The 65871-nt window shown below is 39.0% G+C and overlaps 1 protein-coding gene across 2 annotated transcripts; it reads left to right on the forward strand.

Annotated features, from left to right (window-relative positions):
• The first annotated feature begins 33005 nt into the window (after positions 1-33005).
• EDNRB (endothelin receptor type B) lies at positions 33006-58593 on the forward strand. 2 transcript variants are annotated; one of them, XM_027116035.1, is made up of 8 exons: positions 33017-33483; positions 34278-34813; positions 49520-49632; positions 49768-49972; positions 51551-51700; positions 52103-52236; positions 53066-53174; positions 56004-58593. In XM_027116035.1, exons 2-8 carry the CDS (start codon positions 34328-34330, stop codon positions 56136-56138), a joined length of 1332 nt encoding a protein of 443 aa, XP_026971836.1. In that variant the 5' UTR covers positions 33017-33483; positions 34278-34327; the 3' UTR covers positions 56139-58593. The 2 variants fall into 2 exon arrangements, with proteins under 2 accessions (XP_026971838.1, XP_026971836.1); XM_027116037.1 differs by lacking the exon at positions 53066-53174 and having other exon boundaries at positions 33006-33483.
• The last annotated feature ends 7278 nt before the right edge of the window (positions 58594-65871 follow it).

The following is a 65871-nucleotide window of genomic DNA, read 5'->3' on the forward strand; positions in this document are numbered from 1 at the left end:
AGTAAAATGTACAGGTGTGACTGCTACAAGTCCTAAGTTTAAATGAAAAAAACAGAGTATCAATATCCTTATAGTGAAGATATCAAGTTAATGTAGACAGGGCACAACAGCTACTCTAAACCTTCATTTCAATCTGCATCATTAGACAGTCTTGATAAGCTCCCACTTTAGTGAGAAAATAGAAGCCATCAGGTGTGAACTCCATCAGATTAGCTCATTATTTATCATCCATTTGATAAGCTCCTTAAAAACCACTATATGAAGGCATGGAGAATTGCAGAAGCAGGTTTTGAGCACCTTACCATGTACAAAGCACTGCCCTGTGCAATGATCCCCAAGCTCCAGGAAGAACATGGACTTCAGGAGCTATCTGGGTGCGCAAAGCCAAGTTCAATCCTATTTTTAGAGCAGAGACTTGAAGCCAAATTTCTTTGACTCCCAAAACCCAAGTATGTTATTCCCACAACACCGTTGACTCTAGCTTTAAAAATTGTATTTGAAACCAAAAGAAATCTAGTTCAATCTCTCTTCTGCTTTTCTCTCTTCTGCTTTTCTCAAATCTCTCTTCTGCTTTTCTCAAAGATTTTTGTCTAGCACATCAGAGACTTTTGGGAGAATCAGACTAGTTGATCACTGAAAGCAAAATTGAATGTGTCTTGCAAGACACTATTAAGTAGTCTTGTTGAGGTTTAGATATTTTTGGACAAAAGCATTTATGTATTCTCTCACAACCAGTACCCATTCCTTTCTAATGGCTATTAAGAAAGTTAAAATTCACCAGATGTATTTGACAGAGATATGTTTAAAAAGTTTTCTGGAGCTGAAAATGAATTTAATTGACCTTAAAATTTTTGAGGTGGTCATCCAATAGGAAATACAATAACTAAATTAAATTAAATCCATCCCTATTCTTAGATGAATGCAAAGACTGTATAAAATCTATGAAGTTATCATCAGTGTTATTATTACTATACATGTGGTTATTATAATAAAAGCCTCAAATAAATCCCCAGTTTAAATACACATTCTTTACACACATTACACATATTTGTTACACTCAGAGTTGTAAGCAGTGTTGCAACTTTAATAAAATGTTTTTTTTTAATTTAGAAAAGCTTATTTAGTTATGTTAAGGCTTTTAAAGAATGGTCTTAGATTGTATTCTCCATCCTGTAACCACATAGGACTTGTTTAAACATTTGCTCAAGTAAATGCTCGCTTTAAAGAACCATTTCTCACCCTTGCAAATGTGAAGCTAAATCATTTGTATAAACTTGAAACTGCCTAGTGTGATTTTTATGGAAATAACAATGGCAGTTCAACAATGGAGCAGAGGGTGGAGGTGCCGGTGGTTATAAATACATCACTAATAACGTCAGTGTGTTTCCCTTGTCTTCCCCACAGCTATCTCTGGGGAAATAAAACCTCTGCTCCATGCTCACTTGAATTCCTGTCATTGTACTCTACACATCGGTCTCTCTGGTCTCAGGCTTATGACCTGTGGCTGAGGTTATCACTTTGTGTGTCACACACAGCCCCTGACATAGAATTGAAATCAGTGGAGAAGGGATTTTTTTTTCTTCTTCTTCTATAGGAGAGGCAAATGATTCATGAGCTCAGCAATAAATCAGAGTGAACCAAAACAACTGAACAGTAGGACAAATCTTAGCTGGAAAAACTGGAGGTTTCCAGAGGAAACGATATTAAATATAAACCCTTTCCTATGTGTTGATAACTATATTTGCTTCAAGTTCCTAAACCATTGAAAGTGATGACACATCTAGCTTTACACCATGCCAAGTGGATCATTTCCTTCCTTCTCCCCTCTGCACCACACCCTCTCTCTGCCTAACATTTAAGAAAAAAGCTGAGGACAGCAAAGTCTTCCAGATGATACCCTTGAACTTTAGTCTGACTTATCCTGGGAGATTTTTGCCCTTTTCTTTAGATAACACCTGTTCTACAGAGAAGCAGGTGTGCAATTTCTCTGCAGGGCTTCTGAGTTTGGTTTCTCTAATGTTTCTACAGGGATATGATAGCTCAGATGCTTGTGGCTTTTAAGAGAGTCTTATTTTGTAATTATTAGTGCTTCAGACCTGAGTCAGGATTTGTGGCACGGTAAATCTCAGGAGATGACTAATGGTATAAATCGTGGTAAAGCATGACTCTCTTTCTCAGATCGTTCCAACAGCTGTGTCATATCTGAGTCTGTTTCTGATGCCTGCTTTGTCTCCTCAGATAGTGTTTTTTCTTGGCTTTTTGCATGACTCGTAGTAGTTTGTTGAAAGCTGGACATAATGTACCAGATAATAAGAACTGAGTGAAAAAGGCCTTTAATGTGAGGTTTTCAATTGAGCTGCTTTAGAAGTTGGGCTGTGTTTAATACTTGCTGTAGCTGTGGGTTCCAGAGACTTCAAATTCCTGTAGCATCCTTGATTTTTGTCTCCTCTATTGACTTGGTATTTCCTAAATACTCTTCTTTAGAGAGTCTGAGCTTTGCAGCTTTCAGCTATAACCCACTGTTGGCATATGGGAGCCCAGTTTATGTGGCTTCTGTTCCAGGGAAGCAGGTATTGGCTGCTTCCTCTCTGGATTTGCCTGTCTCTCCAGATTTTGGTGTGATAGTTTGCCCTGTGATTTCAGTTCTCTGATGGGTCCAAGAAAAGGTGTTGGTTTTCAATTTGTTAGGCTTTTTCTTGTTTTAAGGAAGGCTTCTAAGCTCTTTACAAATATTCAAGCTGAAAACAGGAGTCCACATTTCTGTCTTAGGAATCAGTAAGTAGGTGTATTTGTTTAATTTGTTTAATCAAAAAGAGCCCAAATGATTGTCGCAAGATCTTCCTGGGGTTTTTCCGTTTTTCTTTTGTTTTTAGCAACATCACAAGGATCTATATATATTTTTAAAGCTAAAAATTAAGTCAGTTATACAAAACACTAAACGCACACACACATCAATAAAGCCATCAATCCCTGAGATCCAAGATATCAACACAAGACAGTACTACCACAGCCCCCAGCTCTAATCCAGCAGGCTTCTAAGACAAAAAGCATTGAGTTCGCAGTAACCCTGAGGTATTCACTCAGTCATTCAATAGCTGCAACTTCTCCAAGATCTCACACTTGGAAATTTTCTTACCAAATCTCAACCTTCAGTTTACCAACTCCACTTATTTACCCAAGGCAGCTATAGCAAAAGTGGTTTATTCCTGGCTTTTTAAATCCAATCCCACAGCCTAGTAGTTCGGCCAAATTCATCCTAGCTTCTGGGATTGGCTCCCACCCAACTTGCAAGCACCAATCCTCTAAGATCTAGCTTAAGTGGATGACTTGCTGTTCACTAAAATATGGTTTGGCACCTTTATTCATACTGCTTCCACTGCCTGGGAATACTACTCCTTCCACTCTACCTTTTGAAATTCCGTTCATCTTTTAATTAATGAAAGCAACTTCATTAATCTATCAACTGTATGTGAGTTTCTGTCTTTGAAGAACACAGCCCTTTATTTATACCTCTATTATGCACTTACCATACTCTCTGCCTTTTATCTAAATTTAGGTTCACCTTCTTTATCTCCTCTGGTAAGTGAGCTCTAATTTCTTTTAAAATGTAACTTATATGTGGTACCTTGTACATTGTAAAAAATTGTCCATCTAATGCATGAAGGGAGGAGATTAAGTTTGTGCCGGGAGCAGTGAGTTCTTAAAGCCCACTGAATGATACAATCTCAGAGTTGATGGGAATCTCACATGTCCGAGGCAGCATATTAGATGGATGCATTCAGAGAATGGATCCTACTGATAACCAGGCCCCTACTTTAGATTGACTCAACATCCAGGGCCAAGAATTCTTAACACTTTTTGAATAACACTCCCTTTGGAGCATCACAGCTTATGCTGTGGCTCATTAGACATCTTTCTGCCCACTCATACAACCTGGTAAATATTCCAAAAGTTTACCTCCATAAGATTGGTATTTTAGCCTCCAAAAGATCTGGGAGTTTGAAATTTTACAGATGTCACTTTGCAGTCTGTCCTCCTGACTGTTTAAGTGTGAAATGAGACAGATCATTCCATGAGCTTCACTACTTAGATTCTAAGTGGTCATTTAGCCAGAGTTTGACCATCTCCAATGTTAGAGCTTCACTTTCTCAGGTTTTCTGAAATTTCCTGTCTTTCTCCCAAACTTGTTTCGATGTAAAAGAAAAGGACTGTATTACGGAAATTTAACAAAGTGCTGGTGGCTGTCTCTTTAGAAAACAATTTTCTTAAAATTTTCTAGAGACTTTCTAGAAAAATCTATTTACTTATTCAAAACTCTAGCATCCTAACTCAGGATAGTGGATGTATTTCTAATCGCTGAAGTCAATAGTAAATAAATAATGAAACATAAAAATCCATGGAGGAGAAACTAAGATAATGAAGGGGAAGTTGAGGCTTCCATAAGGAAAGGTCAAAAATAATTAGAGTTCATAAAATCAGGAATGATATAGCCTGAGAGGAGGATGAGATAAAAATGTATAAAAGTGTAATACTCCCTGAACTAATATTATTCATATAATTAGTGTAAAATAATTTAAGAATAATCAAGTCTGTTAGGAAAATAATTTGTATAATTAGGAGAACAAATAATGTTTCCTTAAATAACATTAAGTTATTGAATAGAGAAAAAAAAAACATGGCTGAGTGACTAAATTTTAGAACAATAAAACTAGGGACCATCCTTTAAAGTTTGATTAAAATCAAAAGCAGTACTATTTATAAAACACCTAAACTGGTAAAACTACGTCAGTACACCTCCATGAAAAATTAAATAGGCCAAAGAAAAGGAGTAGATGAGTTCCATGGATTATGAAGAGAAAAATGAAATCCTTGAGTATGTAAGAAACTTCCATTGTCATGGAAATTACCCGAACAGTAAGACTTCTTTAATGCCATGAGTTTTAACAATAGTCAAGCCTCTACAGAAGATTTAATATGATGAGATATGTATAATCTAATATGTTCAAGTTTGTCTGTATATTAGAGATAATTTAGGTAAATCACTGTTTCTCAATTACCATATCTACACAGCAAAATATTGCTCTACAGGACAGGGTTTTGTACATTTTCAGGCAGTTAAATCAAAGAAGAGCTTTTGTAAAAGAAAGAGGAATATTTAACTAGACTGTAAAACTACAATATGTAGCAGTTGCAGAATTCAGGAATTGATTTCTATTTTAGACTGACTGATGTTGCCTTAAATGGCAGGCAAACCATTTCCAGCAAAAAAAGAACTTTTACCCTAGCAAACTATTTAAGCAGATTTTTGCAAAAGCGTACTACTCCCTGAACTAATATTATTCATATAATTAGTGTAAAATAATTTAAGAATAATCAAGTCTGTTAGGAAAAAATTTGTATAATTAGGAGAACAAATAATGTTTCCTTAAATAACAATGTTTCTGAAAACACCTTGATTCTCAATTTCCTTTTTCCACTGATTTCAATTAATAGAAAAAAAACCTTACTGATATTTTTATTTTTACCCGCATGTTAGATGTGGGTAAACATAGTCATTACTAAGACTGGGTGCATTATTATTATTATTTTTTATTTATTTTTATTTTTATTTTTTTTGCGGTACGTGGGCCTCTCACTGCTGTGGCCTCTCCCGCTGCGGAGCACAGGCTCCGGATGCGCAGGCTCAGCGGCCATGGCTTACGGGCCCAGCCGCTCTGCGGCATGTGGGATCTTCCCGGACCGGGGCACGAGCCCGTGTTCCCTGCATCGGCAGGCGGACCCTCAACCACTGCGCCACCAGGGAAGCCCTGGGTGCATTATTAATTCTTTGTATAGTGATGTCAGTTGGCCTTTATTTGCTGTAAACATTACTGAAAACTTATTCAAATTTTCACCCTTATTAATCAGTGCAATATGATCTAATCATAGAAAAGGAGAAATATTATGAAAAGCCTGTTTGACTTATCTGAAACATATGTATAACCTAGTGGCTAACGAGTAGGCACTGGACTCAGGTTTCTTGGGGTGTTTTTTGTTTGTTTGTTTAATTTTTATTGGGGTATAGTTGCTTTGCAATACTGTGTTAGTTTATATAGCACAGCAGAGTGAATCAGCTATAAGTATACATATATCCCCTCTTTTTTGGATTTCTTTCTCATTTAGGTCACCACAGAGCATTGAGTAGAGTTCCCTGTGCTATACAGTAGGTTCTCATTAGTTATCTATTTTATACATAGTATCAATAGTATATATATGTTAATTCCAATCTCCCACTTCATCCCACCCCACCCCACCCCACCCTTGGTATCCATACGTTTGTTCTCTACATCTGTGTCTCTATTTCTGCTTTGTAAATAAAATCGTCTATACCAATTTTTTCAGATTCCACATATATGCATTAATAAATGATATTTGTTTTTCTCTTTCTGACTTACTTCATTCTGTATGACAGTCTCTAGGTCCACCCATGTCTCTACAAATGACCCAATTTCGTTCGTTTTTATAGCTGAGTAATATTCCATTGTATATATGTACCACATCTTCTTTATCATTCCTCTGTTGATGGACATTTAGGTTGCTTCCATGTCCTGGCTATTGTAAATAGTGCTGCAGTGAATATTGGGATACAAGTGTCTTTTTGAATTATGGTTTTCTCTGGGTATATGCCCAAGAGTGGGATTGCTGGGTCATATGGCAGTTCTATTTTTACTTTTTTGAGGAATCTCTGTACTGTTCTCCATAGGGGCTGTATCAATTTACATTCCCACCAACAATGCATGAGGGTTCCCTTTTCTCCACACCGTCTCCAGTATTTATTATTTGTAGATTTGTACATATGTATAATCTAGTGGCTAATGAGTAGGCACTGGACTCGGGTTTCTTCGGTTTTTGAAACCAGCTTTATCTCTGTCCAGCCTTGGGCAAGTTATTTAACCTCCTTTCCCCTGAACTTTCTCGTCTGGAATAAGCTATCTCTCAGAGTTGTTGTGAGGATTAAATGAGATAATACAGAACAACAGAAACAGGGCTTGGTTCATTATAAACACAGTAAACATAAGCTAGTATTATTATAGGCTTTTCCTGTTAATATTACCACACAGTAATGAAGCCCCTTTTACAGTAATCTTAAAATTGTGTCAAATTGTATCATAACATTGACAAAGTCTTTTATTTTTCAGTCTCTTTTCACAGATGTTCATGAAACCACAACTTAATACTTATCTGACCTTATAACTCTATACTCAAAATGGTATTGTACACAATGATGTTGTATTCCCAGCAAGGATTTTTGCTTTATTTGAGCATTAGTTCAACAAATATTGATTGAGCATTTACCATGTGCCAAATGGATTCCAGGGTGTAACACAATTGTCCCTGTCCCTACTGTACATACTTAGAAGGCTTCCAATAACCAACAACTCTTATCCCTTTAAAAAATTTTTAAACCATGATTCTTGTTGTGCACTGAATGTTTGTGCCCTCTCACCCCCAAAATTCATATTGAAGTCCCAACCCTCAGTGTGATGGCATTTGGAGATGGAGTCTTTGGTAGGTAATTAGGTTCAGATAAAGTCGTGAGGGTGAAGCCCCCATGATGGTATTAGTGCCCTTATAAGAAGAGGAGGAGACACCAGATCTCTCCCTCTCTCTCTCTCTCTCCTCTCTCCCCCCACCATGTGAGGATTTGGTAAGAAACTAGCCCTCTGCAAGCCAAAAAGAAAGCTCTTCTCTGAACCCAACCATGCTGGCACCCTGATCTCAGACTTCTAGGCTCTGAACTCTGAAAAACAAATGTCTGTGTTTAAGCCACCTGGCCTATGATATTTTGTTATAGCAGCCTGACCTGACTAAGACATTTCTGTTCCAGCTTTCCTAACCCAATTCTGGTAACTTTTGCACCCTCATTTAACCTGCTTAAGAGAAACATCCTCATCTATAAAATAGAAATGAGGTTGCTGGGAGAAAAATGAACTAGCAAATGTGAAAGAATCTTGTGAACATCATGCAAGTATTAGTTATTTGATATAACACTAAAAGAATTTTGACATTATATGAATTAAACATCAACCAATCAAGATAGTGCAATTCAAACAGTTGTGTCTCCTCATGAATGCTGGTCGTTTCTAAATATTTATTTTCCTCAGAGAGAATAGACAAACCCACCATGGCACCTCTCTCTCCTAAGAAGTTTTTCTTCCAGAAATAGTGAGTGTCTATAGAGGCTGAAAACAAACAAAATTTTCTCCAATGGACTTTTCAATTACCATTACACTGTGCCTCGGGGCTGCTTCTTCAATGTCTTCCTTCCCTGGTCTTCTCTGACTACTCTCCTTCCTCTTGGGCCATCCCTTCTCAGTCTTTTTGTGGGCTGGCTTCAGCACTCACTTCTCATAGCCACCCTGGATGAGAGCATCCAAATTAAATGCTGATAAGTCTCAAACATTTATCTGCACCTAAGATGTGAGCTCCAGACTCACACCTCCAATTTTCACCCAGACATCACACCTGGGTATCTCCCAGACATCTTAAATTAAACTAGTCCAAACCTGAACTTACCATCTTTCCCCCCAAAATTCCTGGGCTTCGTCTCTTAATGAATAATACTAAACATGCACCCAAGCCAGAATTACCTCCAGACTCCTCATTCCCTTCAACTCACATACAGAGACTACATCTTGTGAATTCTGAGTCATAAATGACTTCCTCAATTTCCATCAATCTCCTCTCCAAATATTTGAAGACAGTCTCTTCATCTTGCTCAGGGACTGTGATAATTTTAGCCGAAGTGCTTTCTGTGCATCCTCACTTACCCCCTCACATACACACATCCAGTCCATCCTTTACTTGGCTTGGAATGAGATTTTCTGATACTAATATGCTCATGACACTAACTGTGAGTTCACATGCTCCCCAAGTCTAAAAGGTAAACCATAGTCTTCTTAGGTTGGTGTATTGGAGCCTCCATGATCCTTCAAATCTCACCCTTACTGCCCTGAATGCCCCTCTTCCATTCTCTATTCCAGCCATACTGACATTGAAGCTCCCCAGGTACCTTTGGAAATTTTATATCTCTGAGAATTTTATCAAGAGTCTCCATTTTTCTGAAATTTCCTATCTTTCTTTTCTGCCTGGAACTCAGCTCCATTATGATCGTCCCTATTAAGAAAATTCTTAAACTTCTTTCTGTTAGAATTAACCATTCTCCCTTTTCTGCCTTCTCTCTGACGTTTCACACCTTTATCACATGCCTACCATGAATCTTTTTTATGGCAATAATAACATCTGATCCCCCTCTGTATGTTCAACCTCTGGTGCCTAGCGTAGTACCCAGAACCTAGAGGTTAATCACTAAATGTTTGCTTATTCATTGCTGGAGTAAGTTAATGATGAAATAGCTGTAGTAATGGTGAATATCAACATGAAGTGCATTACATAAGAACATGAGTCTGTACACAATTTTAAGTCCAACATGTTACCGTAATTTAAAAGAATGCCTAACAAAGAGAATCATGTATGTTTGCTGAGTGCTCACATTGTGCAAATCCTTTACCATCATCATCTCATTTAATTTGCACAGCAATCCTTTTTTTTTTTGCGATACGCGGACCTCTCACTGTTGTGGCCTCTCCCGTTGCGGAGCACAGGCTCCGGACGCGCAGGCTCAGCGGCCATGGCTTATGGGCCCAGCTGCTCCGCGGCATGTGGGATCTTCCCAGACCGGGGCACGAACCCGTGTCCCCTGCATCGGCAGGCGGACTCTCAACCACTGCACCACCAGGGAAGCCCTGCACAGCAATTCTTTAAGATAGACATTTTGGAGCACCTAAAATATACAAAGCATTTTTTCTCATTCATGACTTCATTTAATCCTCCCAACAAAGTTGTGAAGAAGGTATTATTTTGACAAATATACAAACGATAACATTAAAGCTCAGAGAAATTAGAAAATTTGCTGAAGGTCATAGAAGTTAAAAGTCCCCAATACAGTATTCCATCCTACTTTTCTACCCACCAAAATAAATGTTCCACAAATTAAATTTTGAAGTTTATCTATCCACGATATCCACGGGTGTTTTGAAATGGGCACAAGAGCTGTTAGCATCTTAAGATCACCGCAGAAAAAATATTTCCATGAAAGGACATTTGCAGAACATTTAAAACAGCCCTGTCACCAACACTTCTTAAATATATATAATGCCACTCAAGGGAAATTTGCATGTTTTAATACATGGCAAAACATCAAAGTTTGCTTCTTTAATGTGATGTGTTCTTTAGTTGGTCATGACAGATTTATTACAACTGGATGTTTTCCAGAAGTCATTATGCCTCCTGACTTATTCATTTGCTTTAATCTTGGAGAGATTTGAACTCTAAATTTGTGTTACTAAAACATTAAAGTTGAGTTCCACCTACAAAGGGATTAAAAGAAAAACTGCTTTGACCAACACCAATCATTGGAATGATTCGCTTCGTATTTTTGGTTTTGATTGTATATATTGTCTTTTTCTATAAGTATGTCCGTGGAATCTGTGAATAGACCTTAACATGCACTGTCAATATGAGCATGATCAAAACCTTTGGAGAAGAGTGTGGGATTGGAGTCAGATGGACTTAGTGTCAGATTCTCCATCCATCACTTACTTGCTCTATGTCCGTAGGCCCAGACTTACTTTCTCTTTGCATTAGTTTCCTCATTTTGAATGCTGGGAAATACCTACTTCACAGGGTTTTTAAATAAGATTTTAATAAAGTCATACACATAGAGAAATTAAGTAACTGATATGTCATTGAGATTTCACTCAATAAATGAAAACTATTGCTACTAGTATTGTTTTAAATAATAAACCTTGTTAAATAAGTAATAGAGATTAATGTTTCTCCTATCTTTTTCACATGTCACTATGTAGATATGTTCTGATAAATTAGATCCAAGGAGAGACACTGAAAAGATTAGGAAATAGCTGAAACTGTCTGTGATGTGCACTTTACTTCAGAGACTTTGAGCATCTTCAATCCTCAGAATCCTTGTTTCATCTGTTCATGTTTGTACTTTCTTCAGCCTTCCTTGCTGAGACAGTGTCAAAAATTCAGGACTTCTGTCTCCACCCTTGGGTCTATTCCTTCCCTGTTCTTAACTGACTCTTTCTTCACATTTTTCTGATAATCTACTTTGCCAAGATACTTATGTCTGTGTTATAACATTGGCATCTGATATTATTTTGTCTTGTTTTTATCTATACAAACAGAATTGAGTCTTTCAGGAAAGAGTTGTATAAAAATTAGTCTGTGAGCTAATGCTTCTTATTAAAGAGAACTTTTATTGTACGATTTGACCTACTCTAGCCAATGTATTTAACCAGAGATAACTATTATTAGATGAAAGGATATTTAACTCCTATGTAATAATAACACAGAGACTACTTCACTTCAAGTAGACATAACTAATCATCTTATATTTTCAGAACAGACAAGCCCCATGTGGTCGATTCATTTTTTTCCTTCAGCTCTTAGGAGAGGAATGGGCAGATAAGATACTGAGAAAGTAGTACAGATTTCCTAAAGATCAGAAACCTGGAAGTGCAAACAGATATCATCCATTTAAATAACTCAGACAGTCCAAGAAGGAAAATAAGCTGGTTAGAGTAGCTAAGGGAAGTAGTCTGAAAGTTTGATGCTAACTTGCTCCAGAGACTTGGCAGCTAAATTCTAATCATGACAAAGAGTTGGCTCAAAGACATGTTTCAGGGTGAGTTAATAAACAAACATCCTGATGGACAGAAAAAACTAAGATTATGGTTAAGTCTTATTACTAAGCTAGGAATTAGTGACCAAGTTCTAAATATTGCCTACATACTTACTACTTTAAATATTTGTTTTATAAGATGGTATTCTATGCTCTTTATTATTTTCTCTGTTCAGATTTTTAAATAAGTTTATTTTTCAATTTTGTAAGCAGAAGACAATTTACAGTTGTATTTTGTATCTGGGAAAAATACCACACACCTTGTATTGTGGGTCACAGAACCTGTACAGTGTGTGTACTGAGAATTCAGAATAAAATTCTAAAATGATAAGGAAAATTTCCACCTGAAAATTACTTAATATAACCCTTTGTAGGAATTTTCGCAAGAGCTCCCTGACAGTGGAATTCTCAACATCTCCCACGCAGACCAGAATTTTCCAAATGTCATTTATATGCTAAAATTTTGTGACAGGTCAGGTCTCTGAACCCTCATCACACCCTAAGTATAGCTACCCACTCTTCAAGGTGGGCCCTGATCAAAGGCACCAAATTTGTGATTGGACAGAGTTTTCCACCACAAGTGAAAAGGAAAGATACAGATAGAACCTTCAAAATCAAAAAATCCAAAGGAAAATTTTCAAATACAGGACCTAACAAAGAAGCTCTCAAACACGAGGATATCTGGCATCACGTAAACTGATTACCTTGGAGATGAACTGACATTTTTCATCAGCATAGTTTAGTGAGTAATCAGAGAACACACAGAATTCAGGCCTGGAAGAAATTCTCATTTAACTCAACATGTACCCAAATTCCATAGCCAGCAGTAAGAGATAACTTGCAAGCTAGGTTTTCCCAGATAAGAAATGTTTACTCCAAATGACATGGCATATACTCTAACCTAGAGTAGGTAGAGAGAAAAAGATGTGAAAGGAAACAGGAAGTAGCGTTCAAAGAAGTACTATTCAATGAATAACACTTGCATAAATATTTACAGTCTGAAAAGACATTCAGAATGTTGTGGGTTTTTTTAATATATATATAAATGAATGGATGAGTGAAATGAATGCATGAATTGTATTCAATTCAACAAGAATTTTATTAGGAATTTAAGCATCAAGGAAAAGAATTATTGTATGGAGGAAAAGTTATGAATAAAAAGTGTAGCAAACCATTCCTCCCTCAGATATTAGATGTATTTTAAAAACTAGTAACCAAGCACCATCGCTACTGCACTGCCTGCTGGCCCCGGCCCCAATCAGGGCAACCCAGCATCAAAACAAAAAATAAAAACATCTTAAGAAAATCTTTTCCCAAATAACAAAGTAACCTGAGCATTCATTTCTAAAGAGCAAAGTCAGTGTCTCATGACAGAAGTTTCCCTAAATCCTTGTAAAGCAAATTCTTTTCTGGTAATAGATATATTGCTGTTGTTTACTAAATGTCTCTTCCCCTTCACCCACGTCAGCATCACTGGCCAGTTAACGTGGTCCTGTAAGCCGGCTGAAGAAGTTTACCCAAAGTACCCTGGTTTTCTATGTATCCAATAAGCACTTAGCTGTAAATAGGTGGATTTTTCTGAATGTAACCACGTACCTCCTTAAGGAGAAAAACATTAATATATAATGTATTTTCACTGTTTACTATACTTTGGACTTCAGTTTACATTTGATTGTGAACAATCTAATTTCTATTAGCATGTCAATTATGTGTATGTCTATGTTTGTTACACACACATATAGATATGCATATGAGTATATATGTTATAAATATTTATATATGGCTATGTAAAAAATAACTCACTTTACAAAAAGGGGTTGCTTTTCTTTGAATCTAAATCAGAATCACTTCAATTTTATAAACAATAGTCTACAACAGTATTTCTAACCCTTTCAAATATGATATTAATACTTACAATGTTAATATATGTCTTAAGCACTTCTTCCATATGACAGCAATTTTGCTTCTCATATCTGTGGATTGAGATCACACATAATGATATAGAACTGCCATGGATTCAATGGTTTTTAAAAGTGCTCTCTCATCCTTTGAATACAATTATATATTTTTTGAAATCAAAGTTAATTCAGGTATTCATTCAATAAGTACTTACTAACTGTATTAATTATCTATTTCTATGTAACAAATCACCCCAAAGTTTAATAGCTTAAAATATCAAACATTTATTATAGCAAATAGTCTCTGAGACCAAGAATCTAGGAGTAGTACAGCTAGACAGTTATGGCCCAGGGATTTCATCAGCCTGCAGTCAAGCTGTTGACTGGGAAGTTAGTCATCTGAAGCTTGACTAAGTTTGTGAGATCCACTCCCAAGCTCTGGCTCATGGCTGCTAATAGACCTCAGCTTCTCATTAGCTATTGGCCAGAGCCTTCAGTTCTTCTATAAGAAGAGCATCTTTACATGAATGCTTGTAACATGACAACTGGCTTTCCTCAGATCAAGTGAGGAGTGAGACAAGAATATGTATGTCTGTGTGTGCGTGTGTGTATGTGTGTGTGTGTGCGTGCGTGTGTGTGTGAACACAGAGAGAGTGAAAGAGACATAGAAGAGAGAGAAGAGAGAAGATGCAGGGTCTTTTATAACCTAAACTTGGAAGTCACGTACTATGACTTCTGTCACATTCTATTGAGAACACAGATCAACACATCAACCCTGGTACAATGTAGGAAAGGACTGCACACAGATTTAATACCAGGAAGCAGAGATCATGGTGGACCATCCTGGAGACTGGCTGCCACAGTAACTAACTGCGTACTAATTAAAATATATTCTAAACAGCACATACTTCTCAAACAAAAAATAGGAAAGGACTGCACACAGATTTAATACCAGGAAGCAGAGATCATGGTGGACCATCTTGGAGACTGGCTGCCACAGTAACTAACTGCGTACTAATTAAAATATATTCTAAACAGCACATACTTCTCAAACAAAAAATAAGAGTCCTTCATAAGCTTTCTATACACTTCACACCCCCAATATAAATATTATAAATGATTTGTTGTCTACAGTTTTAAATTTTTCTTTATGTTTTTACATATATGCATGTATATGCATGTGTGCATGCACATGTGTGTATATAATTCATAAAAATATTCAGGAGCTATACATTCTGTTCTGAAGCAGACTCTTCCATACAGCAATCTATTGTGAACATCTTTCCATATAGATCTATTGATACTTTATTCAATCATCAATGACTAAACAGTATTTCCTACTATGGATGTAATAAAATTATGTTGTAACCAATTTTTTAATGGTTGCATGTAAGTTGCTTCTAATTTTTTCTCCACTGCAGTTTACTTCAATAAATTTTTGCATTACATTAATCACAATAGCATTCACATACATTTAAAATAGAAAATCAGAAAATTCAAGTAATATTTTTTCCAAAAGAAAGAAAGCCTAGCATTCCATGAAGTGTTTTTTTCAGTTAAGTTTTAGAGACATTAGCCATATATTTCTATATTTCCAACCTCTGATACACACCTAAGCATATTTGTTCAGAACCTCCCCTGTTTGTATGTATGCACATGGCCCCTGATCTCAAAGGACCTACAATCTTTGGTGGTGGTAGTGATGGTGGTGGTGATGACTTAGTGGTGTTGGTGATGGTGGTGGTGATAAGGGTGTGGTGATGGTGATTATGGTGGTGGCAGTATTAGAAGTAGAGAAAATTGTTGGATACATTGAGGCAAACAAGCAATCTCAATATAGTGTAATAATTGTGATAAGAAAGCCCTTAGGAGGCCTAATCTATTGCAGCTTTGGAAAGTCTTCCTCATTAAAAAATTTCGTATTAACAAAGACATGAAGGAGGTAGGTTAGCCAGGTCATCTGAGTCAGCCATCATTCACTGAAAAACTAATTTCTGTTTCCAATCCTCCTACTATCAGTTCACACACACAAATTCATTCTTCAATTCCCTAATATTTGACAGAGATAAGCACCTCCTCTCTGCCACCAGGAAAGAGATATGCTGATGGCTAACCATCTTTAAATTTTGGTAATGTATTCACTTAGCAATATTCACTGAAAACCTACCATGTGTCTGTCACTGTTTAGGCACAGTGAACGTGGTAATGAATAAGAAAGAAAAAGTTCTTGTCTTTGTAGGCTTATATTCTAGGGGAGTGAGATAGACAACTGTCAAACAGAAATGTGTACAATCTGTCAGAATAAGAGGGGGCAAATCATGGAATAGAATTTACTTTTGTATCAGTTATAACTATTTTTGACTACTATGCTTCCTGAAAGATGCTCTACTGAACATAATTTGGCAAAAAGAGGAGTTTTTTCATGTTACACTATTTTAACCCTAAGGAAAGGGAAGGTTATGGCTAGAACTCAAACAAACAAACAAACAAACAAACAAACAAAAAACTAGATGGAGGGATTCAAAGTCAGTAGAGCTCTTCTCCACCCTTTTTGGGTAGCTGGTGAAATTCTCCTAACTGTGCACTGACCCCTGCCATTTGAGAGACACCACTAACATCTGCTGTGAAAAAATGTTTCCCTGACACACTGTAAAACAAAAACAAAAAAACTATGAGAAGGATATTGATAGGACAGTAGGACAGCTTGGGTCTGGTACCTCCCCACCGATCGGCTTTGGCCAGCAAGGCTGTCATATGGTACAAACATTTGTCTCATTGCGGGTACAACGCTGCATAATTAAGACAGAGGAAGAAACCTCTATGGGTCAGGAGGCTTCTTCAAGAGTATCATTTATAAGCAGCTTGATTAAAAGTTGTTGTTGTTTAATATAACTTCTTATATAAAATTTGAAAAATTCCTCATCAATATAAGGAAAGGAAGATGTGGGGGCATGACTTTAAACATAAACTCTAATAAAACTGAGCCACTTCACCAATGGCCTTACAATACTTGAAGTTTCATTTGATTTTAGTGTCAATTATCCATGTAAGTATTTTAGATGTTGTATTAAAAAACAGAAATCTGGCTTTACATAATGGCTTTAGGAAAACAGGCTGGAATTATCTTAGTCAACAACAACATCATGACATTGGGCAGCAACTATTTAGATGCTGCTTTTCAAAAATAGCATCTGGAGACTGAATTTCTGTTTCTCTTTGGCTTGCAAAAATCAGTATTTTGCTGCTAAATATAGGCCTATGTATAATACACATTTAGAGTTTGGGTCTTTACCTTATAAGGTAAAAATAGGTGTAGAAATGTCGTAAAATAGACAGTGCTCCAAATTCCACTGGCATCAATAACAAGACCCAGCTGTGCATGTTAAACTCCTCAAAGACTGCACTTTAAGCACTGCATGCGTTTAGCCAAGTCTCATTATTTCTGAGAACATCTCAGAACTGCTAAAATTTCTATTTTGACACATAACAGATGTATCAATAAATGCTGGATTTTTCTGAATAGCATCCTGCATATACTTATGAAAAGTTAGTATGTTACAAACTATCAAAATTTCTGATATGATTTTGGTCTCAGATCTGCACTGATGGATAGTACATGTCCACCAACATGGAAATTTCTACCCGAAACCATTTCTCCATCACAATGCTACTGTCTTCCAGAGAACAAACAGCCAAAGAAAGTAGAAATCATTTATGCTAACCTGTGGTGCCATGTTACAGATGTTTAATAATATTACATATAAAATGACAGCCCAATGAACCAGTTATTTTTACACTCCTCTCCAAAAGTAGCTTACTGGAGCACACTTCTTTTTTTTTTTGGAGCACACTTCTTATATGAAAGTACATATTCAGAACTTACTGGAATAAACAAGGCAACTGAATCTATGTAGCTCTAACTCTGTAAGTGATGCAAAATCAGTACCTATATAACTAATTTTCACAGTCTTCAGTCTTCTTGGCCGGTTTTCAAGTGGTTATCATTGAATTGGTCATAAAGACAATGGCCATGTCTTTGAAGACCAGTTAAACAGTCACTGAGATGGTCCGTCTTGCTCACTTCTGGTCATCATATAGTTGATCATCAAAAGAAAGCAATTCAGCACAACAACCAGGGATTGCATAAACTCAGCTGTCAATCAGTCATACATGCGTCAATTCTGTTAGAAGCAAGCCTCGCCACCATCATACAGTGTCCCCACCTTAATACTTACCTTCAAGCAATCAGAAAATGTATTAATAATAAAAATGATCTCTGATATTTCTAGATGGTCAGTTTATCCCAAGCACTATTCTAAATGCTTTACAAACTGTAGAATTTAAATTTTACAATGGAGTCACTATTCTTATTCTCCCTTTTACCCAGGAGATACATCGAGGTAAAATGATTCACGTAAAGCTTTTCAGCTAGGTAAATAACCAGGATTCAGAGTTGCCAAGGTCCATGCTCTTTTATCTTTTCCAGGCTACCTCCCTTGTAAGGGGACATGAGTCTCTGCTTTTTCTAATCCAGAGGTTTAAAAAGAAGATTGTTATCAGGAAGGTATTGGAAAATTTGCCTGCCATGTGCAAATATGTCTTCAGGTCATTAAGAAACATCTAGCCCATATAAGAATTAAGAGAGTTGATATCTCATGGTTCTAAGATAGATAGGTCAATCTCAGCCAAAAAAATAATAGCAAATAAACCAAAGAAGGGGAAGTCTTCTAATGTACTTTTTAAAAAATAAAGGCCACCTAAAGAGAACAGGAGCTGTGTTATTAGACCAAGCTGAAGCCAATATAACATCACTAAGTATCAAAGAATATTCACGCATATGTATAGATGAAAGGCACACCTACCACGACCAGATCTTAGATATTTATCTTACCCTTTTCCCCTACATCATATTAGTGACTGTTTAGGGAGATCGAGTCCTGTATATTTTGGTCGTCTCACTCATATGCTCTGAGGATTTCTAGTAATCAAAACAATTCATGGTACTAGGCCCACATTTCATTTGCTCATACAAAACAAACAATCCCTTTGCATGATTATTTCCATTGTCAGTCACTTCCAGAAATCTGTTGTAACAAGCAGCATAATGACAAGTACAGGAAATGAGTCACTCACCTTTTGACCTTCATGAGTGTCTGCACCTAAAATTTCAACCTGATACATGTTTGAATACAACTGAAAATGCTTCGATCATTATTGCTTTGAATCTTCTGCTAATGGCCTGGGCTCGAAGTAAATTTGATACTTACAGAAATTAATTTAACAGTTGGGGATTGGAAGATGAATATTGTTAAATTAAGCATTAGAAATATTTTAGTTCTTCTTAAATAATTTGGTGAAAATGTTACCAAGACAATGACATTTTGCCTTTGCTTCTTATCCCTCGAGCAAATTCAGCTTATCCTTAGAGTAAAGGTAAGGATCGCATTGTTCTCAGACTTGATCTTCTCTTGACTTCCCAGAAGCTGTATTATGTCTGGAATTCCAAGGGAAGGGGCCATTTTTGTTTTTCAGGAAAATCCATTTGCATTTATATCTTTCAGATTGAATAACTTAAATATGTGTTTTTAGAGGTAGTTTTAAGCCAAACACGTTGTTGATGGCTTCAGTGGTAAACCTTTTCAGGAAAAGACATTCCTTTTGGAAACAAAGCTCCTTAAAATGTCATGTACTTTAGCTAATTTTACACCAGAAAACACTGTCATGAAAAAAATATATAAAATATTTGGTAACAATACCACCCTGTGGTAAAGAAAAGGGATGAAATATTTCCCCAGAATATTTCTTGGTGGTAAAAAAGGACCACCAAAGATCAGGTCATTTGGTTCTTGACATAAGACAGTGGTTAACATCACAGCTTTGAAAATATGATGAGATATTATAGTCATATATAATATTAAATCCACACATATATAATAAAAGTGGTATTTTATTTACCCCCCAAATTTTATAAGACAAAAGATTAATTTAACTGTTGTCTTCTTGCTTGCATATAAAAGATTAAGTATACCTGAGTAACAATAACCTTTTTCTACAAATACTTGACTCCCTCACAAGTTATGGATTATTCATTGTGACTATCTAGATGGATGGATGGATGGATAGGGGGATGAATGGTTGGATAGATGGATAAAGTTAGAAGAAGAGAAATTGTGAAAGTCTAAAGATGTTATAGCTCTTACTCAGGATAAATTTTATCCAAAGCACCCCAGTGATAATCATATACCTATTTTTTCAACTACCTTGGAATTGGAAAAATATCATGAAAACATTTCTATGAAGTTCCTGATTGTCTATTTCACCTAAATTCCATGGCTAGTCTCTTACCAAATGGTCAAAAAGGGGAAATTTGTATGAAATTTGTCTTGAGAACTCCCACCCTTGTTAACCCTTGACCTAGTTTCTAGACACAGACTTCCCCAATCCTCACATCCCCCCAGATGGGTCTGTTAATACCCTTCTTGTGCAATTTCAGGCCTGCCCAGTTTCTACAGGAATCCAGAACAAGTTCTAAGTCCAACCCTCAACCTACCTCAACTTGAAAATCTCTGAACTTACTCAAGCTCCCAGATCAAGGACCTGAGGGCTCAGTGCTCCCAAAGTGATCATTGAACCTCTGACTTCTACCACCAGGAATAGAGAACTAGGCAATTAAGAACATTTCTTATGAATGAAATAATGCCATTAGCAGCAACATGGATGGACCTAGAGATGATCACACTAAGCGAAGTAAGTCAGAAAGAGAAAGACGAATACCATATGATATCATTTATATGTGGAATCTAAAATACGACACAAATGAACATATCTACAAAGCAAAAACAGACTCACAGATTTAGAGAACAGACTTGTGGTTGCCAGGGGGGAGAGGGTGTAGGGGAGGGAAGGACTGGGAGTTTGGGATTAGAAGATGCAAACTATTACATATAGGATGGATAAACAACAAGGTACTACTGTATAGCATAGGGAACTATATTCAATATCTTGTGATAAACCATAATGGATGATTGGTTCAAGACGGCGGAGTAGAGGGATGTGTGCTTGCTCCCTCCTGTGAGAGCATTGGAATCACAACTAACTGCTGAACAATCATTGACAGAAAGACACTGGAACTCACCAAAAAAGATACGCCACATCCAAAGACAAAGGAGAAACCCCTATGAGATGGTAGGAGGGGCACAATCGAAATAAAATCAAATCCCAAAACCACTGGGTGGGTGACTCACAAACTGGAGAACAGTTATATCACAGAAGTCCACCCACTGGAGTAAAGGTTCTGAGCCCCATGTCTTCCTTCCTAACCTGGGGGTCTGGCAACGGGGGGAGGAATTCCCAGAGAATCAGACTTTGAAAGCCAGAGGGATTTGATTGCAGGACTTCGACAGGACTGGGGGAAACAGAGACTCCACTCTTGGAAGGCATACACAAGCTGGTGTGCTCATCAGGACCCAGGGGTAAAGAGCAGTGACCCCATAGGAGACTGAAGCAGACCTACCTGCTAGTGTTGGAGGGTCTTCTACAGAGGCGGGGGGTGGCTGTGGATCACACGGGGACAAGGACACTGGCAGCAAAAGTTCTGGGAAGTACTCCTTGGCATGAGCCCTCCTGGAGCCCACAATTAGCCCCTCCAAAGAGCCTATAGCCTCCAGTGCTGGGTCACCTCAGGCCAAACAACCAGCAGGGAGGGAACAAAGCCACACCCATCAGCAGACAAGTGGACTAAAGTTTTACTGAGTTCTGCCCACCAGAGCAACACCAAGCTCTACCCACCACCAGTCCCTCCCATCAGGAAACTTGCAAAAGCCTCTTAGATAGCCTCATCCACCAGAGGGCAGACAGCAGAAGCAAGAACTACAATCCTGCAGCCTGTGGAATGAAAACCACATTCACAGAAAGATAGAAAAAATGAAAAGGCAGAGGGCTACATACCAGATGAAGGAACAAGATAAAACCCCAGAAAAACAATTAAATCAAGGGGAGATAGGCAACCTTCTAGAGAAAGATTTCAGAATAATGATAGTGAGGATGATCCAGGACCTCAGAAAAAGAATGGAGGCAAAGATTGAGAAGATGAGAGAAATGTTTAACAAGACCTAGAAGAATTAAAGAACAAACAAACAGAGATGAACAATAAAATAACTGAAATGAAAACTACACTAGGAGGAATCAACAGCAGAATAACTGGGGCAGAAGAACAGATAAGTGAGCTGGAAGACAGAATGGTAGAATTAACTGCCATGGAACAGAATAAAGAAAAAAGAATGAAAAGAAATGAAGACAGTCTAAGGGACCTCTGGGACAACATTAAATGCACCAACATTTGCATTATAGGGGTACCAGAAGGAGAAGATAGAGAGAAAGGACCCAAGAAAATATTTGAAGAGACTATAGTCGAAAACTTACCTAACATGGGAAAAGAAATAGCCACCAAAGTCCAGGAAGCGCAGAGAGTCCCAGGAAGGATAAACCCAAGGATAAACACACCAAGACACATAGTAATCAAATTGACACAAATTAAAGATAAAGAAAAATTATTAAAAGTAAAAGGGGAAAAATGAGAAATAGCATACAAGGGAACTCCCATAAGGTTAACAGCTGATTTCTCAGCAGAAATTTTACAAACCAGAAGGGAATGGCACAATATCTTTAAAGTGATGAAAGGGAAGAACCTACAACCAAGATTACTCTACTGGGCAAGGATCTCATTCAGATTCGACGGAGAAATCAAAAGCTTTACAGACAGACAAAAGCTAAGAAAATTCAGCATCACCAAACCAGCTCTACAACAAATGCTACAGGAACTTCTCTAAGTGGGAAACACAGGAGAAGAAAATAACCTACAAAAGCAAACCCATAACAATTAAGAAAATGGCAATAGGAACATACATATCAATAATTACCTTAAACGTGAATGGATTAAATGCTCCAACCGAAAGACACAAGCTTGCTGAATGGATACAAAAACAAGACCCATATATATGCTGTCTACAAGAGACCCACTTCAGACCTAGGGACACATTCAGACTGAAAGTGAGAGGATGGAAAAAGAGATTCCATGCAAATGGAAATCAAAAGAAAGCTAGAGTACCAATACTCATATCAGATAAAATAGACTTTAAGATAAAGAATGTTACAAGAGACAAGTTAGGACACTACATAATGATCAAGGGATCAATCCAGGAAGAAGATATAACAATTATAAATGTACATGCACCCAACATAGGAGCACCTCAATACATAAGGCAAATGCTAACAGCTATAAAAGAGGAAATTGACAGTAACACAGTAATAGTGGGGGACTTTAACACCTCACTTACACCAATGGACAGATCATCCAGACAAGAAATTAATATGGAAACACAAGCTTTAAATGACACAATAGACCAGATAGATTTAATTGATATTTATAGGGCATTCCATCCAAAAACAGCAGACTACACTTTCTTCTCAAGTGCACAGGGGACATTCTCCAGAATTGATCGCATCTTGCGTCACAAATCAAGCCTTGGTAAATTTAAGAAAATTAAAATCATATCAAGCATCTTTTCCAACCACAACGCTATGAGATTAGAAATCAATTACAGGGGAAAAAAACGTTAAAAACATAAACACATGGAGGCTAAACAATACGTTATTAAATAACCAAGAGATCACTGAAGAAATCAAAGAGGAAATCAAAAAATACCTAGAGACAAATGACAATGAACACACGATGATCCAAAACCTATGGGATGCAGCAAAAGCAGTTCTAAGAGGGAAGTTTATAGCAATACAAGCCTATCTCAAGAAACAAGAAAAATCTCAAATAAACAATCTAACCTTACACCTAAAGGAACTAGAGAAAGAATAATCAAAAGTCAGAGTCAGTAGAAGGAAAGAAATCATAAAGATCAGAGCATAAATGAAATAGAAAGAAAATAATAGCAAAGATCAATAAAACTAAAAGCTGGTTCTTTGAGAAGATAAACAAAATTGATAAACCCTTAGCCAGACTCATCAAAAAAAAGAGGGAGAGGACAAATCAATAAAATTAGAAACAAAAAAGGAGAACTTACAACAAATACCACAGAATTACAAAGCATCATAAGAGACTACTACAAGCAACTCTATGCCAATAAAATGGACAACCTGGAAGAAATGGACAAATTCTTAGAAAAGTACAACCTTCCAAGACTGAACCAAGAAGAAATAGAAAATATGAACAGACCAATCACAAGTAATGAAATTGAAACTGTGATTAAAAATCTTCCAACAAACAAAAGTACAGGACCAGATGGCTTCACAGGTGAATTCTATCAAACATTTAGAGAAGAGCTAACACCCATTCTTCTCAAACTCTTCCCAAAAATTGCAGACGAAGGAGCACTCCCAAACTCATTTTATGAGGCCACCATCACCCTGATACCAAAACCAAAGATACTACAAAAAAAGAAAATGACACACCAATATCACTGATGAATGTACATGCAAAATCCTCAACAAAATACGAGCAAACAGAATCCAATAACACATTAAAAGGATCATACACCATGATCAAGTGGGATTTATCCCAGGGATGCAAGGATTCTTCAATATATGCATATCAACAAATGTGATACACCATATTAACAAACTGAAGAATAAAAACCATATGATCATCTCAATAGATGCAGAAAAAGCTTTTGACAAAGTTCAGCACCCATTTATGATAAAAACTCTCCAGAAAGTGAACATATAGGGGACCTACCTCAACATAATAAATGCTGTATACAACAAACCCACAGCAAACATCATTCTCGATGAAAAACTGAAAGCATTTCCTCTAAGATCAGGAACAAGACAAGAATATCCACTCTCACCACTATTATTCAACATAGTTTTGGAAGTCCTAGCCACGGCAATGAGAGAAGAAAAAGAAATAAAAGGAATACAAATTGGAAAAGAGGAAGTAAAATTGTCACTGTTTGCAGATGACATGATACTATACATAGATAATCCTAAAGATGCCACCAGAAAACTACTAGAGCTAATCAATGAATTTGGTAAAGTTGCAGGATACAAAATTAATGCACAGAAACCTCTTGCATTCCTATACACTAACAATGAAAGATCAGAAAGAGAAATTAAGGAAACACTCCCATTCACCATTTCAACAAAAAGAATAAAATATCTAGGAATAAACCTACTTAAGGAGGTAAAAGACCTGTACTCAGAAAACTATAAGACACTGATGAAAGAAATTAAAGTTGACACAAACAGATGGAGAGGTATACCGTGTTCTTGGATTGGAAGAATCAATATCTTGAAAATGACTATACTACCCAAAGCAATCTACAGATTCAAGGCAATCCCTATCAAATTACCAATGGCATTTTTTACAGAACTAGAACAAAAAATCTTTAAATTTGTATGGAGAAACAAAAGACCCCAAATAGCCAAAGCAATCTTGAGAAAGAAAAACGGAGCTGGAGGAATCAGACTCCCTGACTTCAGACCATACTATAAAGCTACAGTAATCAAGACAATATGGTACTGGCACAAAAACAGAAATATAGATCAATGGAACAGGATAGAAATCCCAGAGATAAACGCACACACATATGGTCACCTTATTTTTGATAAAGGGGGCAAGAATATACAATGGAGAAAAGACAGCCTCTTCAATAAGTGGTGCTGGGAAAACAGGACAGCTACACGTAAAAGAATGAAATTAGAACGGTCCCTACACCATACACAAAAATAAACTCAAAATGGAATAGAGACCTAAACATAAGACTGGACACTATAAAACTCTTAGAGGAAAACATAGGCAGAACATTCTTTGACATAAATCACAGCAAAATCTTTTTTGACCCACCTCCTAGAGTAATGTAAATAAAAACAAAAATAAACAAATGGGAGCTAATGAAACTTAAAAGCTTTTGCACAGCAAAGCCAACTGTAAACAAGATGAAAAGACAACCCTCAGGATGGGAGAAAATATTTGCAAACGAATCACCAGACAAAGGATTAATCTCCAAAATATATGAACAGCTCACACAGCTCAATATTAAAAAAACAACCCAATCCAAAAATGGGCGGAAGACCTAAATAGACATTTCTCCAAAGAAGACATACAGATGGCAAAGAGGCACATGAAAAGCTGCTCAACATCACTAATTATTAGATAAATGCAAATCAAAACCACAATGAGGTATCACCTCACACCGGTTAGAGTGGGCATCATCAGAAAATCTACAAACAACAAATGCTGGAGAGAGTGTGGAGAAAAGGGAACCCTCTTGCACTGTTGGTGGGAATGTAAATTGATACAGCCACTATGGAGAACAGTATAGAGGTTCCTTAAAAAACTAAAAATAGAACTACCATACAACCCAGCAATCCCACTACTGGGCATATACCCTGAGAAAACCATAATTCAAAAAGACACATGCACCCCAATGTTCATTGCAACACTATTTACAATAGCCAGGTCATGGAAGCAACCTAAATGCCCATTGACAGATGAATGGATAAAGAAGATGTGGTACATATATACAATGGAATATTACTCAGCCATAAAAAGGAATGAAATTGGGTCATTTGTTGAGACGTGGATGGATCTAGAGACTGTCATACAGAGTGAAGTAATTCAGAAAGAGAAAAACAAATATCGTATATTAACGCATATACGTGGAATCTAGAAAAATGGTACAGATGAACCAGTTTGCAAGGCAGAAATCGAGACACATATGTAGAGAACAAATGTATGGACACCAAGGGGAAAAGCGGTGTGGGTGGTGGTGGTGGGATGAATTGGGATTGACATACACACATTAATATGTATAAAACAGATAACTAATAAGAACCTGCTGTATAAAAAATAAAATAAAATTTAAAAAAAAATGGAAAAAAAAAGAACAACCTTTCTTTTGAAGATGAGAAATGGATATATATCTTATAGTGTATGTGTGTGTGTGTGTGTGTGTGTGTGTGTGTGTGTGTGTGTGTGCATTTTAACTAGCTTGAAGACATCAAAGATTTAACAAGGTAATGATTATTGGGCCAAGTTCCCAGAGAAATGGGAAACCCAGAGAAGTAAGCCTGTCATTTGAGCCTGCTTTTGCTGCCCCCAGGCATTGACCAATCCAGCTGTGGGAAGAGGCAGCTTCTTTCCAGCCTTGCAGAGGTAGGAAGACAACAGTTTGAGTCCAGGACACCATGAGTGTGGGCCCTCGTAAATGTCCCCCATTTGAGGTTGCAACTCAAAGGTGTTGCCTGTTTTTCAAATTTATTTATTTATTTTTGGCTGCATTCAGTCTTTGTTGCTGTGCGCGTGCTTTCTCTAGTTGCGGTGAGTGGGGGCTGTTAGGCACGTGGGCTTCAGTAGTTGTGGCACGTGGGCTCAGTAGTTGTGGCTCACGGGCTCTAGCGCACAGGCTCAGTTGTTGTGGTGCACGGGCTTAGTTGCTCCATGGCATGTGGTATCTTCCAGGACCGGGGCTCGAACCCGTGTCCCCTGCATTGGCAGGCGGATTCTTAACCACTGCGCCACCAGGGAAGCCCAAAGGTATTGCCTCATAAGGGTAAAGGTGGAAGCTTTCACATGGACTGAAACTCAGCTTCAAGTTGTGTGCCCAGCAGCATGTGTGCAGAACACCAGGGGCTCCCACCCTCAGGAAAGTTTTGCTAAAACCCCAGCATATGGTTCCTGCTCACCAGTTTTGGCCCAAGGTTTTCTGCTCATCAGTCCCAGCCTGTGTTTTCCCACTTGCCATCACACTGAGGATTAGGTTTCTACATACGAAGTTCGGAGGCACACATTCAGTCCACAGCACATATTCATTGCAACGTTATTCACAATAGCCAAGAGGTAGACGCAACCCAATGTCCATGGACAGAAGAAGGGATATGCAAAATGTGGTATATATATATATATATATATATATATATATATATATATGCCTCCCTGCCTATATATATACAATGGAACATTATTATTATTATTATTCAGCCTGATAAGGAGAGGATATCTTGCCACCTGCTACAACATGGATGAACCTTGAGGACATTATGCTAAGGGAAATGAGTCAGTCACAAAAAGGCAATTACTGTGTGGCATCTAAAGTAGTCAGATTCACAGAAACACTAGAATGGTGGCTACCAGGGCCTGGGAGGAGAGGGAAAAGGGACAGAGTTTCAATTTTGCAAGATGAAAACTGGAGATCTGTAACAAGGCCTAACACCAGTGAACTGTACACTTACAAATGATTAAGATGGTAAATTTTATGTTATGTGTTTTTTATCACAATAAAAAATAAACTATGTAGATTTTCAAAGGATGAACCACTTTGTTTTTGTTTTTGTTTTTTTTTGCGGTATGCGGGCCTCTCACTGTTGTGGCCTCTCCCGTTGCTGAGCACACGCTCCGGACGCGCAGGCTCGGCGGCCATGGCTCACGGGCCCAGCCGCTCCGCGGCCTGTGGGATCTTCGCGGAGCGGGGCACGAATCCATGTCCCCTGCATCGGCAGGCGGACTCTCAACCACTGTGCCACCAGGGAAGCCCAAAGGAAGAACAGCTTTGGATTCCTTATTGCTCTATCCTGCCTGCCTCCCTGCCTATTACTTGGTATCCACTGCCTCTGCAGTGGCCCCTCGAATGCCAGCCTTGCATCTGGACCAGCAGCCCCTGAAGGAATATGTCTTTTGTGCATTTCCTATGAAAGCATGTGAGCAATTTCAATAATCCATAGCTGATAAAACCATTTCAGAATCCCTATTTGCACAGGTAGAAATAACTGTTCTTCCTCAAAGGCTTGAAAGAGAAGAGGCAACTCTCTGCACATCATCTCTAAGGGAGATGACCAAAAACAGCCTTGTGAAATCGGGCACCGCTCTGAAAGCCCCTGATGATCCCTCACCTTAACAAAGATGCCGTAATTCTGAGGTATTTATTTTAGTTTGGACTGGAGATAAAATTATTCATCTTATGTAAGGTAAATGAACTTTCAGGAAATTCACTGTTTCCCTTTACATTTTAGTTCAAGCAGTTCTATTCTACTACTAGATCTCAACGGATAGGAAACTTTTTAAAGATGTCAACAGAATTTGACTGAAAAGATTTTCATTAAAATCCAGACCTTAATTATTAGCAGAAGTGAAATAAAAGTATCTCGTTGATGAAATACAATTTTTTTTAAAAAGCCTGCTGTGGAAATTTTTTCTCATCTCCTAACACACTCTATTCTCTACTGCAAAGAACTTTTCCTTTCTTTAAGAAAATAGCAATTCTCCTTTATTCAACAGGGTATTGTTAAATCCTCAAGTTTCTCTCTCTCCTTTCTTTCTAACTTCCTTTGACTATTTCACATCCTTTTGGACACACCATTAGGATATTAAAAGAATGGAAATAAGGAAAGGTGAAAATTAAAGAGAATAGAGGAAATGATCCGTAAATTCATCATAACTTTTATATCATTGAAATAACAGCCCCCAAAGGAGTTCCTTACACATGATGGGATTATTCTAATATCAAAGAATGGGAGTGTTTTGTCCATGATTGAACGGCCTAAGAATAATTTCCATAAATGTCAAGTGTGCACTGGCAAACTGAGTGAGCCAGGTTGGACTGCCTACTTAAAAGGAATTTCTAATACATTTTTAAGTTGTGCTAAATAGTTCTGGTGAACAGTTTTAAGGATTTTGTAGACCAGGTTATACTCATTTTTTCTTTTACTGACACTGGCGTTGAAAAAAAATACATCAAAGAAAGGAATATAAAAATTACTTAAGCCATAAGCAGGAGAGTAAATCCTTTACTTAAATCCTTTAATTAAAGTAGACTGTAGCCTAAGGTAGCTGAACTACACTGCTTTTCTCAAACAGAAAAAAAAAAGGAAGTGTGGCGTTGCTATTTCTCAGATTTTCTATAAGCAGAAAAGAACTAATTATGTCTTACTTCTAGTTACTATAAGCCTATCAAATTTTTATTATTTTAGGGGCATTATTAAGCAATCATCAATAAAGTTTCAAATCTTAGATTCTTTCAATTACAAGCACACCTCTAATTTATGAATCACGTTTCAGTTACAGAAACTGATAATATGTATAAAATAAGCTAATAGAGCAGAAATAATGTCTAAATAAAAATTTTAATAGAATAGTATCCAAATCCAAAATATTCACATGTTGCTACTTTAGAAGAATAAATGCATTTTCAAAGATCCCTGTTAAGTCTGGGTCATAGGGAGGCATTCATTTGTCAAAACTCTTCCAAAAGTGCAAACTGTGCAGTTAAACCCTGTCCACTTAGCTATGTACGAATTATACCTTAACTTTAAAAGACTTAAAAAAGCATCCTTAGCCAGAAGGCCCAAATAGCTACAGTCACTTAATACATGAGAAAAATCCCCAAACAGAAAGGCTCAGGCTGTTTGCTGTTGATTTGTACAGTCACTTTAAATCTCTATCTGCTCTTCCTTCAACCACTATTTGATCATCATTTGTGGAGAAGCAATTGAACCAATGCTTTCTGTTTTTCACACTCCGTGTTCCCCAGCATTCATGATTTAGAGACTGCCAGGTAGATTTCGAAAGGTACATTCATATTAAGGGGATCACATGAAAGTATTAGTTCTTTTTGATGACTAAAAGAGCTTTTCTTTGTTCTCTTACCCGGGGAAAAGGTTTGCTTTGGGCAAGCTCCCCATGGCAAACTTCTCTGAGAAATGAATTCTGAAGTGCATTGTTGAATGTGCATGCCCTCAAGACCTTCTAGTTAGAGCATTTAAAAGGATTGTGGGACATTGTTCTTCACCACCTTTTCTGTCTTTGATGGGTGATCTTAGCCAATCTAGGATTTTTTTTTTTTACGTCTTTATTGGAGTATAATTGCTTTACAATGGTGTGTTAGTTTCTGCTTTATAACAAAGTGAATCAGTTATACATATACCTATGTTCCCATATTTCTTCCCTCTTGCGTCTCCCTCTCTCCCACCCTCCCTCTCCCACCCCTCTATCTAGGATTTTGATATACTTCCTAGGACACTTCAAAAAGTGTCTTCGTAAAAGCAACTTTGTAAAAGTTTCCACGTTTACGAAGTCAAAAAAAATATCCTTCATCAGTGCTAACAGCAAAATTAGTTCAAACCCAAAAGTTTTCAGGAAAGGGTTATTAAAACTTGATCCAACTTTTTACTCCTATTTGCGAATGCCATTTACACACACTTTAACTACTGGTGAATTTACACATAAAGTTTATCAATAAAGGCTTTTAAGTCATCAGGTGAAAAAAACCTCTTGTATCTGTAGTAGTGGCGCTCAAAGTATGAGTAGAGAAAGTACAAAGAAGAAAACTAAGGGCTGGCGTAAGATCTCGCCTTGCTTTTTCGCTTTTCAGGCCACTTTTACAGGATCAGTTAGCTTATCTGTTAAACTGATGTATTAGAGTGAGACAGCTTTAAAGATCATCTAATCCTTTCCCTCCACTTTACAAAAGGGGAAATTGAGACTCAATTTCTTGTGACTCGATTAAGGTCATTCATAAGGATCAAATAATAAATCTTTCACATGGTTACTTTTACGTTTTCACTCAATTTAAGGTTAAACTTCAGTTAAATATTCTGATGTCTAAAATACTGCCTTCTCAAGTTAGGGAAAAAAAAATCTGTTTAGACTCTATGTAATTAATCAAAAGCACAGTCTATGTAACCAGATAGGCTCGGATTCAAATCCTAGCTCCAAATCATAGTCCCACAACTAACCAGCTATGTGACCTTACATGCATTTCTAAAGCTCCATTTCACTATCTATAAAGTCATGAAAAACAATTCCTAACCTAAAGACTACTGTGAGAGAGCAAATGAGATCCTGTGGATGAGGTGCTTAGTAGGTCCTGTAATAGGTAGCCAATACTGTATTTAAATTCCAGTTGAGGAATGTGTATGTTTACCTTAAAATTATTTGCCTTCGACCCTGAGACTTATGACTAGAGTTACCAAAATATAATTCAATTGAGTAACCTAAATGTAATTATCACATCTATAAAAATTATTCCTTGAGCTCAACTTGTGGCAGGTACATTGTGGTGGTCCAGAAAGAACCTATCGTTCTGTCCCTGTCCTGAAAAAGAAGTGAATACACATGAAATCAGTATTGAGCCAAAAAAGCCTCCATGTGATCAAGTGCTCAGTTGTATTTAACAGTCTTAAAGTGCTAAGAGAAAAGAGGAGAGTGAGATCTCAGTGAGGCTTAGAATAGACATCCAGGACTGGATGGGAGAAATATGAATGGAGGTAGCAGTGAAGATGGGAGAGCACCTGGGAGGGAAGAGAAAATGGCCCTATCTTTAGGGCTGTATGGGAAGAAGGGCAGGTTCAAAACAGGGCAGAATATTCATACTCCAAATGCATGCATGTAATTCCTCATTCACATAACACTCTATATTGTTACTCGGCTCAGCTTTGAAGCGACTGAATGTTGACCTTGTTTTTACCAAGACAAGGAGGATGAGTACTGGGTTCAAAATAGCCAGCACTGGAATTAGCACTGGAACTAACACTCATAACCCTAAACCATATTTCTCATTCCTTTAGCATTATTCCTTAATCATATACTTTAGATCACATTTCAAACTTAAAGTTCACCTTTTTAAAATAGAAATTGATTTTCTACTTCGACTTTCCCAGAAAGCATTGCATAGAACACAAAAAATCCAAGATGCTTGTCCCACCTACGCCTTTAACCAGCTGTGAAGCCAAGAATGAGCCACCTGGACTCTACTGTGAATTGCTACAATGAGTGGCTCCTCCTGGCTCTGAAATTTCACAGATCCAACAGGGACTTAGCAGACTGGGGGACAGCAGAGTAATTTCCAGTGTACATGGCGCAGCCTGGATTTCTGACTTCTGTTTTATACAATCTCTGGCCAAAACTGTCAGTCATTATTATTCTTTCTACCCCTTAAAAATTGAGTTCAAGTATGCATAGGAGGAGTTTATGGCTCTGCCTCATAAATAAATATTCTAAATTTGAATGGCAGCTCTCTGATGATTTTCATGCCCCCTATAGGTATCGGGTCCTTCGACAGTAATAAAATCCAGAGATAGGCTGACAATAACACTTCAAGAGATGGCAGGAAGAGAGAAGAGCCTCTGCTAGAGAAAATGAAGGAGGAATTTTAGTTCTCTCCTAGGGCAGTGACAGGGCTTGAAAAGAAAGGATCGTGCTCTTCCGTGTGGGTGGGGACCCATGCGGACTTGAAACTGAAGGGCAAAACAAAAGCAGCCTCTCCCCCACCCTCCCAACGACTAATCAAGGTTTAGGTCTCACGGCGGGATACTTAACTTTTCTCTGAAAAGTCCTAGCGGGCTTGAAACACGTTTAATTCAGAGCCCGGTTCTAGTCTGAAGCCTCGAGCGTCGCGGGGTGTGTGAAAACCTGCCCTTGGTTTAGGCTCATCATCTGAAGAACTGAGAACCATGACAACTCCACAGCCTCCCAGGACGCGTCGCGGGCCGAGGACTGCCCTCTGCGGCCGCGGGCAGGTCCTGCTGATGCAGTGCAGGCGTCGCTCAAGGGGAAAGGTTGCCGCGCGGTCGCAAGAGGCGGGAGGAGTCTGGCGGTGATTGATGGGGAAGGGACGAATGAATAAAGGTACTTGTCTAGGGACAGCAAGGATCCCGAGCAAGCTGCGGAGGCTACACGGTCAGGCATTCCCTCAGCGTTTCGTCAGAGCCAGATCCGCCCGCAGCTGAAGGGAGGCGCGCTCTGCTCCAGGGTAGCCTGGAACCCAGCTGCGAGCCAAGTGCGTCCCGGGAAGGAGGTCCCCGCTGGTCCCTCTGCGCCTGGCGCGTCCGGTCCGCGAGGTAAAAGTTCTGGCTTGGTGTTGAATTAAAATCAGTGATTGAACCTTATCCTGGGGCTTCAGCTTGGATTACTTGTTTGGGGATTTTTTTTTTTTTTTTTTAATGTATGGATACAGCGAATTTCAATGGGGTTGGATCAAGGAGAGCGCGTGAGTGTTTGAAGCCACTTGGAGGGCACAGAAGCTTCCGCGTTAATGCAGATACTCCCCCAATCAGAACTTAGATGTCCCAGAGATTTTCCGAGTCAGCCGGCACACTCGTGGGGGGTCCGGGGGAGCCCGAGCGCAGGCAGCCGGGAAGTAGCTGCTTTCACCCGCGGGGAGGAAGGAGTCTTGGCGTCCACACACAGGGTATCCGGGTTCCTGAGGAGTCAAATGCAGAGACTGGCACATCCCTTGGCCTCTAGGTGCCTTGATTTCCCCCGTCCCCACGCGCCCTTAGCCAGAACGAACACACACGTCTCCCTCTGGGCACAACAGGAGCTCAAAGCTTTGCTCTAGACACCCATCCTTTCCTCCCTGTCACACCCCTTCCAGAATACCCCACCCCACTGCGAGTCATTTACCCCTCGGGAAACGCAGGGGAGAAAAACCAGCGAAAGCTGGCTCTGGAAGGGCAGGAGACGGGCTCGGGCGGGTCACACGCGCCAGAGTCCCCCCACTGACGCGCAAACTTGAGTTACTTTTGCGCGCGGATACTGCGGGCGCGGCTGCGCTCTGCGCTAGCCGCTTGCAGGGGCGTGGCTGGGGTAGCTGACCCGGGTGTCCCGTCTTCCTTCCCTTGCTGATCTCCAGACTGAAAGCTGAAGAGTGGCCACCCGACTGCCCCTGGAGCAGGCAGCAGCATGCAGCCGCTGCCCAGCCTGTGCGGACGCGCCCTGCTGGCGCTGATCCTTGCCTGCGGCGTGGTGGGGGTCCAGGCTGAAGAGAGGGGATTCCCGCCGGCCGGGGCCACTCCGCCACTTCTGGGGGCCGGAGAGATAATGGCGCCCCCAACTAAGACCTCCTGGCCCAGGGGCTCCAACGCCAGCGTGCAGCGGTCGTCCGCATCTCCGCAGATGCCGAAAGGAGCGAGAATGGCGGGAATCCCACCGCGCACCCTTCCCCCGCCCCCGTGCGAAAGACCCATCGAGATCAAGGAGACTTTCAAGTACATCAACACGGTGGTGTCCTGCCTAGTGTTCGTGCTGGGCATCATCGGAAACTCCACACTGCTGAGAATCATTTACAAGAACAAGTGCATGCGAAACGGCCCTAATATCTTGATAGCCAGCCTGGCCCTGGGAGACCTGCTGCACATCGTCATTGATATCCCCATCAATGTCTACAAGGTAAAGGGTGCCTGCTAATATCGCAATGGGAGGGCACACCGTTAGGAAGGGGGAGATGCCAGAGCCTTTGCAGGAAGCTTAGTCACGAAGATCCGTCCCTTCCTAGAAGTCAGTAATCATTGGAACCAAATAGCCTTCTGGTTTCAGTAGCCCACTGCTAAGCCTGGAAAAAGCATAGTCCCCAGACCAGCAGCATAAACATAACTTGGAAACTTGTTAGAAATGACATCTTATAGCCCCACCTCAAACCCTACTAATCCAGAAACTCTGGGTGAAGCACAGTAGTTTGTATTTTAACAAGCCCTGCACGTAAGGTTTGAGAACCACTGGTCCTGAAGGACCTTGTCCCTAAATCCAGCTCACAAGGTACATTCTCTCTACTCAGAAACTGATGATTCATGGACTGGCAGGATTGTTATCACCTGAGAACTTGTTAGAACTGCAAGTCCAACCCAGACTTATTAAATCAGAATCTGCATCTTAAAATACCTAGGTGATTCAAATGCATACTAACCTTGGGAAGCATTTTCTTAAAGGACGCTAACAGTAGAAGGGCTCGAATAGGTTTTTAGGAGACAAACGGTCTAGAAGAAAGAGACCCAGACAGGAGAGTAGGAAAACACCTGCTGTGTTAGTTCACCTGCTGTGAATGACCATACTGTACCTACCCTTTACTGAATGCCTACGATGGGCCAAGCGCTGAGATAGATGTGTTACTTTCCTTTACTCCTTCTGACAACCCATGAGTAGACATTACTCCATTTGACAGATGACAGGATGTTCAAGGTCTCACAGTGAGTAAGTGATGGAGGTGAGGAGGATCAGGCTCAATCTGTCAGGTTCCAAAGTGCAAACTGCACCCCATCAATGACTTTGTGGACAAGACCAAGGACACTGAACACAAAGTCTCTAACAGTTTCAGTAGCTAACATCATTATGTGATTACTGCAGGCATCAGAGGGAATGGGCTTGAAGAGCTAGGGCAGGACGCAAACCCCTACACTCTGACTCCCGCTTTGAAGCTCTGGACACTCCCCAACATCTCTGGGCCTCAGCATCCTCAACTCTACAATAAAGTTTCTAGTGCCCACCGACTGGGGTTTTGTGGTGTTAAGAAAAATAGCCTAAGTGAAAGAGCTGGAAAATTTTAAAGGGCGATGCAAATTTGTAAAACTCTGCTTCCTCATCGTAACCAGCAATAGGAAGTCATGCATAAAAACAGAATCAAAAGTGTAAGGGACCGGGAATGTACTTTGGGGATTTGCCTAAAGCTAGTCCTGGGCTCAGTACAAGGGAAAGAGAAGGCATGTTGGTTTAGGAAAGGATTGTGGGAGATACTTTGATCTTTGTGGCAGGAGAAGTCACCAGATGGCATGACTTTAAATTGCCTTTTATGAATCTCTGGAAATCCTAATCCAATAAGGCATACATTAAGGAATTCTAGAGATTTCTGAGGTTTAGAGACAGGATTTGGATTAGGATCCAGGTCCTAGAAGGCAACACTCCCAGAAATGAGGGATTAATAGATGAAATCTTAAATTCCTGCATGGCTACCAGCTCTTGTGAACTCTGAGGGTTTCCTGGGAGAAGCACAGGCTGAAATGGGTCCCCTAAATGCAGTCACAGCTCCATTAGGGCCAGAAGGAACCCATTTTAGGAGTCCTACAGACTAAGTCTTACCATTCCAATGGGGCAGGAGAATTTCAATTCAATTCCTCAAAACTGACTTTAGAAATTTTAGAGTACAAGGTGTTGTGAGAAGTTTTAAATAAGTAATAAGATCCTTCTGAAAAGGGAAATTACATCTAGTTTTGCTAGGCTTGCACAGAGTTTTGTGAAAGATTGTTTAGGAAGGTCCCAGGAAACCCCACATGGTCAGCCCATTGAGAAACCCTCCTAAGTCAGCCAGCAGATGAAGTGCTGTATGGAAGGTTGGATTGAGGGCATTTTGCCTCCAGATCAGATGTAAATCACAGCTCTTCCAGGACCATCTTTCTCTGTCTGGCTAAATTATTACATTCGATAAGCCAGAGACTATCCTACTCCCAAAGGACACACAGCTTTTCCTTTCCTTTCAAATTCCTTTATGATTTCCCTAGGAAGTTACAACGTTTTGCCTGAAACCATTCAGTCTGTTAAAGCTGTGTTTCTATTTCTGAAATAAACAAACTGAGTCATTACAAATCTGGCCATGTAATCATCCTTTTTGGTCATGAACAAATGCATCACATAGAATTAGGTCTCATCGCTAGGTTTGCCACCAGTGAATCCTACATAGTGGCTTTTGGTTTATTTTTATATTGTGCATACAACAGTAGTGGCTACCATTTATTATGTACTCAGTACTTGGTTTAGTTCATTAAATCACTGCAGCAAACCCTATGGAAGAAATATTGTTATCACCCCTGTTTTATGGGGAAACTACATTTTGGAGAGGTAACGAAGTAAATTGCTCGATGTCACACCACTAGAAGGTCGATGTCACACCACTAGAAGGTCGATGTCACACCACTAGAAAGTGATGAGACTAGGGCTTGAACCCAGGCCTTCTGGCCCTAGAACCCGTGGTCCTCCTGGCCCCCTGCACAGAGCGAGATGAGCATAGATTGCCCTTCTCCAACCTGGAGTCTTGTTAGGACCTCATTTCAGTGCAGTGCTGCAATTATGGGACACGCTACTACATAGTAGGATACTTGGTAAGCATTTTCAGTTTTAATTTGAGTCATCTGAAGATTTCTATCTCCTGAAATCCCTTTCAGATAATCCGTAATGTATAATACTGATATCACTGTTTGTTATTCTAAAGGCTTTATTTACAAAAACACCTAATCCAGGGCTAGTTAAAAGCCATTTTCCCTTAACTAATTGTGACACCATATAAGTTACAAAAAATGCATTTATAATTTCAGAGTAGTCAAGTATTATACTTCATACAAAGCAATTGAAGTGAATTATGAGTGCCATTTAAATTTATCCTAAAGTGGGGGACTTGAATCTCTAAACTAGCAATTTCTAATTTTGTTTTTGTGGGATGTTATTATTCTCTTGAGAATCCTGTTAATTATCCATCTTATATGTTATATATAATTAACATATAAATAGATAATTTATATATACATTATAATTAATAGATACTATAATGTACATTCACAATTTCTGAGGGTTCATAGAATCCCGCAGCTCCTCTGTTGGTTTACCCACAGGTCCAGAAACATCAACGTGAACCTATTACATTAATCTGGACTTCAGTAAATCTAGAGTTCAGTAAAGTTGACAAACCACAAAATGTCATAGATCTGGCTGGAAGCCATGTTCCTTGATACGGCTGTAGAACAGGATGGGACTTCACAGGGAGAGGCTGCTGTGAGGGCTGACAAAGCCCAGGAAATGTGTCTACTCTGCTCTGACTCCCTCAGGGAACTGTTTCTCTGGAAACTTCTAGACAGTCTTTTCACCAGGGCTCCTGTGTCAAGGAGGCAATCCTGATAGATCGATGTTGTGGGAGACTCAGCAAATCGAAGCTCTAAAAGAGCTTCAGATAATCATGAGAACCTGCTGGAAATAAAAGCCTCGTTTCTCCTTCTCAGCAGCGCACACTAGGGCTGTCGCTGCATTACATAAGAGCATCCAGATGAAAAATGAAAAAGCAAGCGTCCAAAAAGGATGTTTAAAAATATAGATGTATACATATGCATATGTAAATATATTAAATGTTATAAAGAATGTATAGATGCATAAGTACATAGGTGAATATCATTGGTCGCAGTGCCGGGCACAAAGTAAGCCAGTAATAAATGTTATTAGGATGCGTGTGAGTGTGTGTGTGTGAATAAGAATGGAAACTTGGGGTTTCTTTTTTCAGCTTTTGCCATTATAAACATGACTACAAATAACATCTTTGCCCATATGGCTTTGCACACATGTGTGACTATATCTGAAGGGTAAATTTCTAGAATTAGATTGAATCAAAGGATATGTACATTTGTAATTTTGATAGATATTGCCGTACTGTACCCCAAAATTATTGTTGTACTCTTAGTTTGAATCCCTATTTTATGTAACATCTCCATATACATATATATGTATCAATGTCTATCTTTAATACATACATGGGTCACTATGCCGGTATTTACATGGTCCATGTATGTACCTGACCCCAAAACCAGTGTTTAAGCATCTGATGTGAGGATGAATATCTCCTTATTCACAAGCTACTTATTGTGCCATTCCTGTGTAGACTAAAATGAATGGAATAATCTAGACATTTGTTGCCTGTAGGAGCCTAGAGTAAGTTGGAGTAGCACCAATGTCAAAGCTGTATAGGAAGAGCTGGGTATACTTGTAGATGCTGTGAAGTTGCTTATGTTGTTGGTGGTGGTTGGTTGGTTAGTTGGTTTAGTTTAGCTGTGATTTTTAACAAGCCTTGATTGCAGGTTGAAGTTAAAATTTCTTTAACTTCTCTTAACATCCTAAGAAGTTAATGAGTTTTAAAATTATAACAAGTTCATTCTCTTTGTACTATATTTGCATGAATAACTGACTCAATATATATATAGTTAACATAAATATAATGTAATCTAAATATAATAAATAACATAAATATAGCTTCCTTTATGTGTAAGCAAATTGAGTTTGAAAACAAATCTCCTTGGAAACTGATGACAGATATCTACGTGGGCAGACTTTGACGAGGATCCAAGTATAATCAGATGTCTAGTGGTGATGGAGAGCTTTCTAAAAATTGAGCTGGTGACCCGCTGGAGTGCCTCTAGATGGTTTTCCTGTTAAGACTTCGTAGGCTACTATTAGAGTCAGAGAGGCTGCCTTCATAGCTCTGAGAAGCATAGCTACTGACCTTTAACGTTTAACTACTTAAGGTGGGGTACGTGTAACAAAGTGCTGGTATGTCAAAATGGGAATTGCTTCACTGAACCCTCAAGTGAGTTTCGAGCGAAGTGACCTTGTCACGTAGTCAGACATTCCTGCTTGTAACACAATCAAAGCTGTCTTTCTGAACAAAATCACCTTTCTCACTATCCAGTCTTAGACTACTTCTAGTACTTAATAAGTCTGCATATAATTAACTAATGTCATAGTTAGAAGTAAAAGTGAATGAAGGACCAGCAAACTTAACTTTCAAAGTTATACTTTTCTGATTAGTAAATGCAGTTTATGCATATAGAGCAATAGAAGAAGTAAAGGTATCATTGGGTAGGGAAGTCTAATTTTGCCCAAGATAATAACACTGTGCATATTTCCAGTTAAGTAACTGAGATATTTTAGTGACATTTTTGTGATGTCTAGAGACATCTTAGTAGCAGAAGCATTTTGTAGCCAAAACAGAACCTAGATACCTTTGAGGTTCATTTATTTAAAGCAACAAAATTTTTAAGGAGTGTTAATTAAGCACATTTGAAGGATTAACATTTTAAAAGTGTTAATAAAGAGTAAGACTATTAGCTTTGCATGACCTTGGGTCAATTAATAAATAAAGCTAACCCCCCAACACCCACGTAGCATAGTGCCTGCAACAACCAATTCCAGACAAACACTTGTTGACAAAAGATGTTATACTCATATTTTTATAACTGTCCAAAAAAAGGGGGGGGAAATTTTGTTCTTTTTTCTATGTGTATGAGGATATTGGCCATAACGTAGGTCAATAGCAGATGTCAAATAGCCCAGACACTCAAGACTTCCTATTTCTGATTCACCGCTTCACGTGTTGGCTGTGGATGGCTGTGACAAAATGGTGGGCAAACTCTTGGCCTTGGGCAATGAAATGTTCCCCAGGTTAACTCGAGGGTGCTTCCTGTGTTTGCCTTTGATCTGCCACTCGGTCACTCCATAAATCCAAGGCTCTTAAAACGTCAAGGCAGTGTTTCTTTCAATGTGGTAAGGCTTATCTATCAAAGGCTTTACATTTTTTCTTTGCTCATTTTTAAATGAATCGTTCAAGATTGAAGGCATTTCCATAGTTGTACAAGAGGATGACACAGCCGAGACCATGTTGTTTCAAGGCCAGGGAGCCAGGGTCTTCATTTTCCAAAGAAAACCATATAAGGTATGGCTAATACGCTATAGTTGATGATTTTTAGAGAAACATGCCAAATGCTAATCAATGATTAAGTGCTCTCAGGGGTGTTGACAGATAAAGCCTGAGCTGAAATAAGATTCTAGAGGTAATTTATGATGTGAAACATTCTCTTTCAGGACTTTGCAAAGTTAAGAAGAGGTTGGTTATGTCTGGGAGATAGCTGAGCACGGTGTACGGATATACCTTAGCTGGCAACTGCTCTAATTTCAGACTTTTTTCCTTTCCAGTGCTTTTACTTTAGAGATTGATTATTTCTCTTTCCCTATAGATCCTCTGGTGAAAATGTAAAGGAACAAGAAAACGGCCAAACTGGGATGGTAGGAGAGAGAGAGAAAGAGGATTGTTCTTGAGTCAGAAGTTTATTAGCAAAGTTGACAGAAGCATTTATCAAGCAGTGTTCCGTCCCTGAGTCTCCCAGCCATATTCTCACCACCTAACTCGCATCCCCTCTCTATTTCTCTCCTCCTTAGCTTCATCATGGTTTCCAGAAAGGAGGAAGCCTATTCTCTGGATGTTTACTTTGTACAGATCTTCTTCCCCCTCACACAGTGTTTTCAAATTATATTAACGGGCTTTTGAATTCCATGGTAATCAAACGCTTTCTCACCACAGCTTATCCCATAAGCCATTTTCTGGAGAGAATTAGGTTTAAGTAAGACATGAAAATACTTAATAAGATTTGTTGAATTCTTTAAGTTTGAGAGTCACTTTCTGAGGCATGAGGCCATCAGGTTATAATTCTTTAGTTTCTTCAGGTGTCACAGCGATCTTAGAAGATCCAGCTCAGCTAAGTGAATCTGACCATAAAGCTAGGTTTGTGAATAGCATGTCTTAATGCTCTTAGTTGACTCTTTTCAAAATATGTGACATGTCAATGAAAGGTTTTAAGCACAAACTGTGGATAAGTTTTGAAGTTCAGGTAATAGGAGAGTAGCAATCCATTTATTTATTGGCCTGTTACAGACTTGGAAATAAATTTCACTGTAACAAAAGTAGGGATATATATTTAAGGTGAACTTAAGTTTCTCTAAGACATATTTATTTTTTATCTTTTTTCTATCTCTTTGCTTCTCTTAAAGATTTTGTTTCCAGAAACTTAATTCATTTTAATGGAGTCATTCTTCTATTTCAGCAAGTGATAGCAATCTTTCCAGAGCAGTGGAAAGCCCTCCCTTTGCCAGGGTGCACACAACAGATTCCTAGGACAGGGCCTCTGCCTTGAACAACTCCAGGGGGCACTGTTCATATTGTGGTATTTAAATGGTACCCCTGGGGGATAAGCTGACATTATTCCTCACCCACATATTCTAACCCACATGGCCTAATCTTTAAGTGATTAAGTGCATTTTAATGGACCCAGGATGGAACCGGTAACTGATATTCGTCCCCAAGGGCACGGGTGCAAAATGTACGTCAAGAAAATATTGTCTATGCACTTGACCAGCAGCTTAAATTCTCACTGTATGTTTGAATAAGAAAAAAGAAAGGGAGATCCGACATGGGAAATCCTTGAATGAGGGTGTACTATCTTATTAAGACGCCAGTTCAATCGCAGAAAAACTCTTATCTGCTACAGGAAACAGAGATAAAAGCAGCAGAATACACCCTTCCCCAAACTTGTGAAACACAACCACTCCATTATTTCCTTCTTTTGACTCTGACTGTAAAAACATTTCTATAATGCCAGTCATTTGAAAGAAATGTTCACAGTTCATCACCAGATGGAACAGACAGCAATCCGGCAAAGCAACCTTAGTTGTCATTTTTAATGTGTTGCTCACCTACCTTCTTAAATGACCGTCTCTTACAGCGTCTCTATGCTTCCAGAGTCCATCTCCACCAAATTTACAACTAAAGCACCTCACTGAATCCCATCAGATAGTGAGAAACAGTAGGTTCTGTTTTTTTAAAAGTCATTTCCCTGATAGGTTTGAGTAGGGGAGAGAGGGGAGGGGAGGAATTTTGCTTTCCACCTTTTCCGGCCTGCTTGGAAGGCAGAAGTCCAAGAGAAGAGCTAACGCCTCAATCCCAGAGGCCCTGGCTCTATGTGTCAAGAAGACCTGATCATCTGGAAAGGAGGAGGGCATGCACTAGACAATACAAAAATCAATCAATATATAAAATGCATAGTCATCCCAATTCTCTAAAGAAATTGTTTCAAATATGACAACTGAAAAGTTCATGACAAAAGTTTTATCACACGATTTTTGCCTTATGATCAAATTCACTTATTTGTCCATGAACTCATTCATTCACTGTTGTTCAACAACATTTAATGAGCAGTCACTGTGTGCCAGGCACTGTGCTAGGCACTAAAAATGTTGTAGAATGTTCTGAAACAAAGAAACAGTTAAAGCTCAATGTATACTGTTAATTTAAAAAAAAATAGGAAAGGAAAATGGTATATACGGTTAATGAAGCTATTGAACATTTGTTAGTGCAAGATGGTTAACTTTGGCATTTCCTGACTCTACGGGGCTAGATGCCTTTCGGCATTAAGAGTGGTGTGTATTAATAGGATTTTCTCCATTTAATTTCTCTAGAATGTAATTTTTAATTACAAAAAGAATTGAAAAATATAAATCCCCCAGTTGAAGAGATTTTGTAGGACTCACTTAATCATACTTGTACAGAAAGGATATTTATTTTCTGTTCATGTTATTTATCCTTTTAGAAGTTTTTTAAAAATTATATAATATATATTTAATATAAAAATAATTTTTAAATATGATATAAAATAATTTTTTGGATTCTCTTGACTTTTTCCTTTCTCAAACAGCTGTTTCAACACAAAGTTATGAAATCATGGCCATCCTTGTGTAAAAACCTTGTAGTCAGTATGACCAAGTCTTTTTTCAATCTAGTGTTTATTTATTTATTTGTGTTTACTTTATTCATACAAAAGAAACGTGCTAGGGAAGCAGTAGAAGCCTTAGGCGAAAGGGGCCAGCATGAGGACAGGCTACCATTGGTCAAATGGACACCACATTGCTCCCAGGACCAACACTAACAAAAGCTCTTCCTTGGATGAACCATCACCATGTGAAAACCAGTGTCAGCTATGGGAGTATTTTCTGACTGGCTCACATTTGATAAATGGTAGGTAATATATATTCAAACTTAGTTTTAAACAGGACCTAAAAATTTAATTCACGTGGCAGGGACCTACAAACAACATGGACCTCTAACATTCTTCTTGCGATCAGAGAGATTTGATTACGTGCATGATTTGTCTTCAGTATTCAGATCGTGCCCTTAAATTATCTAATTGAATGGGGAAAACTGCAAATAAGGAATAAGAATGTATTATTGCTGGGTTTAAAGTTAGAGTTGCCTCCTCTTGCAATAAAGGAGAATCAAATTTCCTCTACCAAGAAGAAAGCTGTATTGTCGGACTTCAAATGATAGATGTTGGATGTCATTATTTTTGTCAAAAAACAGTGAAATAGTTAATTCCCAGGAATTATAAAAATCTCTAAGAACATTCTTTCACCAAATTTTAAAGATGGCATCTTTGTTGAGAGTGATTTTTTTTTTTTTTAAGTTCACAGCTTTTCCCCTACCCAGGGCTTTGTTTATTATTAAACAAGAGGTTGACATCTTTTGCTTTTTAAATAAGCTCCAAGCCCTAAATTGCCAAGGCATTGAGGCTGGAGGCCATTCAGACAGAGGTGAGCATCAGCAGTGGGTGTGGTCTCTGTCACAGGGTGTCAGGCTTCTTGGTGTCCCCACAAAGCCTTCTGATCAGAGAAGCAGAGGTTGCCAAAGTCATCCTTCTGACTGACTACAAAATAATAGAAGTGGGCACTCCGTCCCCCCACCTTCTGTGGCCTCTCAGGACTGGCAGCGTTCAGGTCTGAGCTGAAATGATGAAGAGGTTTTTTTTCAGTCTCTTTCCCTTCGGAAGGGTAGATTAGAAAACCGTAATCTCTCAGCTGTGATTAGGTTTCTGACTATCTCTGTGTTGAACTTGAAGAGAATTGCTACAATTTTCAGTTTGTGTTTCCCTGTCCTCTGTGATAACTTGGGTCAGAGGTTGGGCTGCAGGCCTCCCACTGGTATGAAGAGCAACCATCCAATTTCTAGGCTGAGCCAAAAACAATAGTAACCTCAAAACAGGGCCTGGATTCAGTGCAGAGCTCATTTTCATTGGCCAGACTTCCCTCCCTTCAGTGACCGGACACTCATTCATCTTGATTCATCTGATGGCTGTACCTAAGTGATACTAATATTTGCATATTTGGAAATCATTGAAGACAAGAAAACACTTGACACTCTCTGAATTTTTGGACAGTAGATGAATAAAATAGCAGGGGGGTTAGAAGAAAGTTTTACTCTACATCTAGATACTTTACCGTTGTTTGACACATAGTTATGGGTTTTAAAATACTAATATTGATTTAATTCTAAACACTTTTCATCTAAGATCAGCTTCTTCAAAACATTACAGAATCTAGAATCAGACCACGTGGGTTCAAATGTGGATCTATTACTTACTTGAGTGACCAAGGACAAATATGTTAGTTATCTAATGCCGAGAAGCGAATTACCCCCAAACTTAGCAACTTGAAGAATAGCATTTATTACCTGACACTCTCTCTGTGGGTCAGGAATTCAGGAGCTGCTTAGCTAGTGGTTCTGGCTCAGGGTCTCTTATGAGGGTCAAGATGTTGGCGGGGCAGCAGTCATCAGAAGGTTTGCCTGAGGCTGGAGGATCTTTTCATTCACACACTTGGCAAATTAGTGCCAGCCGTTTTTAGGTGACCTCAGTTCCTTGTCACCTGTTGGAGTCTTCATAGGGGTGCTTGAGTCTTCTCCTGACACGGCAGCTCCCCCAGAATGAGTGATCCAAGAGAGAGCAACGAGGAAGCCATAATGCCTTCTATGAACTAGTCTCAGATGTCACACATCATCACACCCACCACGTTCTATTCACTAAAAGCAAATCATTAGGTCCAACCCGTGTTCAAGGTCAGGAAAATGAGGCTTCACCTTTTGTTTTGTTTTTGTTTTTTTTTGTGGTACACGGGCCTCTCACTGTTGTGGCCTCTCCCGTTGCGGAGCACAGGCTCCGGACGCGCAGGCTCAACGGCCATGGCTCGCGGGCCCAGCCGCTCCGTGGCATGTGGGATCCTCCCGGACCGGGGCACGAACCCGTGTCCCCTGCATCGGCAGGCGGACTCTCAACCACTGCGCCACCAGGGAAGCCCCGAGGCTTCACCTTTTGAAGGGAGGAGTATCAAAGAATTTGTGGGCATATTTAAAATCAACACAGCAAGTTAATAAACTTCTAAGTGCCCCTAAGTTTTTTTACCTATAAAATGGGGGTAATAGTAACACTATCTCATAGGATTGCTTTGGGAATTCAATGATATATCATGTGTAAAGGGCTTAGAATAGTGCCTAGTCCCTTGTAAGTACCATATATGTGTTAGTTTTGCTTCCCACCCCCCACCCCAATACATATAAAGGCAATCAGAATGATTAGACAGAATATTACCTGGATAGTTTGTACCAAACTGGGTCTGGCAGGGTTCTTTTAACTGTTTGGAATCTTTTTATTATGTTTCCAAGGGTAATTGGCAAGTCTTTTAAAGCACCTTGAGTTCATAGCTGGTTCAGACTTGCAGGACCCTGGCTCTTTCTCATTTCAGCCAGTGTCTCCACCATTCACATGATCAACCTCCTTGAGTTTCCTGAGTCCTCATATCTTATATCCAACCCATCAACAAGTCCTGCTAGCTCTGCTTTCAATACATATCCAGTCTATATAACCCATTCTTTTCAGCCCCAGGGCATCACAAGTTTCAGCCCACAATCTCTCATCAAAGCTTCCTTTCTTGACTCTACCTTCTAGTCTACATTGAGCTTCCAGAGGGATCTTTTTCTATTTTTTAATTAATTAATTAATTGTTTATTTGGCTGCGCAGGTCTTAGTTGCAGCATGCTGGTTTCCCTAGTTGTGGTATGCAGGCTCCAAAGCACGCAAGCTCTGTAGATGCAGCGTGCCGGGCTTAGTTGCCCCACGGCACGTGGGATCTTAGCCCCCCAACCAGGGATTGAACCTGCGTCCTCTGCATTGGAAGGCTGATTCCCTGGACCACCAGGGAAGTCCCCAGAGTGATGTTTTCAAAAACATAAATAAGATGATGCCATTTTCCATTTCCCTGTTCAAAATCTTGCAATGGATTTCCTAAAATAAAAACAAAAACAAAAAAAACCCATCAGACTCCTCCCTGTGCAACTACATCTCCTAGACACTTGGCCTGGACCACTCGACCCCAGCCTTGAGAGCCTTCTTGCTGTCCCTTCCTCTCACTAAGCTTCTTTTGACCTCAGGGCCTTTGCATTTGCTCTTTCTTCTGCCTAGAATGCTCTTTGCATGGCTTACATTTTTTAGTCAGGTCCCTACTGCAGGTTGCCTCTTCAGAGAGACCTTGCTGACAAGCCTATCAAGAAAGCCCCCTAAATTCCACCATAATCTTTCAATATGGTGACACCGCCTGTGTGACACCATATTAAGTATTTATGTGTTTTGTGTTTGCCTCCCTCACTAGACTGTAAGCTCCATGAGAGCAGGGAGTTTGCCTTGTTCACTGATAGGCACTCTGTACTCCGAATGGTGTATGGCACATAGTGGGTACTCAATAAATGTTTGTTGAATGAATGAATGAATGAACAAGCAGAGTTATAAGTCAGCTTATTAATCCAGAGGTCCCAAGTTAGAGGCCGGTCTGACACATAAAAATATTTTGTTAATACAATGTTATCTGACAGTGGTTTTTTTTTTAAATATGAATTAGTTGACAATTTTTATAAATTGTGAGATTTCATATAGAAATTCCAATTTGGGGCTAAAAATCAAGATACTTTTGTATTGGGGATCTCTTGGCAAAAATCACATCAAGTTTATTAGCAGCAGCTCCATTTAGACAGGATTTACCCCAGACCCCTCTGTTCCCTATTATTCCTGACACCAATGACTTTCTTACACCTGGCTTCCTCCACTCTTCTGTTGCCTGCCTGGCCTTGCAGGCTTTCAGACCCTAGAAAAAGCGTATTTGCTGTAAGTATGCCAACATTTGTTCTACATGTCGGTGTAACTTTTCATGTCTACCTTAGAAATGAAATTGGTTCCACGTTAGAGCTCCGAGTCATATTCGTACTGAAACACACATTTCAGCTTTGGGTGCTACTCTAGTTACAGAACAATCACCCAGCATGACGAACTCCACAAAGAACCTTCATGAGTGAAAGAACGGAAAGACTCAATTGTGTTTCAAAATAGTTTTCACTTTTGGAAGGTTATTTTTTAAAACATTAAAACACACACAGAGACACGTAGATTTGAAATACTTCTCTTTATTTTCAAAACCTCATGAACGTTCGACCCAGATGTTTACCTAAAGTGATTCATTTACCAGGGTGGGGCACACCCAGTTGTCCTAAAAAAGAAAATCACTGAGTTTAACAATAGATGGTTGCATAGTCTGAAGTCAGATAAACGGAAATATATATACAGTACCAAGAACTAGGTCTTTTGCTCGCTGGATAGCCACTGCCTATATATTTTAGGGGGCTGAATATTTAAGCATCTGCTGTGTGTCAGGAACTGTACTAGGCAATTGCAGAAGTTCTTTTCTTTTTGATGGGCTAGGGGTTCCAGACAGCAAAAACTTAACCAAACAAACAAGTATGGTATAATATATACAATAGGAGTTGATAAGTGCTCTGGATGAAACGGGCAGTGGGGTAGGATGAGGGAGATGGGGAGGCCTGACCAGTTCCTATACTTAATAGTGTGGTCAGGGTAGGTCATGTTGAAAAGATGAGATCTGAGTAAGACCTGAAGGAGGTCAAGGAGTTAGCCAAGTGGATCTGTGGGAGAAAAGCCTTCCAGGATAAGGAAGAACCTCAAGTGAAGCCCTAAGGAAGGAGTGTGCCTGCTGGATTCAAGGAGCTGTGTGCCGAGTTACAGACCAGTCAAGTTGACTAGAGTGAAGAATAAGTACACGAACACACACACTGTTCTCCATAGGAGTCGTCTAGTCTCTCTGGCTAAGAAACATTTGTCTTTTTTTGTTGGTTTTTTTTTTGGCCATGCCACATGGCATGTGAGATCTTAGTTCCCCAACCAGGGATGGAACCCTGCATTGGAAGCGTGGAGTCGTAACCACTGGACCACCAGGGAAGTCCCACGTCACCTATTTTTAGTTAACCTTATTTTGATTTGGCCACCAGCTGAGTATTTGAGACTCTATAACAGTATGAGAGGCATTTTCAGCACTGCAGGCCCGATCTTGTAAGGGGAACTTAAGCAACTGGCCCCCGTTGGCCCTGCAGTGGCGGAGACCTTGACCCTAAGCTACTGTCTGCGTATAGCTAATTCTCCTGAACTGGCTGCCCTTTCATTAGTCCCAATCCACTTCCTTGTTCCAGATATCAAACACAAGGGCTTTTCAGAGGAGTAGTCTATGAGAAAAAGAATAAGAACTGGAATTTGTTATTTTAACTCTACATGTTCATTTGTCTCCACTAAGTGAAACATACAGTTCAGAGGGCGCCCTGTGAAAATCTCCCTAACAGAGCTTCGTGTCTCCTCAACGCAGCTACTTGCCGAGGACTGGCCCTTTGGAGTTGAGATGTGTAAGCTGGTGCCTTTCATACAGAAGGCCTCTGTGGGAATCACTGTGCTGAGTCTATGTGCTCTAAGTATTGACAGGTAAGAGCATATATCTAAGCCAGGTATATCCTGACTGCTATCCTAGTGATTGCTATGCTACTTAGAAAATAAACTGTTTAATTCAATAAAACTGGGCTCTGCCAGCTTGGCAAATGATTATGTTTTACTCTTCAGATATCGAGCTGTTGCTTCTTGGAGTCGAATTAAAGGAATCGGGGTTCCAAAATGGACAGCAGTAGAAATTGTTTTAATTTGGGTGGTCTCCGTGGTCCTGGCTGTCCCTGAAGCCGTGGGTTTTGATATGATTACCACTGACTACAAAGGAAGTTATCTGAGAATCTGTTTGCTCCATCCCACTCAGAAAACAGCCTTCATGCAGGTAAATTTTACTCTTTTGTCCCCCTTTCTGTTGTTGCCTTATAAATATTTAGCTGTTTTTCCCCTGATCTCCTCTTCTTGGGAAGCTACTGATTTATGACTGTCCTTGGCATGAATTAGGAGTGTAGGTCCTAGGGCTGTGGGGTTAACGGTGACTAATGACCCAGGCTGCAAGAAGCTGGGTCACTACTTCTCCAAGAATCTCCTGGTGCTCAGGAATACAGATAAACCAAGTTTACATGAGAGAATCGATTTGAATTTATAGCTTTTCTACTCAAATTCCCATAAGGACTGGCAGCTACTACATATTCCGTATGAAGCAGCACAGCAGTCATCAGAGCGAGCGTGTGGCTCAGGGAACGATCAAGTAGAAGTCGCCCTGGTATGGATGGATTGATCCGTGAAGCTCGGGATGAATAACAAGCTTGTCCTCTCTCTAGAGGGAAAGCTGCCGTTGCAAAGAACTTCATCTTGGCCATTTATTCAAGAGCTTTTAATCAGGAAATAGGAGAAGAATGGTAATACTGGTCATCAGAAGATAGATCCTAAGTGTAAAAGGCTCTTCCCAACAGAATGGGTTAAGAGGAGTTAACGCAAAGGGGGCTGGTCCAAATGTCACCAATGATTATTTTCTATTTTACACATAAGACGAGATAAAGCTTTATGAATATATGTATAGATCATGGTAAACAAAAGAATAAAGAGGGGCATTAATGTGAAATTGAGAATGAGACTGCTGTTTTCTTGTTTCTTTCTTTTTTTTTTTCTTTCGGTACGCGGGCCTCTCACTGTTGTGGCCTCTCCTGTTGCGGAGCGCGGGCTCAGTGGCCATGGCTCACGGGCCCAGCCGCTCCGCGGCATGTGGGATCTTCCCGGACTGGGGCACGAACCCATGTCCCCTGCATCAGGCGGACTCTCAACCACTGCGCCACCAGGGAAGCCCTCTTGTTTCTTACTAGTTAAAATGGGAAAAGTACTGCACAGATTACGTAAATTCTACTCCAACACAGACATATCTGGAACAACAATTTTAAGAAAAAAGGAAAAAAAAAGCAGAAAAAGAATAAGAGAAAAAGCATGCTACAAGCAGCTTTGATTTTTAGTTGATAGGTTAGATGTATACATCCATTAGGTAAATGATTAATATAGACCTCTTCCTACCTGCTTTTCCCATAAACAAACTTGTTAAAAAATGAAAAACTCGCATAAACACTAGGATATCTTTACCCATTCAGATGTGGTATTTCACACAAAGAATTCCTTAAGGATAACTTGCCTATGTGAAGACAAAAATATTTGAATTACCAAATATTTAAAATTTTGCCCAATTACTTACATTTTTATGTGTAATGATAGCACACTTCCTTAGAGAATTGAAATGCTTTTTAGGAAAAGTTTGTTTCATTTAATTTAATTATTTGTTCAGCAGATGTGGCCTGAAAGATTCTACATAGTATTTATAAAATGGATCGACTTTAGAAGATAATTTCTCCTTGATGAGTATTTTTTAGTTTAACGTTTGATATGTAAGATTTTCTTACAGAGGAATATTAAGTATAACATTCTCTCTTCCCCATAGTTTTACAAGACAGCTAAAGATTGGTGGCTATTCAGTTTCTATTTCTGCTTGCCATTGGCCATCACTGCATTGTTTTATACCCTGATGACCTGTGAAATGTTGAGAAAGAAGAGTGGCATGCAAATTGCTTTAAATGATCACTTAAAGCAGGTAAGAAAATAGAAATATTTGCTGACTCATGATTACAATCCTGATTATGAATATGAAAATTATCATGGTGATAAGAAACTAAAATTATCATACACCACAGCATACTTCCTTTTTCTTGTGCTGGTATTTTTTAATATACAAAGAATATTTTGTATATTATCTATCTGGAGATATTCTACATAGTCTAAAAAGACGTAAAAAGAGCCATTACTTTTTAAAGATGAATCTCTAATCATTTTCTGTCTAATTCACATTAGCTATTCAGTTTAAAGCTCAGTGTCCTGAATTTTTACAAATGCCACTGATTTTTTGTAAACAATATTAAATATTTTGTTTGGAAAGCGAGAACGCTGTGATTATAATGAGGCGTCTATTCAGTGTCTGACTGTGGTTTTATTTCAGAGACGGGAAGTGGCCAAAACAGTATTTTGCCTGGTCCTTGTCTTTGCCCTGTGTTGGCTTCCTCTTCACCTCAGCAGGATTTTGAAGCGCACTCTTTATGATCGGAATGATCCCAATAGATGTGAACTATTGAGGTAAGAAAGGTAAAATAGAAATAATTGTGTAAATAAATGCCATTCAGAAGTTTGTCCACTGATTCCTTTCATTGGCAAGAGAGAGAGTACCATTTTTCTAATCCTTAGGGAGCAAATAAGATGGCCATCTTTTTACCTTTACTCCTATTTCCAAAGGAGAAGTAAAGGGACTTAGGAGAACACTGGGAATGGAGAGCCAGGGTTTTCCAAATGAGCGAGTAGCACAATTGAAAACGTTAGGTCTGATTCTCCTTTGCACTTTGTAAATCCTTTCTTTTCATCCAGCCTCAGCGCTTCCAAAAGAGATTTCATTTTTTAAAATTATTAATTAATTAATTAATTTTTGGCTGCGTTGGATCTTCATTGCTGCACGCGGGCTTTCTCTAGTTGCGGCGAGTGGTGGCTACTCTTTGTTGCAGTGCACGGGCTTCTCATTGCAGTGGCTTTTCTCGTTGCAGAGCACAGGCTCTAGGTGCACAGGCTCAGTAGTTGTGGTGCATGGGCTTAGCTGCTCTGCGGTATATGGGATCTTCCCGGACCAGGGCTCGAACCTGTGTCCCCTGCCTTGACAGGTGGATTCTTAACCACTGCACCACCAGGGAAGTCCTGAGATTTCATTTTAAATGAGAGAATTGGGCATGGGGGGTGAGGCGATGACAGGGACAGAGAATGAGAGAGAGAGAGATCATAATTGGCAAAGACTAGTGATAAAGTCAAAACCATTGTAAATGGCTAATTTTTTTATTCACAAAAACACAAAAGTCTGTAAAGAATATATGTTCATAGCAGCATATTTTTTTACAGACATGTCTTGTATTATTTTTTGCAGCTTTTTGTTGGTATTGGACTACATTGGCATCAACATGGCCTCCCTGAATTCCTGTATTAACCCAATAGCTCTGTATTTGGTGAGCAAAAGATTCAAAAACTGCTTTAAGGTAAGAGAGTATTTGAAAATCAAAAGCCCTTTTTAATCTGGCATCAAATATAACCCTTCCAAACTATTAATATTTCTATCCAAAGAGATCTAGTCAATTGTTTTGCAGTTTCCCCTAGTATTACATGATAGACATTTCTTTCTTTTTTATTTATTTATTTTATTTTTGGCTGCGTTGGGTCTTCGTTGCTGCGCATGGGCTTTCTATAGTTGCGGTGAGCGGGGACTGCTCTTCGTTGCGGTGCGCGAGCTTCTCATTGTAGTGGCTTCTCTTGTTGCGGAGCACCGGCGCTAGGCACACGGGCTTCAGTAGTTGTGGCTCGGGGGCTCTAGAGCACAGGCTCAGTAGTTGTGGTGCACGGGCTTAGTTGCTCTGCGGCATGTGGGATCTTCCCGGACCAGGGCTCGAACCTGTGTCCCCGGCCTTGACAGACGGATTCTTAACCACTGCGCCACCAGGGAAGCCCTAGACGTTTCTTTTTAAATGTGAATTTTGCTCATAAAGCACTATAATTGATTTCTGCCTACAAATCCCAGTCAACCATTCCCTACTGCCTCAACCAATCAATTTTACTCATAGAGTTACACAGAAAATGAATAAAAATTGCATGCATTGATGTCTGACAAATATCACATGATAAAATAAGAGCTACACATGATTAAAGGCACTGTTCCCATTTTTGGAAGATTTTGGACCATGCAGCACACTGTAGATCATAACTAAGTTAGTTTCTTTTTCATACAGAGGTGACAATAACGAGTCAAACAAAGCAGTTTAATTCAGGTTTTACCTCCACTTTTCTGCCTTCATTCTATAGCAGAGAAGTGCTCCTTGATGTGGAATATGTGAAATTATTCCTCATTTGCCTGCTTGCATTTGTGTGTAACATCTATCCATCCATTCATTCACTCCTTCAACAATCTAGCATAAATAAAATATTCCCTTCCCTTATGTGGGAATGATTCACTTGTCCCTGGTGTATCAGAACCCAGATTCAGCTGCTCACCACTCATGTGCCAATAGTTCGAGAGGCAACTGTCAGTAGAAAAGAAAGGTGCTTTAATCAGAAAAGCCAGCAGTCTGGGGAGATGGTGGACTCGTGTCCAGAGACCAACACCAAAGATTCTGCTCAGCCATGAGTTTTTAAAGGGAAAAATGGAGGGGGAAGAATCTCAACGAATCATCAAGGCAGGAGGTTGGGTTCTGCCTCTCCCCTGCGGACAGACTGGCTGGCTCTCTCTTCAGATGTTATCTTGCCTGAGTGGTCTGCATGCAGGATTGCTTGGGGTGGGGGGGCTACTGTGGGTAGAGAGCTAGTCTTACTTGTTTTTATCTAGGAAGAGAATCGACAGGTTAGGCAAGGCATGGTGTGCATTCAGGAGAGCATAAGTCAGGAATTAGTTTCAATTGCTTAGTGATCACATTCCTATAATTAGGTTCTTTCAAGGTTAGAGGGGAACAGAAATGGGCAAACAGGAAAGGGGCAAAAGAGCTGCTTTCAGTTCCCCACTGTCAAACACCATTCCATTTCTATGGGATTAGGGGCAAAGGTCTATCTTCTGTAACTTCTTCATGCTGACATGGGACGCCATATTCTCAGAGTGGAAGATGTCAACATGGGTCTGTAACATCTCTTTGCCGACAATTTTATTGTAGTTGTGTGCTTACATATACGGGCAGAACAAGCTACAATTATTCTGCTGCCCACCAAGATACAGATTATTATGAGCAATAATGTTAATCCCATTCTCCTGAGGCTCGTTCTGGGACTTGTGCTGGCCACAGATTCAGTACTGCTCAGGATGATGCAGCTTGTGTCATGGTTACAGTCTGGTCATCATGGAGTTAGCTTTTTCCCTCTGGTGGCAGTTACCGTACCTGTACAACAACTGGGGAATGTGCATCAGACACTGAGTCTGTGGCTCTATTGTCCTAATTATTAACTGCTGGGTTTTGTACTGGAGGGCGTGGTGCCTTGGTTCTGCTTGGTTCCACTGGAAGTTCATTATTGGAAAACCGAGAACTTAGCTTCCTTGTAAGATCAAAGGCAGTCTATAAAATTCTTCACTTACTCATAAACTCATAGATTTTAGAGCTAGAAGAGAACGTCACCAGATCATGTCCCTCATTTTACAGAACAGAAAGCAATGGAACTCACATTTTCTTATACATATAAATTCTCAGAAAACAAACAGAATTAACAGGATTTTTAAAAATCCAAGAAAAAATCTGGATGACTAAAACTGAGACACATATACTTTATAACCTTATTGTGTAACAGTATTGAAAAGTCACATGAGATTAAACACGTGGCTGAAAAAAATGGTGATGTAGTATTAAGTTTATTGACATGGAAAGATGTTTATGTCACTGTCAAGGCCATGGAGTAGTATGTATAGTCCAGTTTTATTAACATAATTATACACACACTTCCACAAACATGCACAAATACAGTCATGTTGTAGATATGTGTGGTAATATTTCCATTTGCATAGGAAAAAGTCTTGAGTTATGTATTTATCAAATATTAAAAGTATTTCTCAAGTAATCAAGAGTAAGTATCAAGAATTAAGAGTGGCTTTCTCTTTCAATTTGAATTAAAAGATGAGGAAGTTTAATTATGTACATTTTTCTTCTCTGTATTTTCTAGTTTAAAAGAATTATCATATACTACTCATGTAGTTATATGTTTTTAAGGGGAAAATAAGAGGGCATGGAGAGAAATTGGCAGAATTGCATATCATGCAAAGAAAGCCAGAATTCTGGAGAGTAGGAAGGGTTGTGATAGTGTAACTGATGTGAACTTATGAGTTACTTTGTTTTGTACAGTCATGCTTATGCTGCTGGTGCCAGTCATTTGAAGAAAAGCAGTCCTTGGAGGAAAAGCAGTCGTGCTTAAAGTTCAAAGCTAATGATCACGGATATGACAACTTCCGTTCCAGTAATAAATACAGCTCATCTTGAAAGAAGGAATATTCATTTTCTTTACTTTGGACAGAAATCATTAAAACAATGAGGCATCCGCCAAACAAAACAAAACAACTGTGTGTTTGCACAAAACGATGTAAAAATGTAAGAGTGATTATTTTCTTAACACTCAGAGTTACTCATGACATTTTATGAGCTGTTTACAGCATGAGAAGAAAAGCGATGAGAATTAAGAAAGCCTCATTGTGAAAGCACTTAATCCTTTACAGTCAGCACTTCAATGTGGCTCTTCCGAACTTCTGGTATATTCATACACCACTTACGTTTAAATTGAGCTCACTCAGAATTCCTATTAAAGATGCTTATTTTTTATATTAAGGTGAATCGGATGCAAAGGATAAATGTGTTGCTGCGAAACAGAATTTTTAAATGAAATTTAAATTGCTCAATTTAAAATTTTAAAAATCTTTTAAAGGACCTTTTCTATTAATAGTCTCACACCATTGGTTGGACTGTAATTGGAGACAAAATATGAAAGCAGTTCAGCTGGTGTATTTTTTTGATGTTAGAGACATATTTAAATGATCAGGAGGGAGTATCAGAGAGATTGAGGTTTTTGAAAATATTCAACTTCACATTCAGATAAGATCAAATGTCACAAAGGGACACAGAGAGAAGGTTTGGAATGCCATCCCAAAACACTGCTTTGAAATCTCCTATTCGTGTACTCTGCAAAGAAAATACTACCTACAGTTTTTTTGAGGATTATTAAAACATTCTTCTTCTTTCACTATTGTAGTTTAAATGCTATTTGTTTAGTTTTGTCATCTGTAAATACTTAGCTACAATATACAACGTGTAGATGATTAAACGAAGGGCAGGCCCCAGTGTTCATACCTTTACAATGGAGAGATGCCAGGAACCCCATAATGGACAGAATGTGAGTTGCCTGGAGCAGTGTCCACATGGCAAAGGAGAAAGCAGCATCTTCTCTCACCCCTGCTGCAGTTAAGATCGTCTCTGGCAATGTATCATAGGATAGTTAAAACACTATTTTTAAGATCATAGATATTAGAGTCAATGTAACAGTTACCTGTAAAGCTTATTACTAATTTTTATATTATTTGTGTAAATAACTAATAGAAAAGAATTCTGGATGTGGTGCTTTCCTACCACTTACAGGCAAAACTGCTTTTTGAGACTGTTAAGAACCTCTTACTTTGTGCATTCTTGCCTAATTCTTTCATCTCCCCAGCAAAGTGCCTCAGGTTAACTTGGATGAGATGTGTGTGAAAGTATGTACAAGAGAAAACGGAAGACAGAGGAAATGAGATGGGGCGGGAGGAAACCCATGGGGACAGATTCCGTTTCTTAGCCTGATGTTCGTCACTGCCCGTCATATCAATGCAAAAGGTCCTGATTCTGTTCCAGCAAAACAGTGCAATGTTCTCACAGTGGCTTCAGGAACAAATTGGGCCCAAGAGCTTTAACTCTGTCTTAAAATATAACAGAGTTTCTACCCTTGTTTTTTGTTTTTTTGTGTGTGTGTGTGGTTTTTTTTTTTTTTTTGGTAACCCAGGGCCACAGCCACATGTTGAGAATAAGCGAGCAATGTTGTTTTCTGCCAGGATCTAACGTGATGCTACCAAAACCCCAATAATGGGACCAGAATGAAAGGACAGTAATTAATTCACATGCCACATGGAATCTATTTACAAATCCCAGGCTTATTTATTAATTTCTTCCCAATCACTTTTTCAGATGCTTGTCATCAAGAAAGACATTTCAAACTTCGGATTTTAAATTAACTTTGGGTTACTACTGTTTTCAGTTTGTTAATATATTTTTTATTCCTATTTAAATTTGAGCTCATTTTATTACCATTCATTTTGTTTCTCATCTGCATCATAATGCCCCTTCCTTCTCCCTGTCAGAGTTGTGGTCTGTGATCATCTTGCCAAATTTTAAACTGCACACAAATAGCATATACATGCATTATTTATAATGAAATTGTGTTCAGTAGCTTTTCTAAAAATGTTTGATTCAAAATTTTAACATACTGACAAAGGTTGGTAAGAAACAAGCATGATTTCTTAGCATGAATAAAATCAATATGGGAAAAGGTGCTACTGTTTAACTTTAAAACGTATTTTCTAGTATTAAGGACTGTATAATATAACAATGGACAAAAATAATGTTAACATGGATGTAAAACTTAAAAGATTTATAAGCGATTTTAGACTGTTTTCTCCTTTATATTTGCTAACATGGGTGCGTGTTAGTATTGACAGCTTACAACATATGGCCAAAGGAATACAGTTTATAACAAAGCATGGGTATGCTGTAGCTAACTTTATAAAATTGTAATATAACCATGTAAAATAATTATATATTTTGTTTTTCTGAGGTCACTTAAAGTGGCAACTAATGTAGTTGCTAATTCTATGTTATGTAAACAAAATCAATAAAAATTTAAATTGCTTTAAAAAAAGACCAGCTTGTTTTTCACTGTGCAGGCAATAACTAATACTAATTTATTAGTAAGTGTTTAAAGGAAATATAAATGTTACAAATGGACATTATTTATGTTAAACACACAATTATCAAGGAAATATGAAAGCTGTTACATTAAAATGCCAAATTTCTGTTCTGTTTTATTGAGGTGAGTAACCAGATATATACACATTCAGTTTTCTGAGGTTGGTTATCTGACTGATTGTTTCCAATGGCACCTTGTGTCTTTCCATCTCTGGTTTCCTGCCTTTGGAGCATTTCATTGTTTAATCATTATTGTACCATAGGTGAAAGTTGAAAGGCTGAAATGAGATTTTGGAATCACTCAATTTCAGTTCATAAGCTCTGAGTGCAAGATGGGATGAAATTAATACGATGAAAGGTTCCTACTTGACAGGAGATAGAAATGATAACAAAATTTAATACAAGGCAAAATGAAGTGACCACTAAATAACTGTGTACTGACTGCTCTTGAGGTTCACGTGTCTGTATCTCTTAGCACATAATCCCTTTCTTCCCCTGACAAAAATCATCTAGAATTAGCATTTACTCTTTTCCCATATCATTATCTTAAACTCAGCCTAGTGTTTCAGAGGTTTCTATGAGTCATCCCTCACCTTTGCTGGATTTCAGCTGCCTAATCTGAGCTATATAGGTGTTGTGAATTCAGGAGCTTTTTGAGATATAGGTGTTGTGATAAAGGTGTTGAGATATAGGTGTTTTGAATTGAAGTGTTGTGACTATAGGTGTTGTGAATTCAGGAGCTATATGAGAAGTACAAGAGAGCAAAACCCAGGCAGAACCCTCTCTCAGGAGTCACCCAAAAGAGCCTACCTTCTCTTGAACTGTTAGTTGTCAAGTTACAATAATAATAATAATGCTCACATAATTCATTATAGTAAATGCAGGCAGAATAAATACAATTTAGATTCTTGGAAGAAAACCAAAAGATGTGGCAGCTCTAAGATGGAAATGTCCCGAAATCCAGAGTGCAGAGGCCAAGCTTGTGAAGAACAATGTATCTGGCTGGACTGACTTGCTTTCAGTCGTTAGTCAGCCTCAGAAGTGACAACGTTAAATCATCAACTGGGCTTCCCTGGTGGCGCAGTGGTTAAGAGTCCGCCTGCCGATGCAGGGGACACGGGTTCGTGCCCCGTTCCGGGAGGATCCCACATGCCGCGCAGCGGCTGGGTCCGTGAGCCATGGCCGCTGAGCCTGCGCGTCTGGAGCCTGTGCTCCGCAACGGGAGAGGCCACAACAGTGAGAGGCCCGCGTACTGCAAATAATAATAATAATAATAATAATAATAATAATAATAATAATAATAATAATCAACTGATCGAATGTGTATACCCAAATCAGAAAATCTCACTGAACACTTTCAAGATTCAAGGCTCGCTTAAGCACAGGGAATAACTCCATCATGGTAGGAAGGCAGCACGCGTAATGGAAAAAGCATAAAAGTCAAAAAACAATATGATATCCTTGATTGTTTCATCAATATGGTTGACCTCAAACAAGTCAGTTAATATCTTAGAGTTCCAATTGAATTATCTATAAAATATAGATATTAATATTCCCAACCTAATTCTTACATGGAATCAACAAATTTTTGGCGTACTTACTATATAATTTTATTGTCCCCTCTAAAACATAGGTATACTCAAATGCAGAAGACATAGTTCCTGCCCTCCAGCAACTCACAATCACAAGAGACAAATAAATTAAAGCAATTAATTTGTTATAGTTACTAGAATACAGATACATACAGTAAGAATCAAGAGTTCAGGGAAACTCATCAGAGGGATTGAGCCTTAAAGGAAGTTTTTTTTGTTTTGTTTTGCGGTACGTGGGCCTCTCACTGTTGCGGCCTCTCCCGTTGCAGAGCACAGGCTCCGGACGCGCAGGCTCAGCGGCCATGGCTCACGGGCCCAGCCGCTCCGCGGCACGTGGGACCCTCTCCGACCGGGGCGCAAACCTGCGTCCCCTACCATCGGCAGGCAGACTCTCAACCGCTGCGCCGCCAGGGAAGCCCCTTAAAGGAAGTTTTGAATTGAGCTTTAAAGGAAGTTTTCCCAGCAGACCAGGAGTTACTGACATTACTGGCAAAATGACCATCTAATAGGGAAACTGAAGGGGTGAACCAGCACCGCCAGTTCAGGAAAAGGGCTGATCCACAACACGTTAAAGGAGGGGCTGTGAGAGGTGGGGCTGGAGAGGTCACAGGGCCTGTGTTCCACACAGAAGGGTTTGCCCTTTTCCATGGCCAGTGTTTCTCAAGTGTCTGAGGACTGCATGCTGCAGACTCATCTGGATGTTTGTTTAAAATGCAGATTCCTGACCTTCAACTCTGATTCATATCATCAGAACCTCTGGGTGGGACCCAGAAGTCTTTAACAAAGACTTCAAGTAGCTCTTATACATCTAAAATTGGGGAAGCCCTGCAGTGTAGAGATTTGAAGAACACTGAGTATTTTAAACAAGACGTAACAGGATAAATTCTGTTCTCATAAGACACTGCTTTGGAAGCAATGTGTAGCATGACTACGAGATGGAAAGTAAGGGGATGGGTTAAACAGCTACTGCAACTGACAGGTGAGAGAGATGAGGGTCTGAGGGAGGAAAGTGTGTGAAGATGGTGAAGGGCAGATCTGGAAAGACACAGTCACCGTAACCCACGAAGCAGATAGATGTGTAAGGTAAAGTTCTTATGAGGTTTCTGGCTGGATGGCCATTAATCTGGATCAGGGATCAGCATACTATAGGCCAAGCCAAAGCCAGCCTACTGGCCAACTTTGTAAATAAAGTCTTGGGAAGACAACCACATTGACTTGTTTACATGTTGACTATAGCTGCCCTTCACTACAGCAGCACAAGACTGCTCTATCGGAATGCAAGACGAAAATGTGTGTATCGTGGTTTAGAGATGCTAATTAAAGGGAGGAAATGTTCAAGGAGAATCAGAAAAAGTAGAAAAAAAGAATAAAATAATGGGAGTCACAAATGCATGAGGAGTGAACAGAGAAGAGAAATTCAGAAGACACTGTAAGAAACAAGGAAGCCTGGTGTCCCCAGAGTCATGGGAAGGTAATGCAAAAACAAAGAAGTAGGCTGTCAAACAGAGTAAAATGAGAATGTTCAAAGCAACCTTTGAAATTGGCAATTTGAGAAACATCGGAGAACTCATCTGGAGCAGTGTGTGTGTGTGTGTGTGTGTGCGTGCGTGTGTGTGAGAGAGAGAGAGAGAGAGACAGAAAGAGAGAGAGATGATGATGATAACGTGTCTCTATTTTCTCATCTCCTATTAACTCATTATTACACATTTTATATATATATATATATCATATAGCATGTCACCTTAGCAACAGAGAAGGATTAAGCATTTGGTTAAAGATAGCGTATTAAAAATATATGCTTTTTTCCTCATGCTCCTTCCAAAACTCCTCTAAAATGACAGGAAAAAAATGTTTAAAGGTATAAACCCACAAAGACAGAGATGAAAGAGGAGATAGCAGCTGACTAGAAATGTTAACGGTATTGTGTAAGATGGAAACCAGAGAGATGAGGGACAACAGAGTCAGATTTGGGCTTTTTCTCTACACAGTGGCTGCCAGGGAGGCAAGCCGACCTGTTTCACAGCCCAGAAGAGGCTCAGGAGTTGGAAGAACAGGTGTCTTTGAAGACAAGGGACGGAAGTGAAGTGAGAAACAAAAGATTCTATTAAAATTCTAAGAGATCAGACTCAAGCATCCATCTCCAGCCCGTACGACGTGTGATGGCTCCGAGTCAGCTGAAGACATGTAGCTTATCTTCCAGAGAGGTTGTGCCTGTTATCCGTGGACTTGGTCACACAATGAGGACAGCTGAAGGTGGGAAGGGACGGAGGCCCCTTACTGGAATCAGAAGGATTAAGCAAAGACCTGCCTCATAGACAGTGAGAGCTTCAGCCCTTATCCCCCACTAGACACACCAGAAGAGCGATGACAGCCTTCTACATCCCGGCAAGAGACTGAAGATTCTGTTCTGGGGAAATAACCAGCTCAACTCAAGGAAAAGAATACCTACAGATATCAACATTGAGGGTGAGGAAGGTTCTCACTGAAATGGGTTTTCTGCCCCACCACACACATAGAATTTCCAATCTGCCCCTTGGTCCCACAGTTTGCAATATGAACAAGCAGGCAAAGACCAGCAGACATTTTAGGAAAATGTCTGAAATGAAAGAACCTGAAACAAAGAGAAAAAAAACCTGGAGAGACTGAGGAAACAAAAGTGCAGGGAGCACAAGAAAAAAATACAACAAAATTGTAATTGATTTTCCCAGAGCAATAAACACCAAACAGCAAAACCTGGATGCTGTATAAATAAAAGTGACATTCAAAGATGGAAAAAAATGCTCCTGGAAAATGAAAATATGATGGGAGAAATAAAATAAAATTAAAGGATTTCAGAGATGAAGTTGAGGGAAAGTAGAATGTAAAGCTATTCTTCCAAAATGTGCTTAAGCTCAACTGAGGAAGGAAATTAAGGAATCCAGGAAACAGGTGAATCCAACACAGGAAAGACTCAAAAACTATTCCCAAGATGATTGAGGGGGAAAAAGTACTGTTTAACCTGTCTACAGTGCAATTAATCTAGTTAGGAGCTGAAGAGTAGAGGAAGTATCTCTCCAAGAAAAAGTAGAACAGAGAGATTGCCTTTTATGTTTGACTATATTTACAGGAGTTTATAAGTCTATGAAAGCATCTAAGGATAAATGGATAATAGTTACATAGAATGTAAGCAAACAAAAAAATTAATTATATAATTATTCATCTCCAAACTTTTTTCTTGCAGAGAAAAATAATCATAATAGGTACATGACTTGGATATAAGTTCATTTATGTTGTCAATATGAACACCGAAGACTGTTTTAAATAGTCTTGTGACACAAATAAAATTGTGATATGAATAAACTGGAAGAAAAGGGGAAGAAAAGTTTGTATGATGGTTATGGTGCAACAAAGGTAAATCTTAATTTTCTATGGTAAAAACCTAACACCCAACTTGGGAAAACAATTGCAGACTATCTAGAAAAGTTGAAGATATGCTTATCCTATGACCAAAATTTCTACTTGTAGAGAAACTGCTTATGTGACCAGGATACAGATATCAGAATGTTCATAGAAGTTTTGTTTGTTTAGGCCTAAAATGGAAAAACTCTAACTCCATCTATGATAATTTCTATGATAATTTTCTGTGGCTAGAGTTTTTGGTATAGCCATACAATGAAATACTCTACTACAGTTTTCTCAACCTCAGCACTATTTATATTGTACATGTGTTATACATTATATTATATATTATACAAGTACTATATAAAATTACATATATATTATTTATTATATACATATTATATAAAATATGATGCACTTTATATACTACTAAATTTGTATAATTATTTCTTTAAGTATACATGTCTTATGCCCTTTTCTATAGTTGTGTTATAGTTTATAATTTAAGAAGTAAAAAAAAAAAAAACAGGGAAAATATAGATAACACCTAATTGAAAAATCAAGAAATAGCAATAAAAGTATGTTATTTAGGAATATGAAAGGAAAAGCCTGAAAAGGCTAGTAAAAAAAGAAAGTTATTATTTAAGGGTACAGAATTCACAAAAGCAAAGGATGTGGGGAAGGGGCAGGAAGCAGCTATTACTCATTATAAACCTTCTTACAGTAAACTAGGTGCATATGTTAGTTTAATAAATATAAAAATTAATTTTGAAAAATGGAAGAGTGGTAGAGAGAGGCATGTGAATGCATTTCCTGGGTCGTAAGCTCTATAATCATTCTGGCTAGATTATTTTATGCTGCTTATTAATCACACTGGTGTTTATTATGTGCAGAGTGTCTGTATTCCTTGGGGTTGGCAGAAGTAGGACAAGGTTATTTTACTAAACAGGTAATATAGAAGCATTTTGTAATGTTGACTAAAGATTAAGTGAATAAATTCCAAAGGGGATTTTAAAACTATAATGCATTCAATATAATAAGCAGGTAAATTCGAACGCCTTACTAAAATAACTCTTGAAAGTTTAAGCTTTTTGGCAAATCAAAGGAAACAGGGGAAAAAGAAAACAATGGCTGAAAGTGAAGTTCATTTTAATATGTTGTAGGTGGTGCTAGAAAAATTATCTTTTCCAAGAGGTTGAAACAGTATAATCAACAAGACACAAATAAGCATTATCCTAGTCACTTTTAGACTAGGAAAGTTTTTACGATTTCAATTGTTTAAATTGACATTGTAGTCGTTTGGAAACTCACTGTTCAGTACATTTTAAAAAGAGTGTGGAGAAAGCCAAGTTATAAATCTGAGATAAGCAACACTGTTTATTTTTCCTATCAGCAGCCCCCAAATCAATCACACAACATGGAGCTCAGTAAGAACTCTGACAGGAAAAGCGTAGAGGAGCCCAGACTCTACGGCACTTAGGGAAGGCTTCCTAGGGCAGGTGACATTTAGGCTGAAGTCTGAGCATGAGTGGGAGTTAGCTAGACAGAGGTCATAAACAAAGAAATTCTCCCAGGAGAGAAGACAGCACCACATAGCCTAGAGATGAGCGAGAACATGATCTCTGAAGATGTGTGTGTGTGTCTGTATGTACGCACATGCACGTGCGTGGGTGTGTATGTCTCTGTGCATGTGGACGTGCATGTGTATCTGAACTGTATGTCTCTGTGTGTACATGTGTTTGCGTATATGTGTGTAGCATCAGAGCAAGAGAACAGTGACAGGCAAGTGAACAAATCTAGTTCAGAAAGGCTCTTCAAAGATAAGAGGTTCAGATTTGACCTGGGTAGCGATGGGGAGACACTAAATACTTTTAATCCAGGGATGTGCACTTAGAAAGATCACCATGGATGCACTGTAGACAGTTAAAGAGAGCAAAACTGGAATTCCAGAAACTGGTTAAAAGGTCATAGGTGATTTAGGTGACAGATATGGTGCCCTAGACTAGGGTAATAGTCCTGGAAAGACTGGACTTTAGCTGGACTAAAGAGATATTTAGAAGGTATGTCAACAGGACCTCACCTAGTGATGAATGAAAAGTGAGGGTCAGGTAGTTAAAGAGTCAACGACACATCCCAGGTGTCTGGCTTGGGTGATGTCATTCACGGAGAGGGGGAATCACAAGGGAAAGGAAGCCTGAAATTAGTTTGAAGGGGGTGTGTGTGTGTGTGTGTGTGTGTGTGTGTGTGTGTGTGTGTGTGTG

The sequence above is a fragment of the Aethalodelphis obliquidens genome, unplaced genomic scaffold (genome assembly GCF_003676395.1).
Source record: "Aethalodelphis obliquidens isolate GAN/ISIS:26980383/991018 unplaced genomic scaffold, ASM367639v1 scaffold15, whole genome shotgun sequence".
NCBI classification, from domain to species: Eukaryota; Metazoa; Chordata; class Mammalia; order Artiodactyla; family Delphinidae; genus Aethalodelphis; species Aethalodelphis obliquidens.

What these genes read in the sequence shown, in the direction of transcription:
- EDNRB (XM_027116035.1), top strand. Translation starts at nt 34,328, where the DNA reads ATGCAGCCGCTGCCCAGCCTGTGCGGACGCGCCCTGCTGGCGCTGATC. An exon ending in TGTGCTCTAAGTATTGACAG is followed by an intron (nt 49,633 to 49,767) that starts GTAAGAGCATAT and finishes TTTACTCTTCAG; the next exon opens with ATATCGAGCTGTTGCTTCTT. An exon ending in GATTCAAAAACTGCTTTAAG is followed by an intron (nt 53,175 to 56,003) that starts GTAAGAGAGTAT and finishes TGTTTTGTACAG; the next exon opens with TCATGCTTATGCTGCTGGTG.